We start from the raw sequence: 71861 nt of genomic DNA, 5'->3' as shown, positions 1-71861 counted from the left end.
TTATTTACAACAACTTTAACCTTTAAGGGAAGAAAAAATATTTGATTATGCAAATTATGTATCCTGGGAAATGTTGGCACCTTGAACCTTCATCTACTCACTACAATGCTTTCAAGACATTACTTCTGTGTTGGAAGTAAGAGTGCCCTAACATTAGATGTACTTGAGCTGTTAACATCACAAAGAGATTATCTTAAAGCTTGTGTGACAGTTTTTACCTGATCCCTGAAGGATTAGTTTCACTTTCACTGTTTTCTCTTCACAACAATCATCTAGTTGACAGTCTTGTGTATGCCTCTATGATGTCTGTATCGTAAAGCACTTCACTTTTCTGACATCTTATGAAAAAATGCAAACAACATAAAAAGCAACACCTCAGGTGTTACAGATAAAAACGCAGAGATAAAGTGGAGTATGTGATCTTGCAGAGTTATATCTCCTCTGCACCTCCAGCATCAGACTACCAAATTCTTCATGCTGCACAGCCACCACAGACGCAACACCACAGCCACCGCTTCAGTGTTAAAGCTGATAAGCTCAATGAACGCGGTGTAGGTGTACATCACTGCGGATGCACCTTCCGTTTCCTGCAGCTACTTCAACACTCATGTCTCTAAACATTCACATCCTCCCTATAGAAAATTGAGATGCTTTATTGACCCCATTCAAGTTTTGATGAGGCCTCTGAAATAAAAGCTGCACAAAAGAGACAGTCAAACAGCAGAGTCCAATTACTTTTATTGCCATCCATGAGTATATCCACAATCCTCCGGACCAAAACAAGCTGTTGCAGAGAGTGAACGGGGAGCTGTAACAGTCAACAGAGGATGCGGTTCATCATCTAACCCTGCAACTAATGCTCTTAGCACTTTCCCTTCTAGCTGCTGCTGAGCTCTCCTGGTTAAAGACAAGAGGGACGCTATTCTAAGCTTAGGCGAGGATAATGACAGATACAAATCAGCCATGTCAGGTCAGGGCAAAGAAAATGACCGTACAGGTAGCTTATTCCAGGAAAGGAGGGAACGATCTGCATAATCTGGGTTTCGGGGAAATGTTTGTGGTCTCTTTAATTTGCTTTGAGAGACTCCAGAGCTAAAAAAATATGAACGGAATGAATCACTGAATGGTTCAGGGACACAAACAAGTGTTGTATCAGTTAACCTCTTGTCTAAAGCATTATTATTAGCAATTCAACACTTAATAGTTACATTTAGATATAATACAGCACTGTATTTAAAGTAAAGACTGTTTTTGATCGCATGTGACATGTCTAATGCTGTCCCTTTTAGCTAATCCATTTATGAATCGATGAGGATTGGAAAGAAGGTGCCAATAACCCTGGGAAGTGGGTGCTTCAGTGAATGGATTTCACTTGAATAGAGGTGCAGTGACAATAAAACAGGAAATACTTTAAAACAGACAAACATACAGCAGATGCAGGATGATTTTACACAAACCTATTCAACATTTTAAGCAAAGCTGTTGTTGCAGTTTAAGTAATTAGCCTCTGTTTTGTATTTCCATTAGTTTTGTTAAAAGCTAATGCAAGGCCTCAGTCTTCCCCTGCCTTTATTTCACGCTCCCATGTTGCATAAATGGCCTCTTATAATCCTTTAATTAACTCAGAGTAAACAATAAGCTCTGGCAATGTGGCAGCCACCTCTAAAAAGCGTCCCCTGCTGTTGCCTACGGTCCACATCAATTGAAGTGAGAATGCTAGAGCAGCATGAGAGGTGTAGATTAACACCTGTTTACACACTCATTACCCCTCCGTCAGAACACAGCAGCGGCGAGAGGAGCATGTGTGAGAGGAGTGTGTGTGTGCCTTTAAATGAGACTGAAGCGGGGCACCGGTTAAATCCTAGTGGTTAAATAGCTCATTTATAGAGGCTATCGTCCTCGAAGTGAGCGGCTGGGATTCAATTCCAACATGCGGCCCTTGACCACATGCTATTCCCTGTTCAGTCTCCCTGTTTCCTGCTCTATCCACTGTCATATCATCTTGCCACAAAGGAATAAAAGCCCCAAAATTAACTGATAAATATATAAATAACTAAGAATGAAGTCTGGAACAAAAAGGGTTAACTGAGCTACTGCAAACCTCTCATAAACTACTGCAGAGTCGCTCTGTATGTTAGAAATGCTGCTGACTTAGAAGTCAACCTTTATTTCTGCCAAAGGTCTCGTCGATTGTGTTTTTGCACAAGCCAATATTACTTTAATACTGCTCATTTTCAAACAGAGCTCCAGGGAAACATGCAGTTCAACCAGAAAACAATAGCACAGTGGTGCTCAGTGTTTCTGACTGAATGTGCTCCAGGTTTTTTGGTTGTTTTTTTTAACAGCAGACATTATCCCTGCCATTTTCCATTTTCACATTTTCATGTCAAGGTAAGCCTCATCACTCTAGTGAGCCTGTCTGAGCAACAATTATTTTGTTTTTACATTGTTTTTAAAATCAAAACAAGTCAGCAAAGAAGTATCCATTTAACAAATGAATGTTTAACAGGTTCAGATAGGAATTCTGTGGGAAAAACGTAAATCAGAAAGTTTACATAAAGTAATATTTACCTTCACCTTTTTTATCTAATCAGGGAAAATGTGTCTTCAGTTGCCTTAAACCACACACATATCTCAATATTAAATACTCAAATACACAATGAAGTACTTAAACATGTGATATAAACACATGGAAATTAGCATAGTAGAATAAAAGACAGAGAGAGGAAGACGACTCTGATATTGCCACAAGAACACAACAATCACACAGTGGCTTAACACTCCCCCACAGAAGAACATAAGTAAGAACTACCAACAAACTTATACTTTGTTGAACATCACAACACATTCTAATAGCACAGAAATGACTTAGTCAAACACTCTGCATTCAGACACACACTCGCACACATCTGCTGATCAACCAGTTGACGCCATCCTGACTACCTTCCCTCACTTCATTCATAAACTCTGATCTGATGCAGTGATCAGGACTCATGCTGTGCAGTTTGAGTTCTCATTTCTCATTTTTATTTTCTAAATGGATTTTTCGGAGGACTCCAATAATTACTGGGGCCGTGTTGTTGTCTTGACGACAATCACTCTTGTTCTTCTTTTATCTGACGTCTGTTAACCACTGCCAAAAGCATTTCAGTAAACACAGCATCTTTGATTCAGAGGAGCACACAATGAAACATTCTGTGTTAAGTGGTTTGATTTGAGCTGGGGTCCTGATACACACAGACGTGTTACACATTAATGAGGCGGAACACATCCCATGTAAAGACTTCTGTTTCCATCCTCATTCCTGTGGAATCAATAAAGTTTATTGGGGTTTTTTTCTATCCAATCTTTTATTATTCAGAGCACTTTGGGCTACATGAAAAAAGAAAGTAAATGAAAGTTTTTTTTCTTCAACAACAAAGTAAAACTTCAAAAACTAATTGATGTGTGTGCACAGGCTTGACCGAATGGATCAGTGGTTCTCCCATATAGCGGACTGCCTGGGTTTGATTCCAGCCTGCGGCCCCTCTACAAATAAAGGTTTAAAAGACAAAAAAAATGTAACGTAAAAAGTAAATAAATAAATAAGTAAATAAGTAAATTAATAAATAAACAAATAAATAACTAGATAAATAAATACAATTTGATGCCCCATGTACAAAGGCTTCAGTCCTTGAAGCGGCGATCCCTGACTTGACTCCTAACCTTAGCCTATTGACGTGCATCATCCCTTACTCACTCTTCCCTATCTCGGACTGATTCCTTCAGCTTCCTCCATTAGCTGTGGATGTTTCCAGTCATTAAGAATAATATCTTTAAAGCAGCAGTGATACTGGTTAGGAGCAGAACAGATCAATTCAAGCATGTTTCATTTCAGACAAGGTGTTATTCTTCTCTTCAGTTTTTAATCTGCACCTCTGCTGGGTGCAGTTCATGTCGTTTTTGCATGTTGCTCCCTGTGGGTTTGTGTTTCCTCCCACAGTCCACAGACGCACAGGTGAGCTATGACTTCACTGTTGACAACTATACTCTATAACTGAACAAAAGCTAAAGCAAAACCCAAAGCTGCTTCATGCATGCAGTGCTCTCCTGAGGTGATGTGAGAGTGGACAAATTCCTGTGACACAACATTTTGAGCCCTCCCCACTCAGTCTCGGATGATGGTTTAAGTGTGTTTTTAAAGAGTTGTCGATAAGATGAGAGCTCAGACCTCTACTGAACATCCTTTCAAATAGTCACCCTAAGAAGAGGTCTATTTCTGTCTCTCAGAGATCACAGCCCACAATTAACTGCTAAGACTCTTACCTGCTGCTGGCAGACCTGCAGTGGCTCTGTTACATAACAGAGACTTTGACTAGTGGACAGGTCACATGGTGAGGCCAGTTTCTACCTCCTTGAACCATCTCCTGAGGTCAGGACTTAGCCAGCGAACACCAGGCGTCGACTGTTTTAACCTTCTGAGAGCGTCTGAGCGGAGAACAGGCCTGAGATAGAGACCAGTGTGCAGGTATAATCCTACAGAGAACAGGCTGTCAAACACTGACTGTACATACAAGATCAACCTGCTGGACCCTGTGACAGATTTAACACCTACGAACAACAACAACAAGTCCTGTTACATCCTATTTATGATCAGCTAAAGACAGTATCGTGAGACAACATCAACAGCTGCACCATACACAACACTTCCTTTGGACAGAATCTTCTTATCCAATCATAACACAAAACCTTACAAAAAACATGTCATTGTTCTAGTGATATATAAATGTTATCCATTCAAATATAAACCAAAAAGCAGGGCAAGGGATGGAAACATGCCAATTTACAAAAGCAATACTTAGTTTTAGTGACACAAGACCTTTGAGCTCTTTTTAAATTGGTAAATCCTGCAAGTCTGAAACACAATTATAATTAAAGATTATACATTTCAATTTTCTTGATAAAATAGTTTTTTAAAAAAGCCCCAGGTGGCCATCTTTAAATGTCAACCCAAAAACCAAAAGGATGCAACACTTACCAATCTGTAAAAATGCAGCCAGAGCCAATCACTATCTGGTGTTTTTGCTGAATATATTAAAGCACATTATGAAAATAAGAGAAGAAAGTTTCTCATCTTAATCAACAAGACAAATGTATAATAAAGCATTCAGCATGTAGAAACAGATGGGTTTTTTTTTACTGGCTTTTAATTTGGAGTAATTTCAAGGCTTTGGTCAACGTTTCTTAACACAGTTTTAACATTAGTTATATGTCTGTTTTATCTTGTCTTTTTCTACTTCTAGTAATTAAATTTTTTACTGTACTATTTTAATTATTTTATTTATTTTTTAAATCAATAACTGTGGAAGCCCTTCTTTTATGTTTTCATTGCTGCTGTTATATCCTGTCTGTTTATTACAATGTGAAGCACTTTGGGCTGCATGCTTTATATATAAATGTGCTTTATCTATAACACTAAGTTGAGTTCTTTAGCAAAACAGTTGCTGGTGTAGCCTCAGAATTTAAGTATTTTCTTAAACCACTGTTAGAGAAATTTCTGGACTGTTTGCTTCAGTCTAATTTTTTTTAAGGCTTATATTGGGCCACCTGCTTCCACAGCCTCTGTACATGGGGTGTGCAATTTAACTACTTGGCTAAACCTCTCATCATCATTTTTAAAAATGTTTGATATCCTAACCTTGGCATCTATTGACAAGTAATGTTTTACTTTTAACTATCAACTTGACAGCTCCAACACAACCGTGAAGCCTTCACTCAACAGTTCACATGGGATTCTGTATTAGCTGAACAGTTCACTCATGTTTGCTGCTCAGAGGCCATCCACGAGACTCTCATCCCAGAACATCTTGTTGTCTGTTTACGTAACAGGCAGAAGTCTGCATTTATATCCTGCAGGTAAATCTTGACCTAAGAGTCCGACAGATAATCCAGGAACAGAGGGAGCAGGAGATAAGGCCCACAGAGAGCCAGAGTGAACGAAAGACAGCCGCTCACAGGTTGTGACTTAATGGACGATACATTCATAATGAAACGTGATCTGGACTGTGACCAGCCTGCAGAGCACCGATGCTCACAGCCACACAGGAAAGCAAACGTTAGACCATCAGGAGCTGGAACTCGAATTCACACACAAATTATGCTTCACCTCAGCCATGATAATATAAAAACACCAATTTTAACCACACACACACACACACACACACACACACAAACACACAAACACACACCATCATCATTATCTTTGCTATTTACGCAAGTCACTTCAATTATCCTGCTCTGCATCATCTTAGTTGGCAAAAGCTCAAAGATGATGAAGTTTGTTAGAAACAGATTTACAGCAGGACCAAAACATCTGTTAAAAAAAACTGGTTAACAGCTTTTTTATGCAATTCTTGGATCTACAATAAGATTGCTCCTTTTGATTTCTCTACTTCATCATTTGAGGTCAGCAGTAAAGCTGAAAAACTGAACTTTTCAGTCATCTTCATGGAGCAGTAATGATGAACAGATTTGCCCTGCACTGGAATTTTCTGGAGCCATTATTCAGTGTCACTCACTTCCTGCAATCTATTAAGCCAATATATTGCTTTGTCCAACTGAAAGTTAAAAAAATGCAAATTATGTATTAACTTTTAAGATTATTGGTCATCTAGTTTGTTGTAAAATGTCCTGCCTTTTTTGCTCATGCACAAAAATGTAAGGTTTTTAACATTACTTGTGATTACTTTCAATATCTCTTGCTTGGTATGTCAGACTGTTAATTTTCCAGTGTTAAGGGTCATTTAAACTCAGCTCAAGAAGTGCTTGGTTTCAGACTTTTTACAGCACTAGTGAGATCCCACAGCATGTGGAGTCCAAAGTCGAGATCAACGTCCACTGCTGCATGACAGCAACTGAACTTATGGCGTGATAAAAGTGGCCACATCAGAGAGGGGTTAAATCTAAGAGCTGATGGTGTCTGACTTCCACTATTTTGGCTCTCTTCAACTCCTGGATATGCATCTATCTGGAACTGTCTCTAACCATCTGCTAGCTGCAGTCATGTTGGTGCTCACGTGTCTAGTCAGCAACACATTTCAAACCCTCATCAAACTCGCTGCTGCAGCACAGCATAGTTTTTGGAGCACTTTGGAGCTCAAATTTCGAGTATCGTGATGACCAAGCTCTGTTATGTGTAGGATGTTTTAGTGGCTCCTTGAATTTCCGACTGCAACTCTATCTCCTGTGTCATTTGGTGCGAGGTCTGAGCTGCTCTACCGCTGCAGAAGATTTGTTCTGATGCTGTCAGGGAAAGGAAATCGGACTTGTTAGCCGCTGGTTACAGCAATCAACAATTGCAACATTATCACCAAATAGAAAGAATATCCTTTGGTGTCTGACTGATGAACACACAAAGACAACCCTTTTGACTCTGAGGGACTGAGGTGACTATTGTCAATCAATTTCAATTGGTTAATTGATGTTAAATATAACCTCTAATCTCAACCCTAATCCAGCTTTAACGCTCCCTGCACACGACTACAAGCATGGTTCTGTATCTTAAATGCAGACTAGAAATACTCATTATTTATTTCAAACTAATGTCAGAGTTTATTATATTTCCACATTCACACAGCCTCTAAATACACCGTATTAAATTGGTGAAATTTGAATATAGTACAATGCTTCAACAAAACTTGCAAAGCGACTGTAATACATATAAATCAACAAAAAAAGCTATGAGTTAGAAAAAATGTACAACAGTTTCCTTTATGATGTCTTTAGAGTGCTTCTTTTGTTCTCTGAATGTTGTTTAACATCCCACTCCATCCTTTCAGCCAGAAACCTGAGGCAGCAACTTCATCATAATGCAGCACACATGAGCTCCCATTGTCAGCCAGAGAGCTCTGTGCGTCAAGACGCTGCAGAAAACCACAGTCATGACAGAGAAGCCATTATGAGGCAGCGAATGAGAACAAGATAAAAAAAAAAAGTGTCACTGACAACAACTGCAAGAAGGCAGGCATGGCTGCAACACAGACTCTGGATTGGACAAACACACATGCACATACACACACACACTCATAGGAATCAGGCCCTGATTGCAGTGGGGGGCTGCTGTTTACTTTGCACTGAATATCTAACTGTGCCTCTCTCTGAACAACGTGTTTTAAAGACAAAAGGCTACGGAGATGGAAATGTCAATCTGTCTGATGACTAAACACCTCCCACCCCTCTCTGCTTGAGATTTCTGCTGCACAGCATCTCCAAAAACACAGCTTTCTATCCGAAATACTTTCTTTGAAACAGGCCAGGATGTGTTTATTTCCGTTGCAATATTTATCACAGCATCTAAAGATCTCTTGCTCCATCTTTTATTCGGCGTAATCTTCCACTCATCATCACTTTCTCCCAATCACTCTCCCCGTCCTGCTTCTTCTGAAAAAGCTTTAATTCAATTTGAAAAAGCAATGACTGCTGTTACCCAGACAAGCATAACTACAGAGGATGCTGCCAGTGTGGTCAGTCTGGCCCAAAACAAACCCACAACACACCCACGCAGATGAAAATAGAACATCTGTTCAAACTTAGCGCATATTTGTAAGATCTCAGCATCTTGAAATGTTTGCAGGGATGCTTTTGACACCAAGGGGGCTATTATCTGGACTCCACCCTTCGGTCAGCACCTCCACTGATCTTTGAAATGTTCTTGTCATGGCTTCCCAAGACAAGGACCGGTATTTTACTTAACTTCTGATTTAAGTTTTGGAAAAACAAGTCAAACACTTGTTTCGCACATGGCAAAGACTTGATACCAGTGTGTGTTTATCAGCAGTGGTCCTCCGGGCACAAGTCAAAGAACATACATTTACTAAGTGAGGGATCATTATCACACAAACCACTTTAAAGGCAGTAAGCTTTACTACTATCTGTTTGTTGCTGGGTCCTTCTTTTAAGTTGAAAACATGAAAGAAAAACACTGATTTTCTTTTGCTCATAAAACTGTTGAAGTTTGGAACCAGAAGCTATTTTTAGAATTGTGTCTGTTTCTCTATTGTTACTTTTTCTTGTCTATACACTGTGAAAAAGTCATTTTATATACTTACTGAATCTCAGACTATGGTTCCAAAAACAGAAGCAGGCCTTACTTTGAGATTGCAGATGGTGAAAAAAATGCTTTTGCGCATTTTTTAAGAGCAAATGATAAATCTGACTTTATGCTTTCATTGAATTATTCTAAAATGTAACATTTCTAAACAAAGGTATCATGTAAATTGTGTAGGGGTTGTTGCTTTTTCAACACGAAATTGATTGTACAAATTAAGCAAATGATGAAAATACCTGCTAGTTGCAGCCATTAAAGACAGTTCTCACTTTAAAGAGCTATACTTGCTGTAAATAATTGACTCTTTAGCTCCATACTTAAGTTTTGCAATCAAAAGATTGCTTCTGTTGACTTTCTGATCTTCTTGAGCATTGATCTAACTCCCTGACTTCCTTTCGACTTTTGAGAGCATAACCTTCAGAGACTGAAACTCTTAACACTGTCAGATACTTTAAAGTAAAGCACATCTCACTGCTGATACACTGTTACTGTACTTTGATTGGGCAGATGATGAGAAGTGTCACAAACCATACCAACAACTTCAACCCACTTGCCTCTTCACAGTGCAATAATGCTTCCCTCTCTCTGCTGCTTTAATCCCTCGTTTGACTGATGTGTATTTGCTGAAATAAGATACCCCCAACTCACTCAGCCATGGCTGGAAGCTGGACTCCTTTTTCACTTCCTGTCCTTACTCCTGCAATAATTAAATAAGGAGTGTGCACAAAGACAAGACAAAAAGCCTTGTCTTCTGGGCTCTCCTGGGGGTCCATTTAGGACAGGAAAAACAGCCTCATCCGATTAGACATCTAGGTAAAGCTTTATCCGCTGCTCGCATCTTGTAACGTTGTTGTGGGAGAAATGTGCAATAGGTTATTCCTACTGTATCATACAGACGAATCATAGTGAAAGTAAGAGTTTCAAACTGTTAGATGAAAGCTTCAACCTGGAAAGTCATCTCACCTGAGCTGTAAGCAACAAACACAGAAAGTAACAGGAAGCGGACAAACTGTGAGGGAGGGACGGACACAACATGAGCGACAACTTACCTCGCGTTGAAGTTGCTTGCTGGGGATGTCTTGTTAAAAGTCTCTCTTAATAGTCCATTACCTGGAGTGAACGATACAATGTTTCAGAGACAACAACTAGTAGGCAACAGGTTGCAGGAGGCACACTGGAGCTGGAGTTTCCCGGCTGCTCTCAGTCCAAACTCTGTCAAGCTTTTTCCCTGAGTCGCAGTTCAGTCTCTCTGCTGAGCTCCCACAGCCTCTCATCGTGACGTCAAGACTGCTGGTCACATGGTGCTGCGGCGACCAATGGGAAGCCGCGTTGTCTTGGCAAACAGGAGCCAGCACCTGGACAGCAATTAGTGTGCAAAAAATGTACAGAAGCAAATAAATACACAAAAATCACAATATCATCGTGAACATAACTACTGACAGATCCACGGGTTGATAGTTGACGATGATACCCCGAATATATTAAAAGTAAGTTCATTATTCATATTTTTCTAATTTCTAATTAGTTTACTTAACATGCATAAACATTTCATTATAATACCCGTTTCATGTAGGCTATATCCTTTTTATTTCTTAATTCTGTGGATTCTCTTTATCTCTGCTTTACTTTGTTTCTAAAGCCCAGAAATCAGTTTATTGCCATCTTGTCCTATCAGTAAATCTTTATCTGTAACATCAGTATAATAATTTATGTGTTAAAAGTTAATGTAAATAGAAAACAGAAAAGCAGCATTTCAAACATTCAAGTACTTTAAAGAAGCTGCTGTTTGTGCAGCTACTCAGTGCATGTGTACTTTAGTAACAGCAATCTAAATGTTTGTCTTTATTCATAAAGTTTAATGCAAATTTGGTTTCATGTAAATATACTCTCTACCTATAGTTTTGCATGCATTATGTGTGTCTTAGTTGTTTTGCTGTTTTTTTTCCAAATGATGTGTACATGCAACCCAATCCATTGCAGGAATTCAAATAACAAAGATCACCACGAGTAGCTACATTACATTTCAAAGTATAATCCCTTACAGTCTGTAACATTTACTTCATTGGGTATGGTCTGTAGGAGCAGCAACATAATGAGCTTACATATTTCAAAGTATTGCACGATGATGACAATGATGAGAGGGATTATGTTGATGATAACCCACCATGCACTTGTTGTGGCCCAGTACAAGTGTTCTCATGCAGGCACATTGGGAGCCATGCTTTGCCTAAGATGATTAGTGAAAGTCAAAGCCACGGGGCTTATTCAGTTGGCGTTCCGAGGGAACATTTTCTTAATGGCCTTATAAAGTACATTGAGAACCACTCCTGTCTATTGAGTCAGCAAAATCCTGCACATATGGACATATACATTTACTGCATTTAAACGGAAACATGCAATTTTTCAAAAGTCTACAAACATGCATGACAAATGCATGCAACTGAATACTGAACTGAATGACTGAATATGTTTTGTTGCAGAAGAAAATGTGTATCCATGTCAAAATAACTTTAAGAGAATTTAATATAGGTGATATATCCTAGCAAGGCTGCAGAACCATAATGAATAATGTAACCGTAAAATTGCTATACCAAGACGTTAGCCAACTTAGGGGCATGAAAGAAGGCATACATCAATGGTGACAAACACAACCTCAACCTAAGGTCATTCTCCAATGATGTGGAAAATAACATCACCAGGCAGGTGTCCCAGTCTTAACATTAATAAAAAATGCACAAGGTCAAGTGGGACAAAAGAGGCAAGAAGCAACAAAGGTCACTGGCAGGACTTCAGCCAGGGATCTTGAAATTTAAATGGACACCATCCAAAAACACTATCCTGCATGAAACTTGTAAATCAAGATTTTAAAGATATTACTGCATGTACAAAGGGTGCTATGTATTCTGCAGGCACCATCAGAATGGTACAACATTTGGTAAAACCTTAGATTTACAAACACTGCATCTGTTCTTTCCTTGTATACAATCTTTAACTATTAATCAAGATTATTAATAAAACACTTGCAGGTTAATAACAATGCATATCCACAATTACAATGCAAAAGAAAATTACACATCTTTAAATCAATCTCTATTGTTAACATCAAATATGACGTCTGATCTGATGCAGCAACAGGCTGAGTCATTCCGTTTCATGGAGCACTTCTTTTCTTCAATAAGGCTGATTGTCAGTCTTTGGTTTAAAACAAGCAAACATTGTAATTCACCCTTTACAGAAGTGAGAGCTCATCAGTGAGTTTGACCCTGAGGGAGAGCGCTTGAGTACTGTTTAGCTAGCAGCTCTGCAACCTCTGACTAATAGGTTTGCATAACATTGATCTGACTGGCTGTCCACTGAAGAGCAACTCTGCACACAGATCCCCACCACCACCACCACCACCCACCCATCCCACACACACACACACACACACACACACACACACACACCCACAGAGAGAGAGAGAGAGAGAGAGAGAGAGAGAGAGAGAGAGAGAGAGAGAAAACCCCACATACATAACTATATGCACACTAGAGAGGCCAGCTCAAACACCAAGAGGCTTTGAACCACAAAGCCAACTTCTAAATCAACCAGCCCCATGGCTCTACACGGGCTCCGTCATTAGGTAACAGCAGCTTTAGAGACGAGGCAAGGCTAAGAAGCCAGTGCTGGATGGAGAAGTCACTGAGCTTCAAAGTAGAGGACCAACAGCCTCTTCTTACTGATTATCTGTTACCTAACCTGAGGAGCTAACCTTGTGCTGTTGTGAACCTGCCAGGGAATGTGGCCAAAGTGTTGAGGTTAATTCAGCTCTCTGGCATCATTTTCTTGGCTGAGCAATACGATCTTATTGAGGAAAAGCTGCAGAAAGTGACAAATTCAGAAGATGACAACATTTGAATTGACCTGTAAAAGTGTATTATATTTTCTTTAGTTAGTTGTTCTGTAACGTTTGTCATCTATTTGCAAATTGTTTGCAAGCTACTGTATAATTAAAAATGTGTAATATCAAAACCAAGTGCAAGAGTGTTTTATTTGCAATGTGTACTGTAGTTTTCCCATGTCTTACAAAACGAAAGCAGGGACATCTTGACACCAGAGGAAGGTGATCCTCCAACAGTCACAGAACAAGGCCTGCTCCTCAGAGTTGATCTGTGACTTTGTGGCTGTGCGTCATGAGCAGCACACTAATGCTCAGGCTCACTGGATTACCCAGCAGGTGAATGTATTCTCAACCAGGACATGCTGAGAGTTGCGTGTTCAGCTTCTTCAGAATAATTAGACAGACATAGGTGTGAACTGTGTCTCGTGTGTGTATAGATGTGTTTGTGGTCTCCGTTGTGTTCCTGCAAGATAACAAGCACCCGAAGGAGGGGAAATCCTCTGAACGTGTCCAAGAAAAGCCCAGGGATGAAACCCTTGGGGAGAGACGCCTGAGTCACTGAAGAATTGCACTGCAGATGTACACTGACAATTTTAGAAGGCTTTAAATGGTTCATGTTGAAGAGTTACACATTTAAGCACAGTGAAGGACATGCAGCCTCAATCCTTTTCTGACAACATAGCACCACCATTCACTCCTACAGAAAGGCAGAAGTTAAGAGAGTTAAATTCATGCAAACACAATACAGATTTATTAAGGATAAATTACATCATCAGCCCTTAAGTAGTAAGTTAGTTTACCCTTTATTGTGCATCAAGATCCTAAATTAAATGTGGCCAAAGAGTTTTAGAAAGACACAAAAGTAAGAAAAAAGGTTTTGGAAGAATGTCTTACCATCAATTATATAAACAGGTGCCATTTCACTAGCAAGGACCACACCAACAACAGAATGAGATTTGAAAGATAGTTTATTGATTACGGATTATTGCATTGATCGATTTTGAACTCATAGTCGCTTTGGGGAAGCTTCCTAGGGGATCCGCCGTAGCACCCGGGCACGATGAACCCCTTCAGGATCCTATGGATGAGGAGGAGAGGAGGAGAAGGAGAAAAGGGAAGGGAGGGAGGGATGTGGAAACGAGAGCGAGAAAGGAGGAAATGGTCAAGTTTGAAATTATGGGAAAACGGAAGAGACGGGGTTGAGATGTGGCCCTGCTCCTGAAATGTTGCTATTATCACCACTTCTCTCTCATGAAATGCTCGGGGTGGGATGCTAAAATACTGTGACAACATTGTACTGCTGTGATCCTAACTGTATGCCATATTAATGTGGAATATCTGATAAGTTATTGTTGTTTTGCAACTTCTGGATTAAACAATAACTGATAAAACAATGAAAAGGAAACCTTTGGGATCAATCTACCCATTAGTGACGATCAGCAACAGCTAACATTAGCATTGAAATCCCTACTGGATATTACTGTCAGCTAGAAAGTGGCTGAGCGCTGTAGTTACCCTTTGTACCAATACACAGCACACAACAGATGTAGATTCCTAGCTAATGTCAAATTATCCAGAAATTTACTCTTTGCCAAAGTAATATTTGCAAGGAAGAGGTGTGAATGCTAGCATTATGACTTGTCTTTTCATAGATAGTTGAGCAAACGTTTACTTTGATTTAACTTTCCCTTGTCTTTTACTTGCCCATAAATGAAGATTGTGTGAATAGAAATCATTGCAAGAGAACACATTTACAAATTTATAGGATTTGCATTGTTTGGAACAGCTGTATAACATTAAAACATAATTTTAGCTATCTACCTTAACCCTCCTGTGATGTTGCGGGTCAAATTGACCCATTCTAAAGTTCAAAAATGTAAAAAAAAAAAATGTTAAAAGTAATTTTCGCTATAAATCTTCTTCTGCTTGGTTTAATTGGTGTGAACAACATATAAAATGAAAATGGTTAATTTCACACATTTGCAACCCCTCCTGCATGTTTATATCACATACTGATCGTGGGTCAACTTGACCCAGCAGTCAGTGTGGAGGCGAAAAGTGGCCAGAAGTGTCAAATACTGTTTGTTTCTTTGCAACTGTGTTACATATTTTACCCCAATCACTTTCCAATGTACATTAAAAAAAGTTTTAACATGAATTTTCATGAAAAACGAGTGAGTTGTCCTCATTGAACTATGATGTGTGACAATTAAAGAACACCAATGCACAACATATTGATTTAAACGGTTAGTAATGGAGTTAATAATGACATTTTAAAAATGTTTATTAGGACTTTTTGGGGTTCTGAAACTTTTGAATCATTTAATAAGCCCCGGGTCAAGCTGACCCATGACATTATTGTTGTTCTATAAGAAACAAACATAACAGGAGGGTTAAGCATGACGTAAGAAGATAATTGCTGCTGTATGAACATAATTAACTTAACTAAAACATAACAATCGCATCATTACAGTGTAGAAAATGTTTTAATTGTAAAAACATGAATTCATCTCTTGATAAAGGAGGAGGATGAATTGTATACTTCCTCATTTTTAGTGTGCACATTAACTCAAGTAGCCTACTATCAGCAGGCTATAGCTCTTAAAATTAACTTCACTTCCACAAATTAGATGAAGCTAATTATGCTGATTGAAGCGCATTACAAAAGCTAAATCAAAATGACATTTTTAAGCGTAATTCAAACTTTTGCAGGTAGTAACTTATGCATATCTATGGTTCAGATAAATGACTTATTTAATTAGCATTTTTTGGTATACATTTTTTTACTAAGACTATTCTGCATCCTCACGGTTCTTTATACCTCACTTTATCTTTTAGCAGAGAAGTATTGTGTGTTGACATAATAAATAGAATTGTCCCTGTCTTGTTTCTTTGCAATTTTCTTCTGTCAGAAAATACATAAAAGCAGATATGACACTGCAGCACAGACACCATTCCTGAAAGGTACAGCCGAGTCATCTGCATTGTTTTGGAGTTTTATTTTTATCTGCTTGGAGGAGGTAGAGTGAGAAGCAGTTACACCTTGACTTCAAACAGCTCTGTGGCGCTGATAAGCTGAGTCAGGCTGTGGACTCACGTCAGCAATCTATTATAGAGAGGCTGAGTTTACTTGAGGACTTTATCACTTAGTGTCTCCTGCATGCTGTAATGTAACAAGCGTGACACCGCTGGTCAGGTACACTGTAAGTCCTTGATGTTTGAAAACGTGATAGCATGACATGCATAAAAATGTTGTCATGTTGTTGTACAGCATTAATAAAAAGGGTCGGTGTTGAACTCTGAGAAAATATCTGTTGTGATAAGAGATGCATTATGAGATGTTAAAATACAAATTGACTATATTTGCCAAAGGTCAATTTTCATCTGATGTCAAAGTCATGATGGGACCTCAAATGCTGCTCTGAAAACCTATTGTGAATCTGGCAAAGTTATCATTTAGTTGTGGTTCTTATCATGTCACCACTTCCTTATTCCAAGTTAAAAAATCCATCCATCCATTATCTTGACCGCTTATCCCGTTTGGGGTCACGGGGGGCTGGAGCCTATCCCAGCTGGCTTCGGGCGGAAGGCAGGGTACACCCTGGACAGGTCGCCAACCTATCACAGGGCTAACACAGAGAGACAGACAACCATTCATGCACACACTCACACCTACGGGCAATTTAGAGTGATCAATCGACCTGAGCATGTTTTTGGATTGTGGGAGGAAGCCGGAGAACCCAGAGAGAACCCACGCATGCACGGGGAGAACATGCAAACTCCACACAGAAAGGCACCCACCCGGCCAGGGATTCGAAAGTTAAAACATATTTGATACATATTTGAACATAAGCTACAATAAGACAACAGCTAACATGAGCACTTAACAATTTTCCTAGCTAACACTGCAGTTATTACTGTTGTTGTTGTTATGCAGGATTATAAAACACGAGAAGAAATGCAGAAGACCCTTGCTAATGGCAGGGTGGTAAGAAATACTCTTAATGACTCTAATCTAGTTTTTAGGTAGGCCAAAGTGTAAGTGTAGGACTATCCCAGCTAGTTAACACAGACTACTGCAGCTAAATGGTAATGTTAGCTTTATTGTATTTCACAAACACAAACTGTATAAAAACAGTCATATTAGCCAGAACATGGTTAATGTTAACAGCTATGTCAACTAACTGTAGCTCAAGAGTTGTCAAAGTTCATCCTATTATTTTTTTTACTTGAAAAATGTCACTGTAGCAGAACTTTTAAAAAGCATTTAACTTTTTCTCTCTGCCCATGGCATAGAGGAAAACAGCCACCATTAGGAGAGGGTGAGTGAAGCAGCAATATAATCATCCACCACATGAGTCAGCACTTTCTTAAAAAGCCTCCTGCTGTCGGATGTGGTGGCAGACATAACTGGAGCTTGGTTGGAGATATTCACCAGCTTAATGGACATGTGGGCGACACTTGGACAGTATTATGGGGAGTGAGAAAGTCTGAAGACTCAGATACAGTAAGAGAGGTAAAGAGGAGATATCAGGGGTCATAAAAGGTGGCAGCTGCAGAAAAAGTGAACATTTTGAGGAGTTGCCCAGTGATAAGAGGCATGGAGATATGGGGGAACAAGGAGGAATTATGTATATGGGGGTGAGGGAAGAGTGACAAGGCAGATGGAGGGATGAGGAGCCTGTAGGGGAGGAGATGAGGAGCAGATAAATTAAGGTGGTGAGATTACGCAATGGTGAGAAGCAGGTAAGCTCCTGATCTGCAGCTGCCTTGCACACATGGCCTTCACTGATGCTCTGGATTGTTGCAAGAACAGACACAGGCTCACATGTACCCACACCTATACCATTACATGCACACATAGAGAATAACATCACAGTTAATGCTTATTACCAACAGGCACCAAATCCAAGGTAAGCTGCGTATTGAAGATGTCATGAATGTCAGATCATTAAGTCAAAAACTCCTGTAATACAGTCCTAGAACATTTTGAAAGGCAGATTTTTAAGTGTTAATGCATGTATAAGAATTAAAACAGCATGCACGCTCAATGAGTGAGCCCTGTGGGAATTTTGAAGGCTGAAGATGATGTTTCCAAAGTAAGCTGTCATGTAAAAAGTATTATTTCAAAGTATTTTAAACACAGCAATATAAACTAAAATCCCAAATTGATAATGCATTGCAGATGGATGAAATAGTACTGAGTTATGAGGCAACATCAATCTTTTTGTTTGCAAAGATGTTTACATCACTAACCAATTTAAAGTTTTAAAAAATGTCTTTTTAAAAAATATTTTTGCCTCCTTTGATCTTATAAATTCCTTCAGAAATAACATTGTGTGAACTTATAATCCCTCTCATGCCTAAACTAAGGCAATAACCTGCACATATTTCATCTTTATTAGGTCTTAAAGAGAAGAAAGTATGCAAAAAAAGTTGGAGCTGCTGTTATACAAGTTTGTTATCCGCAGATTCTTTTGATGTGACTTGGAAGTGGAGGTCAACCATCTACCAAAAATGAAGCAGCTTAAATGAAGGTGCCATTGACACTGGAAGAGCAGCAGGCAATGTTGGTGATTCAGCACTGACATGTGCTTTCAAACACATGTGAAGTTAATGCAAGACCACATGTAATCCAGATACATGTGAATGTCTTACTGCCACCTAGTGGTTACAGCTTCAAAAGGCATTTGTGTCCTTGTGGGGTAGAAAACTTGTTGTTGAATGCTGTAGTTGACAGTAAAGCATTTTGTAGTTTAATGTAAAGATATGAAGGTAAGATCTTATCCATGAGTAGCCTGCATGTTTCCAGTTTGCACAGCAGTCCCTTTCACTGTTCTGACATCATACCTCTGCTCAGCAAAGCATGATCCCAACTAGACAATCTTTTTATGAGCTCCTATTTTTAAAATGTCAAACTGACACATTCAGAGCCTCCTGCAGATTCTCACAGATGCCATATGTGTACGCTTAAAAAACAGCAACGCATAAATTTCACTTCTCTGTTGCTGCACGTGAGCTTAAAGAGCTTGATGACTTGGCTGAAGGCATTGGTAAGCAGCAGCTGAGTCTGTGACGCATTAAACTTTATGTCTTCTCGTGGAACATAATGTGAATGTAAGCACATTTCACGTGTCTGTGTTTTGTAATTCTTTCTTATGCAAACAGTGTTTTCTGATGACTCAAAATTGTTTTGATTTTATGATACATAGATTTTGTTCAGTATGTGTTTTGTTGGTTAACTGTCAGTTTGTATGCATGCACTTTGAATTACATGTTCTTGCTATTACAATTATTATTTTCTGCTACAGTTCCTTAACTTCCCCTTTGAGGAAAATTAGTCTTTATGAATCAAATCAGAATGTGGAGGGACAACATTCAGGCACTAACAAAGAAATGACTGCAAGTGAACCAAAACTTCACCTACAATGTTTGCTGTTTTTCTAGCACTGTCTCTTTATGAGTGGTGGGAAGATATGTGACCATTGGTCGCTTTGCTCAGTCTTACACAATCACCACCCTGAAGTTATGCCTACCCCGGTCACTGCAGTTGAATGAATTACTTTCCTTTTCATGCCACTTGGCGCAGACAACCCTCTCTAAAGGTGAAACTTAATCTGAAGGGTCAGAAATGATCTAAGACAAGCTAAATGTCTCCCTATTAAGCCTCCAGTTTCATGCAGTTACAGCAGAGGGTAAGGAAACATCTCAAGTTTCAGCTGAAGGTGAGAACTTAAACAACTCCAAGTTAAACTGAATAAAATTTAAAATGTTTCATGAATCAATCAAATTAATTTATGCATTTCCTCTCTGAGTATCAATATTGTATTGTTGAGCTAACTTTTAATCACTTTTTGTGTAACAATGTTATTGTTACAGATTATATATTGACATTATCATTAACTTGCCTGTCAGAATGCAAAGTCTCCGTTATATGAAGAGACTCTGGGATCCAGCACAAGCACACCGACTTCTGCGATTTGCAAGCCTGCAGAAATCTACACAACAGATGCAACACCATAAGGTATTTGTGCAATTTAGAATGGACAGTCTGGAGTATAGCAGATGCAGTTGTCGAAGGGGCTGATAGTATGTTGGAGTGCAGGAGAATAATGGGAAGCAATTTTAAGAGGTGCAGAAGAAGTGTTGGTGCAGGTCAGATTTTAGGGATGAGATGTGGACAGGTGTGTTAATATCAGATAACACCCATGTTGCATTAATGAACAGACTTATTCTACTGAAGTCCAACTGATCAACTCAGTGCAGACTGACACATCTTAAAGGGACAGTACACTGACCATGACCATAAGAAGAGTTCTTTTTACTTTCAATTGAGCTTTTACAGCATGAAAAAAAAATGTACCTGCTAATGTCACATTGATGTCATCAAGATATGATTGGATCAAACCTTAGGATTTCTTAATAACAGTGACATTTGAAAATGTAGACATTGGCATGGGGGGATATTGTGTTTGAGTTGAATTATGGAGGAGTTTGACTCAATGAGAACTAAAATTATTTTACCTCTGAGGATTTTAAAAATATAATAAATGAAGGGACACGTACATTGAGAGATTCTTTGTCGAAGTAAGATCTACAAAATATTCCCTAAAAAATGAATGCAACACAGAAAGAATCAGAGATGCCTAAAATGAGAACAGGATCAGGGTTCTAAGTTCAAAACTTACCATGCCTTGTGTTTGGTTTGACCTTAATTTAGGTTAGCCATTAAACAGGATGGTGTTACTAACCCTCCTGACCCATATATTTTGCAGTCCTGTGATGGTGGGAGTATTAAAAGCTTCTCAGGTTGTACAGTGGCATCAAGTTCATTCACATTAGACTGGTTTTGCTTTTTTATTGTTAATATTGTTTGTATAAAATCAATACAATATGATATGTTATGTTAAAACAACAATAACTACAACCATAATGATTACTACAGTGATTATGATTACAGTTCTTGTTGCTGGTGTTGTCATTATAAATTATTATAAGTTAAAGTGGCAGCCTAATGTTGTTGTTGAAAAAAGCTTTTATTTTGAAATCCTCGCAATAGTTAATTTGTTCTTCCTGGTTGAAGAGCAGACGGAAACAAGACCGAAGTCGTGTCCAGTCCGGTTCTAACATTTGGCAGGATTCTTAATGTGGGTCATAAGTATGTTACTTTTAAACGTGTTTGAGGTCTTTATTGTTAACAGTTTGTTAAAATCTTTGTAAATAATGAGAAGCTATTTGAGAACCCATGCATCTATTTTGGAAACTTTATAGTCTAACTTCTACATAAAGAAATTAAATGGATTCATTTAACTTTGATTTAGTGAAATCATTCTCTATGCATATTGAAATTCCTTCAGTTCAAACAGATACTTAAGACTTGTTGTGCATCTTCATAGAAATAAGAATTTTCTAAGACAGTTATCCATGCTGCAGGGCTGCACGGTGGTGCAGTGGGTAGCCTTAATGTAAGGATGTGTCTGGTTCGACTCCCGGCCGGGCAGGTGCCCTTCTGTGAGCAGTTTGCACGTTCTCCCGTGCAGGCTTCCTCCCACAGTCCAAACACAGTCACCAAGTAAATAGGTCACTCTTAATTGCCAGTAGGTGTGAGTGTATTGTCTCTCCATGTTCGCCCTCTGATGAGTTGGTGATCTGTCCAGGTTGTACCCTGCCTTCTGCCCATTGCCAGCTGGGATAGGCTCCAGCCCCCCACGACCCCGAACAGGATGAGCAGTCAAGATAATGGATGGCTAAATCATCAATACTGTGTTAAATGGGAACTAGAAGGATCAGAGATGTCTCAAAGAGGAGTGTTAGACCATTTTCAGTACAAGGAAAAGGATGTGGATGTGCCAGTAGCTTTGAAGCTCCAGCTACAGGTGGAAAAACCTTGGATGCTGACTAAAATAGCTCCTCTATTATCATCTAGTTCTCACTTCTGCCACAAAGTGTGGTTGAGAGTAAATACATATGATAGATAGTATATGATATATTTAGAAGTGCAGTATTGATTGTTTATTATAATGAAAATAAATTACATGTGTAATATGTGTTTGATTAGATGGGATTTCAATACAGCTGTAAAATTATTTTTGAGAAGTGAAGTCAGAAGATGATATTCAATAGTTAAAAAAAAATCATCAAACATGACAATGTAAGACTATTTGAAGCCTGATCAAAAGAAAAGTGACTGGGGCCCTGACATGTTGGTAAAGAACAGCATAAGCAGTGACACAGGTGCGGCAGGCCACCATCTATGAAGTGGCATGGTATAGGTCACTTTTCAATCTCAGCACTACTGACTGTTTTTATGTTTCCAGCATGGTTCCCAGTCTTAATGCTAATCTTAGTGAAGAAGTTGCCAGCCTTAAATACATACACATTTCACACACGTGGAAGTGGTGGGGATCTTCTTAGCTCCTTACACATTGTGAAAATGTTGTTCCTTGGCCCATGTTTTATTAGATTACCACAGTTACAAAGCACATGGTTCTAACAAATAAGTAGCCTATCAAGTTAAGCAGAGTGCCAGAAATTTAAATGTTACAATAAACAAGATTACCATGTAGTGAGTGTGGAGCAATTTGTTTATGAAGGATCTTTGGGTCCAGGGCAGTTCCCAACTTTACACTCTTTAAGACCATAATACCAAGTAGTATTAAAAGCCAAATGACTCATGAGGCATCAGATGATCCAAAGATTGACTGTTCCACTTTAAACCTCTGTCATGCTTCCAGGTAATGGAGGACAACAAACCATGGGCTCTGTTCTCAGAGGTGGGCGAAAATGGTTACCTGGAAGAGGTCACTGACATAATGAAACAACACTTCAACATCGTCTGCCACAAAGACTTCCTTCAGGACTCCAAGTTGTACGGGCCGAAAATCAAGGCATTGTTTTTGTGGTTTGCGCTCCCGGCAACCGAGCCTTCACTTCTTCGCCAGCTCCCCTCACTAAAGGTGGTCGCCAACGGAGGAGTGGGCATTGACCACCTGGATGTCCCGTTCATCAACAGTCTGGGAGTGAAGGTTACCAACACGCCTGGTGTGGTGAGCAATGCCACCGCAGATATCGCAATGGCTCTGCTTCTGGCATCGGCACGTAAGATTGTTCGGGGTGAGTCAACTTGAGTTAGCTGTGATAATAAAAGCACAAAACCACATCTACAAATTTCTGGACAGGGTTCAAGAATATGTCTGTATGAGCCTTTGTCCCCAAGGTCAAAGGTCAGCTAAATGCTTACAACTAACAGAACAAGATAGATTTTTGTACTACTCAGCCTATCTGCATAGTGAAACCATCATTGCTTTAAATAGCTTTGTGTTTTAAGGTCACCAAATAGCCACTGATCCAAAGACCACCCATATACCACAAGACCTGATGGGAATTGAAGTCACTGGGTCGACTCTGGGGATCATTGGGATGGGACACATTGGCAGCAGAATCGCTCAGAGAGCAAGAGGCTTTGACATGAAGATCCTGTACCATAACAGGAACAGGAGGTACATGTTTGATGACTTGAAATTAGTTTTACTTAGGAAACAATGTGGTAAAAAAATAATTGTGAGTACTGCATTTAGCTGTTTTAAAAAAAGGACAATTGAGTTTCCATTTTTGGTTGATTTCACATGTACATTATTTTAATTTCTCGATGTTGTGTGATCTCAAGTACCCAAAATAATATAAAAATATGAAACATAATTATCTGTGTTGTTCAGGAGCGTTGAAGATGAGCAGGCGGTCGGGGCAAGTTACTGTGCGAACATGGATGACCTGCTTGGACAGTCAGATTTTGTCATGATAGCAGTTAATCTGACCCCTGAAACCACCAACCTGATCAGCCACAGAGAGCTGTCCCTCATGAAACCTACAGCGACACTAGTGAACATCAGTAGAGGTGGGAATCATTCAAGTTAAACAGTTGCAGGAGTTAACTTTTAATTTATCCTGAAACACTCAATCTGTAATCTTGTTCCTTTTCATGTCTCAGGTCTGGTTGTGGATCAGGATGCTTTAGTTGAAGCGCTGAAGTTCGGGAGGATTGGTGCTGCAGCGCTAGACGTGACTCACCCTGAACCTTTACCAAGGTCTCACCCACACTCTCATTGAATGAAGACTGTGTTACTTTTGAGAGAAGAAATTCACATTCTTCCTCTTTCAGTTCTCTTGAACAGCCTTATTTTAGATCTGATTGTCTCATTATGACACTGTTTTACTGAGCTTAAGGTCAAAATGATCTCTTGAACCGCAGAGAAACACACTTTATCACAGAATGTACTCAGTCCCTGCACAATTATGTTTGTGCAGATCAAACTGGGTACAGCTACTTCCATTTGGGGCCAAGACTCTGTTTTATGGATTTATAATGCTATTACAAATTATTTCTTTAAAAAAACAACTATTAAAACATATAATGTCCCCTTTTATGTCTAAAGGGCAGAAATCAGCGGTTTTCTAACATTTGTGTATGATCACTACAAATGGACTAACCTGATGGGTGCCATAGATATACCAACAGAAAGTAACCTCCTTCAACACTATGCTGTAAACAGTTTTCTAGCCTTTTAGCTCATTGTTTTTGTGGCCTGCAAATGCTGCTGTTTTAACAAAGTTACAGACTTGAAAAAATGGGCTAAAATAATAATAATAATAATAATAATAATAATAATAATAATAATAATAATAATAATACATTTTATTTATATAGCACTTTTTAAAAACATTACAAAGTGCTTTACAGCGTGCAAGACACAGCGAGTGAAAACACCAAAGCACATGACAAAGGTAAGGAGAGCTAAAATGAGTTAAGTAAAAGACAATAATCAAAACTATGCAGAAATTAAAAAGGCAGTGATGAGTTAAGAAGTAAAAGCACATTTTAAAACGTGTGTTTTTAAAAGAGATTTAAAAGAGGACAAGGATGTGGCTTGCCTGATCTCCTCCGGCAGGTCATTCCAGAGTGACGGGGCCCTGACTGCAAAGGCCCAGGTCGCCTCTGGTTTTTAACTTCGCCCTTGGAAGTTCCAAGAGGGACCTGCCGGAGGATCTCAGGCAGCAGTTGGGGACATACATTTTAAGGCATTCACTTAGGTACTTAGGGGCCAGTCCATTTATGGCTTTAAAAGTGAGTGTTAAAATCTTAAAATCAATTCTAAAACCCACAAGCAACCAGTGAAGGGAGGCTAAAATGGGTGTGATGTGTTCCCTTTTCTTGGTGTGTGTGTGAGGAGTCTGGCAGCAGCGTTTTGGACTAGCAGAAGTTTTGAGAGGTTGTGTTTGCTTAGGCAGGTGTAGAGTGAGTTACAATAATCTAATCGGGAAGTGATGAATGCATGCATGACAATTTCTAGGTTATGGTGTGAAAGGAAGGGCCTGATCTGAGAGATTTTGCATAGCTGGTAAAAAAAAAACCCAGACTGAACTGTGGTTTTGATATGTTGGTTGAAGTTAAGGTCTTTATCAAAGGTGATGCCAAGATTCTTGCAGTAGGGAGTGACAGGAGAACCAAGCTGAAATGAGGAGAAAATCTTTGATGAATGTGGACCTATAAAAGGCTGTAAACAAAACAAATCAAAACAAAACACACAACAACTACATGCTACCTAACCAGATAGACAGTTAGCATCACTTGGTGAACATACAGTGGGGTGTGTAGCAGCTATAAAGTCAGACATCCTGCTAATAAAGTGGTGGAGACCAAAAATGGAGCTAAAAACATAAGCTGATATTGAAGGTATATTAAACATGCTCAAACATCACTTTATATCACTGTCTGCATACATAGTTTGAGGTGTTTATATGCCAGTGTTGACCTTACTGTTTCATATACTGCCCCAGTATCCAAAAAAACAATCTACCAAATAAGAAAGGTTGACAAAGTACATTGTAACAAGTCCGTGCGTACAGACAAGCAAGTACTTATTCATTTTAGCTATTCTTCTAACAACCTCTCTTCCTCTTCCTCATATGCAGGGATCATCCTCTCCTTCGTCTCCCCAATGTGCTGATCACTCCTCATGTTGGAACAAACACCTACAATACAACAAGAAAGATGGTGCAGAAGATGGTAGATAATGCTGTAGCTGTGCTGGAAGGCCAACCTATTCCCAACGAAGTGATACGTAAATAACTTGACTCACTACACCTGATCTGTCCTGAGTGTACTGTGTTTTTCTACTGCAGAATGAAGCAATTTTAAAAGGTCATCACTTATTTAGTTTTACAGTGTTCTGTCCAATTATATGCCGCAATCACTGTGATTATTATTATAGTATCAATATAACTAATAATGCTGTTAGATAATGTTTGAAATCACTTTTCTGTAAAGAAATGTTGAGTATGAAATAATCTGCTGATTTCATGTATATGTGCAGCCTCATATCTTTATTGTGTTTAAAATTGCTGATACATTTAGATACAAAGTCATGAAGGTGCTGCATCTCCTTCAAGCCAAGGTAATAATGATACGAATAAGAATAAAACTACCTCCTATTTTGCACTCACATTTGGGAATGGTTCCTACAACTCAGTAAAAACTTTGAATTGTCTGCCCAACAAAATCACAAGCCCAAGTCATCACCCTCCATGGCATTGCTTTTATGTGTAGCTGGGGCTACGGGTGAAAGAGTTCAGACTGCAGGTTAAAATATGTCCTATAAATTATTTACTTTTGGTGAATGATCACCAATCATGGTAATACTTCCTTAGCATATTTGTTTGCCACAGGGTGATGTCCTCTCTTTTGTTTTCAGGTAAATTAATTACTTCTGTCCTTTCACATTATCCTAGGAAAAAAAAGACACTATACCACACTTAGACCATTTAAGTAATAAAGTAGCAATGGATTTATTGTCTGATCAGTCTTAGAAAGGCTTAAACTTATACACAGGCTTAAAAAAGTGCCTTCCTTGTAATATTATTGTAAATCGAAAATAAATGTTTCTGTCATTGGGAGCATTTTAGCGTCACAGGCATGCAAACATTTAAAGGTCCTGGTTCTATTTTCATTTATTACAACACAATGTATCCATATTCTTCACTCTAAATAAATGAATTATTTTTATAGCAGATTTTTTTATGGAATAAATGTATTTCGTATTCATATTTGAATAGCCCATGACTCATTAAAAATGATTATTTCCATATCTGTGTTGCATTATTTTTTACATGTTTTTTTCCTATTTATTTTGATTGATTTTACTATGAGTGACACATAGCTGTACACTTTTCTACTATCATATATTTTCTGTTACTGCTCAACATTTCCACTAGCTCAATAGGAGTTGTAGATCTCTTTAACATACAAATCTTTGTGGAGCTGCAGTCGGCCATTAAAATGCCTGATTATAAAGAAATTCCGAAACCACTATTTAAATATATTAAGGACATGGATAGATAAATATGAGTAGTTCCAAGTGAGCTGTGTTTCTACTGTTTGTAAATGTCTAACAGAAAATTTCCGGGATGATTTAACTCAGGCATTTAGAGGGGCTACTAAACCGATTCAGTCATCAGCAGTCGACGGTAAAGCACGAGCACTGAAAGGTCCACAACACCAGGCAGTGAAACAGAAGTGATAAAACTACCGGGGATATTATTTTAAGGAAAACAAACATTTTATTTATTATTCTTCACCAATTTGTATTTCAGCCAACTGAGCAGCGCCATGTTTATCTCTTCACAAAACTCACCGCCCTCATTCAAAGATTTCACCCTCGTCATGGTGAGTGGATCTGTTTCATGGTTTCACTTTGAGGCAAAAGGGCAAAACTCCCTCACATAAACGATACTCTTATTTTTTTAATCTGTGTTTCTACCAGATTATTATAGGTTCAAGGTCTTCCGGGATTAATATCCTGCTAATGTTTGTATCAGTAAACTAAGCTGAGTTTCCTGGATGGAAGTGATGCATGGTAGTCTTTTTTTTAACTTTATATTTTATTCATTTCACCCTCCTGTTATGTTGCGGGTCAAGTTGGCCCTTTTTAAAGTTCAAATATTTAAAAAAAAATGTATTAAGTTAAGTGTATTAAGTATTTTTTCGGTATAAAACTTCTTCTGCTTGGTTTGATAGGCGAAACCAACATATAACATGAAAATTATTGCTTGCACATATTTCACAGTCAAAATTCTGACTTTAAACTCAGAATTCTGATTTTAAATCACAGGGGGAAAAAAATGGTCCAATATATTTTTTTATTCTTATTATTTTGAGAAAAAAGTCAGAATTCTGACATTAATCTCAAAGTTCTGACTTTAATCTCAGAATTCTGACTTTAATCTCAGAATTCTGAGATTAAAGTCAGAATTCTGATTTTAATCTCAGAATTCTGATTTTAATCCACTGGGGGAAAAAATTAAGGTCCAATCCATTTTTTTATTGTTATTATTCTGAGAAAAAACTCAGAATTCTGAACATTCTGAATTTAATCTCAGAATTATGGCTTTTTTCTCAGAATTCTGACTTTAATCTCAGAATTCTGACTTTAATATCAGAATTCTTACTTTAATCTCAGAATGATAATAATAAAAGAAAATATATTGGACCTTAATTTTTAATTTTTTTTTCAGTGGCCCTAATCCTGCGAACATAACAGGAGGATTGAAAATGAAAAGGAAGGGTATGTGATGTCGATAGTAGGAGCTTGATGCATATGAGAACATGAATACTGGGATTCCTAAAAACTAAATCATAGCTGACTGGATGTGATTTAAGAGAAGGGAGACTTAAAGCTCCAGTGAGGAACTTTCAGCTTGTGTTATTTGTGTGGTTTGGCGCCCTGTGTTGACAATGCGATTATATCTCTGTTGATTATTATGTACATGTGTAAGTAGTGTTTTCTGATGACACATCTCATCCTGGATTCTTTAAATAGTTTATAATGTTTACACAGGCTGTTTCAGCTGCGTGGTAACAATTCACCTGACATCTACCCAGCAGCATTGGCTACAAATGTTAAAAACGGCCACATAGAAATGATAGATGTTGTGGCTGGTGTTCTTGTGTGCTTTCGTAACTCATACGGGGGCATCTGTATTGATTTCAATATTTTTTATAAGCATTTAAAAACTTTCTCTCTAACTTTAGCTTTTGTGTTGTTCTGATTGGACTAAATCAATTCAAATCTTTCCTTAAAGTAGCTAATCATTTCAAATGTTGTGTATTCCAAGACCATATTTTTCTCAACATTGTTCCCTTTAAAGTCATTGATGTTCTGTTTTTAACTTTGCAAAGCACTTTGACTCGCTCTAATTGTGCTTAATCATTTGTGTTGTGAAAAAAAATAGACTCCCCAAACAGTCATAGTGGAAAAGAGCATATCTTGTGTGTTCAGCTGTAAAATTCCAGCACATGAAACTTATCCCTCCTGTGCTGCTGACAGCGTGGGAGTCAGACACAGTGCGAGATGACAGATCAGACGGAAACTTAACATTGTCATGGTCTGGTGTTAAACCTATTTGATCAAGTTTACTGAGGAAACTATTGGAGAGACAGATTGAGGAAGGGTCACATCTTGTCTCCTTTTCCAGGGCTACATTATAAAAAAAAGTATATTTAATTTTTTATGTATTTTCATTACTTTAATGCTTTGCATGATTGTTGAGATATGTGCATCAGAGTGTAACTATGACAAAGTTTTGATAGACAAAGTTATTTTGTGGAATGGGATAAACCTGTTTGCTTTTTGGTTTTGCAACATTCCTCTACTGAACAATTAAGTTTTATATCTGTCTGATTCAGTGTACTCTTTTCCTCCCCCGCAGCCAGCAGTTGCTGTTGGTAATGTGGGCCAGCTGGCTGTAGACCTCATGGTGTCCACACTTAACATGAAAAGAGTGGGCCACATTCACACTGACTGTCTCATCCCCATGGCTGGGAACAACCCGTACGCCACCAGCAGTGAGGAAGTGGAGGAGCTGCACACACCTGCAGAAGGTGATGTCTGATCATTACTGACAGATTCCATGACCTCATATGGGCCTGTGTGGGGTACTTTGGAAAGATTTTAAATACGTTTTACAAGAAATAGCAACCCTTTAGTGTTGGGGTCATGGTTTGCTTACTTGAAATAAAAGAAAAGGATGTATTATATATTAGTTACCAGAGTACAGAACTAGGTGATCTACAGTGTTCTTGTTTTCTAATAGAGTCTAATACAGTGAATTTACTAAATTGAAGGTTGGCTCTTAATAGGGGACTTAAATATAGTTGGGGAAAATATATTTTAGCATAATCCTGACTAAAACGACCAGATTTCATGCAAGAAAATGCTTTTTTATTTGCAGGTGGAATGGGACTTTGTTGGGATTGCATTTTTGTTGATTTTTGAATGGGTTGGGTCGGGGGGATGAGTAATATTTAACTCAACATCCATGTTTTGGTCTTAAATGAAAAAATTGATTGTCCTTTTTTTTTGTAATTATGTTTTTATTGGCAACCAAAGAGCAATTACAAACAATTTGCTTTGTGCTTGTTTTGACAATTAAACATCTTCAGAATCTGGTGAAACAGAGAAGCAAGTGGAGTGGTTGTAATAATAGTGAAAATAATAAAAAATATATATTATGCTAATAAATAAATATAAGTACAAATACATAAATAAAATAATATAAAATAAATAATATTAAGAATGTTAATAATATCAAAAAAAGAAAGAATTGATTGTTCAATAAAATATTTAACACTTGATAAAGTTCTACTCACAAATAAATCTGTTTTAATTGTATTATTTTAGATGGATGTCTGCTTATAACAAAACAAATATTTATGCTTGGATATGATACCTTTCAATTAAATTCCCAGTTAATTCCCATAATTTCCAATTTGAAATATTTCCAAAATTCCCCAGCTTAACTTCCCATTGAAATGTACCAGAAATTTACCGATAATTTTCCACCCCTTTGCAACCCTAGTTTTTTTTTTTTTTTTAAATATATTTTTATTGATTTTACATGGACATACATTCATAAAAATCGAGGATAAGATGTTAAATATAGACACAAATATAATATAGTCAAAATTAGCCTAGAAAGGAACATCAAGGGTGCTGGTGGAACGTACCAGGCACCACTAAACCAACAACAGAAACCTTAAAATGTTAGAAAAAAATAACAAAAGCAAACAAAACAAAAACACATACACACACACACACACGGGGGGGGGGGGCTCCAGTTGCACACATAGGTTAAGTGTTGCCAGTCAAAGTATTTTAACAGTGTACCAAATCTGCTGGATGTTAATCAGTCAAACTGCAGCCCATCAAGATCCTTGACAAAGTTCATAAAACCATCCCAAGTGCTATGGAAGTTCTGGAGGGTGCCATTTACACTGTATCGGATCTTTTCCAACTGAAGACTAGACATTATATTACGGACAAGATGAGTGAGCAGCGTTCTTCCAGTTCAGCAATATCAACCGTCGTGCCAATAGGGAAGAGAACGCAAGAGCTTTTCTCTGTTTGGTAGTTGCAACCCTAGTTTTACCACTGTGATTAAAGTATGATACAGTTCATTCACAAGCTGCTTTGTAAAGTTGAAGGAAATCCAACACGCTCAGAAATCTCATTCTCATTTAATTTTCTCATCAACAGTGTACACAGCAGCAGATCTGAAGTTAGCAGTTCTTCAAATCAGGGCACCAATTATTCAGGTACTGTGTTCCATCATATTTAACTATATGATCAACTGAGTTAATAGACAGCAATCCATGGACCTGCATTTGAAAGCTTTTTATGTTGTTTTATTTCAGACTAAATCCAAAAAGTTCAGACAGCTGCTTGTAACTTGGATTAAAGCCAGCGGGTTCTCCAGGACTGTCGTTCTGTCGAGCAGCCACGCCTACCAGAGGGACGACCAACAGATGCAAGGGTACCTAACTTTATGCTTAACGTATATGAAGTCTCATTTCTTTCCCTGTGCTGTTTACATTCATGTTGTCTTACAAACCTGTCTGTGTTAGCACTGCATTGAGGTACCTGGTCACTCCGTCTCTGCTGAAGCTGAGTGCGGACACATTCAAAGAGCTCAGCTGGAGGGAAATGGAGCGAGTGCAAGCCTTTCCAGGAGTGACGGATGTCAACACAGAGCCGCGCCTGTACATCCCTGGAGGAGGAATAACCAAAGGACTCTACACAGACAGGTACAGAGAAGAGAGATGATGTATCAGCCTCCAGGCAAAGTCACTTAGTATCATGACTGACAGTTGGAAATGTGCCCCATAGTACACAATATTATGGGTTTTGTGTGCTAGCTAGAATATGTGCAGGAAATAATCTAATCTAGTAGAATAATAACAAAACAGCATAACTACCTCTGTATATTGTAAATTCATGACGTGGAGAATTATCTACAAGTTTTGTTCTGGGCTTGACCATGTGTGCTGCATGTTGTGCTCAGCTGTGCAGAGGATCTCCCACTGGCTGTGCTGCTGCTCTTCTGTTCGGAGGGCGACAACATCCCAGACGCCTTCACGCTCATCAATCACCTGAACGACTGGCTGCATCTGCTGGACAGTCCTGTGAGTGACACACTTTATCATACAGTCTTTTGCCTGATTTATGCTTCTGCGTCGCACCGACACTGTCACCTACGCTGTAGGTCCGCGTTGCCCTTTTCCTACACACAAGTCTACACATGTAGCCTGACTTGCTCCTCCTCCAAAATGTAACTACAGGTCGACATAACACAGAGTGCAAGCCCTGTGATTGGTCTGCCAGGCAGCATCATATTTCCTGTGTTTACATCATTTCTGGAATCGTCGTCTTCTCTCTTTTCATCCGTGTGGTAACTTCTGTATGATCAACAGCAACATTCATCAGTTCCAGCTTAGAATAGCACGCTCAGAGTTGCTGTAGTTGCTTGTGCTCAAACAAGCAGAAAACGTAGTAGGACTGGAAACAGGTGATCTGACTGGAAACACACTGCCTACAACTGTTAGGCCGAGTATTGAAGAGCTACGCAGATATCCTGACGCGTGATGTACACTGCAAAAACTGAAATCTAAGTAAGATTGAATATCTCAGATAAGGGGGGGATTTGCTTATTTTTTGCATGATAAGATAGTTTTTCTCACTAAGCAGTTTTTCTGTTAGTGTTTCACTTGTTTTGAGTGTTTTGGTCCTAAATTATCTCAGTAAGATATTACAGCTTGTTACTGAGATTTTAGGACTTATATTGAGTAATACATGCTTGAAACTAGAATATCAACTGTTATAAAGCTGTTTCATCAACACTCTCAAGTATAAAAATGCTTTTTTCCCCTTTTTTTTCCCCAATTATCTTTTTATTTTCATCATTTTATAACATACAAGACGAATACAACTGCTTTTTCAAAGTCATGATTTCTTATTTCAAGCATGAAATAATTGATTAGTGTCATGATTGACACAATTTTATCTCTTCACACAATTAAAACAGATGACAGCCAAATGCAAATCCAGTTTTATTTACAATGAAACAATAGAAAATATGTACTGCTATTTATTAGTACAGCTGGCACAGTACTGTAAACTGACACTTAATATTGAAATATTTAACATTTCAAACTGTTTCAAACAGAAATAATTACATTCAGATAAGTTCTTCCAAATAACAAGGCAGAAAATGATCCTACATAATGAGAAATATATTCTTAACTTTTGTCTGTCCATCAAGAAAAGTAAATTAGTTTTTAGTATAACTTTGCTGGTTTCAAGAAATGTAATGCCTCGTGCATGTCATTATGTCAAGACAATGGCACTAGCATTTACTTAATTTAAGAATATTTTCAACATATTAAGAGAAGAAGTCTCATATTGTTGTATTTCTATCAAGAGAAATGCACTTGTTATTAGTGAAAATACACTAATTTTAAGGTATTTCTGGGTTCATTGGGGTTAGATATTTTTACTTGTTTTGGAAAGTCTTGACAAGCCAAATATTCTTAGTATTCTTATATTCTTATATTGCTTAGTTTAAGTAATATACCCCCAATTTGTGTATATTTTTTCTTTTTTTTTGAAGGCTGGCTTTTTGCAGTGTAGTGCTCAGGATGGCGTCGGCCACGACAGTGTGGAGTCAATGCAGAAGTATAAACCAGGCTACAGGGACACTTTGTCTTTAACATTTTTCCATACCACAAGAAATTAAAAACTTGAAACAAAAAAATAATGTTGTGTGACTTCAGACTATTTCCTTCCATTTATGTATTTTACTGATTCCTGTTTCAGAGCCAACAGCCCAATAAGTGGAAGATCCCTACTTCCTGGAGTCTCCTATTTGGCAGCGGCATTCCTCCAGCACTCTTCTGATACACACATACTGGTATTTGTTTTTTGCTATATTTAGCACAGCTTCTGGGAAATGCAGTGAACTCTAAAAATGCTTGGATGTTTTCTTTGACATTTGTATTTTACAGAGCTTTGTGAAATATTCACTCGTGAAAATCTGATTGGGGAAAGGATGATTGTTTTTGGTACCCTAAGCTGATAATACCTGGGGCAAGGACTGGGGATAGGACACTGTGTCGTCTAAACAACGTCATGTGTTGAGTTTACCTGGCGTGACAGACTTCACAACATGGTTTTAAACTGATCCTACCTGTCTGCTTTTTGACTTGCATCCCAGTTTACCATGATCTTTTTATGTAAAAACATAACATCATACACAGGAACAGATCCAAACATGCACTTCAGTAGTACTATTGTATACTAAAGAATATTATTGTTATAGTTTTTTTTCAATAAAAGATTCTTACAAAATGCTGTGTGAATTTATCGTAAACTATTAGGATTTCTCTTTTGATACACTCACTGGACCCTGCCTCTGCCCGCTTGACTGAAAGTGGTTGGAATGGTGCCATCCTGTATTCCTGGCAGACCCACCCGCCTTGCTGTAATTTGATTCCTCTCTACATGTTACAGCTTACATATTGGTAACATGGAGACAGAACGCTAATTCATACTCTCACCCTGTGAAGCTTTTTCCGCCAAGTTGGTGGTTTATTCCCTTCTGTCTGCTTTGTTTGGAATGGTTTCTGTGTAAGCTAGTTGTGGGAGAGGAATGTCCTGACTGCAGTCTTTAGTAGGAGTAAAACTGCAGAGAAACCACAAAGTGAAGGCTTTACTCAGACATGAACAGCCAGCAAAATATTTTTCCTAGAATTAGTAGCAAGATTCTGCCAAAACATATTTTATCAAATAAAAATGAATGTTGAATTCAAGTTGATTTCCAACCGTTAATCCTGATTTCTGTTCAAAATATTCGAATAAAAGTAAAAGTTTGTCTCTTTAAATTCGTCCTGCGACATGCTAACCAACTTCACCCTATTTTATGTTAATAAGACCAAAACGATGATCAATGGGGTAACATTTCATGGATTGGTATGTATGTGCCAAACTATTTATTTGCTAGGGGAGCTAACCACTTGCCTTAGCAAGAACAAGTCATCCTTCTGCCATTTTTTTTTTTTTTTCCGTCAACACTCGTATTGTACGTTTTTTAGTACCAATAGAGTAAGAAGTGATTATTTGTGTTTTTTAAACAAGCGGCAACCTCCAGTCTAAAAATATGAGTCCAATGTGGGAGTGCTAAAAACTGCAGTTCATCAAGGATCCACTTGAGGCTGGCTCTGGAAGTACTGGAAACCACATACACACCAATTCAAAATAGCTGATCTTTACAGCAGAAATAAACATGTTTACAGCCTGGTACAAAGACGAGTGTAGTCCTGATAGCTCATTTCTCGGGAATTTTTTTCTAACGCGGTAATTTGGAAGATATTGAGATTACGAGTCTTCCAATGAGAGGCACAGCTGACTTGATTGACAGGCGGGAACACTGCAGCTGTTGGCTAGGAGGCTCAAAGCCCGCCTCTTTACGTCACAATCGCTCGAAAGCAGCAATATGGCTGCCGCCTCCGATTGGCCTCGCTTCAGAAAAGATTGGGTGACATCACGGATACTACGACCATATTTCATACAGTCTATGTTTTAAAGTGGCTGGTTGACAGATGTTAAAGCTAGGGTTGGTAAGCCTGGAAAACAGGCATGAATTTAAATGTTGCATTTCCTCAGAACTCCATCTAACCCCTCCCCTCGGAGCTCCTCCGAAACGATGCCAGCGCTCGTTGCTTAGTGAGCGTATGATTGTGACTGATCCAGAACCAACATATATTCTATCCTCAGCATATTGTTTGTGTTTTGCACTATGCCACCTCATGTCTCACTCAGCGGTAAGAAAACACCAAAATATTATCAGAGTCAAAGTCAAAAAACACAAAGAATGATGGCTATTGTTCATACTCACAACTGTCATACTAGCATTATCCAGTTTTACCAGTGACACGATATCAGGAGTGAAGTCAAACAAAAACAAGAGCCTTCTCTTCCTCCGTTTTTCTTTTTTCGCCCTTTTTAGAAGAAGGTGCGGTAATACCAGTAATCGGGGTATTTATAGTTTCTCGGCCATTCTCCAGTTAGCTTGAAATTTGATAGGCTCCTTTCATGAGGCCCTCAGGGCAGTGATTGGTTGTCATTTTACTAAGTTTATTCCGGCTGTAGATAGCAGATTTCTTTTGTTCTTTTTAAAAAAAAACACATAATGTAGATTATCATCAGAACACAAAGATAGTTTTAACCAGTATAACAAAAAGTGTATCTAAATCAGATTACCAATCCCAACTTTAAGTTGAGTCAAGCTTCTATGGTAAGCTAAGCTAACTAGTGGCTGGTTGTAGCTTTGTATTAATGGACAATCAGTATGTTGTAGTATTATCAATATAACCATCAGGGCTATTTCACAATCTCCACTGTCCTATGACAAACATGAACAAACCATTTTGTGGTACTGTTAAAAAAGAGAGAGAGAGACAGAACAGGTTTTTATGCAAACTAGACAGTACCAGTTTTATTTGTAGATTACACACTAAGAGAAGAGAAACTTAAGACCAATTCATTTCAAAAGGAGAACAAGTCACCAAATCAGCTTTTCTACTGTTATCAAATATGTAACATTGTCATCCATCTGTCTTCTTTTCATACAAGCAAAAATATGTCTTTTTACACATCTTTTAAAAAGAACATTATGTACATCATGAAAAACATTACATGCCACTGGATTTCTCATGTGGGAGGAGGCAGTGCTTTTAATGAACCACTCTCCCCCATCTTTGTGAAAATGTTCAAGTAATCTCTTATAAAAAATAAATTTTTATTTCCGCCTCTGAAAAAAGGTTACCTAAAAATACATATATGAACAGCATTATAAATTGGCAATGCATAGCCCCTATTATCACTTTTGATTTCATAAATGCAAAGAAGCATAGCAGAATGTCAAAGCTGCAAGTAATAAAATTAAAGCTAACAATAAGATTTTGTGACTCCAGAAACAGCACAGGTTGTGGCTGAGGGATAAAGCGCTGGTGTGTTTATCTGGTAAAATGTGCTCTCTTCAAAGAATGTCGAAGTGTCGGCTGTAAACAGTTAAGAGAGGATGAGGAGATTTAGGAAAGCTGTGAGGAGGACTAAGGCGGATTTAGGAGTAACTTGCTCCTATTAAGAGGAAAACAAGGGAGGTGTGGAGTGGCTGAAAAATGCTACTTAGCTGGGATTTAAAAAGAAGCATTTAAGAGAGGATAGCTGGCTGTCGAGGTGGAGAAGAGGAAGAAGGGCACAGAGGTTGGGAGAGAGCTAGAGTTCCCTGCCGAAGTTTGCTTTGCTGCCAGAGCTGGCGCTGCATGGCTGGCCACAGGAGGAGGTGGTTAGTAGTCGCTGGTTTTCGCCCTGTCATGAAGACACAAAGTTGAAAAGTTTAAACCTAATAACATTCTCTCTCTTCTTGTGTCAGTTAAACTTGAAAGCTACTTAGAACTCCTATCTCAACTTCAAGTTAGTGTTTTCTGTTTTATAAGGCAAAACAAATGATCTATATAAAACTGTTAAACAATACACAACCTTTAATCATTTTCATAGCAGTGTTAGGTTCATAATTAACAAAGCAAAAGCAACAATCAGAGTTTACAGCCAAGTCACACAGAGGTTTTAAGATGTAGTTGTACATTTTTTGAAGATTTTAACTCATTTATTTCATCACATTTGATAATCTGTGAGCAAAGAAGCACATGACAATTAATATGTAGGGGTTATCAAGATGACAAAGGAGCTTTAGCAGCCAGAATGGAGAGGGGGTCTGCTGTTGTGTCAACAAAATTACTCAAAAAAGGGCATACCCCATGTATTATTTTTGGTATGTCATTAGATCTAACTATACAGCTCTCAATTCGTTCTAAAGAAACGCAGTTTTAAAAGGCTAAAGCACGACTGATTCAGTTTGAAACCCACACAACTAGAAAGCACATTTCTATGCTAATATCCTCGAGGACCGTTGAGACCTCATGAAACAACTCTGAGAGTTAAAAACGTCAGCAAAACAGAAGAACATGCGACAAACCTTAAAGGCACAGTGTGTAGAAAGTGAAGTATTTAGCAATATCTACTGCTCAGATTATAGATTAACCCCCCCTCCTGTTGGTGAAGTGATGACAACCTTTGAGGACAAGAAGCATCTGCAATGCATGTTAAGTATGATCCTCCATAGGTCAAGTTTTCACTAGAGATAGACCCATATGTTTTTTTCAGTGCTGATACGGATACCAATTATTAGTAGTCAAGGAGGCCGAAACCAATGTTTGGAGCTGATATTCATTAGCAGTAAAAGGGGAAATATTGGCGTCAAAATTTTGAATAATACAAACTCCAACACTTAACTTCCTTTAAATGCCTTTAAGCGTATGTTTATTCAACAGCTTTTCAGATTTGCAACATGTTAAAGGTTTTTTATTTTATTTTAGACAATAGACATCTTTGTTTTAATATTCTAACACAAAGTGCAGGGAGCTCCCCGGCTCAGCAGCATGTCTTATAAAGTTAAATGAAAACTTAAACAAATAAATAGCTCCCTAAAGTTTTCTAAAGTAAATAAAGTTTTCCAAAATGTCATTATATAACTGAAATGTTAATCTTTCACTTATCTTTGTTTTATGGGGGTATTTCAGTTTTTTTGAAGTGGGGTTGTATGAGTTTTAAATCACTAGTAATTGCAGGGGCCACAACGGATGCTGCTCAGCTCGTCCCCTGAAACTGCAGACGGTGTCATTTCTGCCACATTATTTAGAGAATTTGAGCCAAAATAACCCAGTTTTAAATTGATCTCTTATTGGCTGTCTGATTTTAAAAAAAGGCTGATGCCAATATGCGGCAAAATGTTGAATATCAGCCCGGCCAATAAACGGTCTATCCCTAGTTTTTACCATCAGAAACGTCCACCAATGCTAATTCTTTTGCACACAACTGCTCTCTTCTTCCAACTAGTGCATTTTGGGCAGCCACTCACTGAATACAAACATGGCCATTATTAGTTTATCTGTTCTGTGCTGTTGTAGAAACATGGGGGTGCAAGATGGCGGCTTCCGTGGAAGGGGGGCTGCTCCTAGCAAGTCTGTTCTTCTAAATGTTGCTAAATACTACACACTGTACCTTTAAAGAGACTTGTCTAACTTAGGCTGATGGACAAGAATCCTCAACTAGGATTAGAATTGATAGAACCCTTCAGTACTCATCTACTTCCTCTGTATGACTATTAGGGGACCATCAATAATAATACATTCTCAGACCCAGTCAGTTAACAATGTAGCATTTGATGTTTAAAGCAGGTTTCTAGAAAAGGAAAATTTTGTATCGCTCTGATCATTTTATCCTCAATATCTACTCTGTAACAATTTGCAGTCAAATTTGACAAATTTAAGAAATTGATAAATAAAGGTGCCACAAATTTTGACATCAGTTGCATTGCATAGATATGAGCCCTGCAATATTCCAAACCAACATGACATTTCAGAGCTTCAATAACCATAAACCACAAATGTACACACATACACACACCTCACAAACACCATGCTAGAGTGCAGCCAAATTTAACCAGACTAGAAAAACCACACGAGCAAAGCAAATCACAAAAACAAGAACAAAACGTCAACCGAAACTAAAACACAGCAGACACCAGGCACACACACACACCTCTGAGTACAAGAGTGGGCGTTTTTTCTTTTTTAAACTTCGTCCTCTAAATGCTCTCTCCGTGGTTGTTGTTGCTGCCACAGAGGGGGGTAAAGACACACTGCCCCCCACTGGACAGGCCAGCTCTTGTCATGTGCAGCAAATGCAGCCTAGGCTGTCCAAGAAGAACCACAACAGCAGAGTAAGACCTCGTCAGAAACGGTAATGGTGCCGTAACGCTGGGGCCCACATTACTGGAACAACACTGACATGTCACACAACAAAGGACGGCTTCTCAGAAATGACTGAGTGAGCCGTTTTCAGGAGGTGCACAGTCATCAGGAATAAGTGCTTCATCAGGTCTGTGTTGCCTTTATGAGAGCATGAAGGAGATGTCAGTTAGTTGCACACTGAATGAAGGAGAATATTTGAAGAAAAACTTTAAAATAAGCAGAAATTAAAGCCTCAGTTGTGCACTAAGTATAACTTCTGCTATTAGGAGGTTGAGTCACCTACAAGGAAGGCCTCCACTGTCTGACTGAAAGAACTGAAGCTGAAAACTGACTCATATCTTTTCCTCTTTGACATCTCTGTTACATTATCAGACTGATATAGTAAAATGTGGGCTTTCTTTTCTGACTAAATGAAACTAGAAAACATGATAAGTAACAGCAGCTCTAGTACCGCTCTCAGATTAAGACATGATTACAGTATTTTTCAATGGAATGACTTGGAAAAGTGGCATTGTGATATTGCATGGGAAAATAAACATAAAAAAAAAAAGATCACCTTTTTCTCTTCTTCTCTGAGTCGTTTGTCCTGGGCTTACTCTGGGGTGTTTTGGCTGAGGCTGATTTGGAGATGCTGTCTTCTCTGCGTCGTTTGCTGCACAAAAGAAGAAAAGGACAAAACAATGTTTTCTGTGACTGGCTTCAAAGTCCAAAGTCTTCTTTATTGTCAAAAACTGCAGTATGCACCAGACATACAGAGGATTTTATATTACGTTTCTCTCTCAGACCCTAGCAACGACAACAACATAAACATAGGAAATACACACAAGACGAAGAGAATGGATTAGACCTTGCTAGAAAAAGATAGGCTAAAATTAAAAAGAGTAAGCTAATAAAAATAATAAAATCCAGTTTAAAACAGTGTAAAAACTTAGCTATAGTGCAATTTTAAATCAAAGTGAGTGTGTGCGTGTTCAGTCCTGAGGATGACAGACCTCAGTGTTGATTGGGGGGGGGTCAGTGACCGGGTTAAGTCTGTGAAGGGGGCACTATGGGAAGAGGGAGCAAAACAGGGAGAGAGTTCAGCATCCTAACTGCCCGGTGGATAAAACTGTCCCTCAGTCTGCTGGTTCTGGCCTGGAGACTGTGTAGTCTACTTCCTGATGGCAACAGGCTGAAGAGGCTGTGAGACGACATTCTTGGAATGGCGTGTACGAGAACTTTTCCAGAGATGACACCGTCTTGACATTACCACATCTAAAAAAAGACCTAACTCATCAACATGACTGTTTTAATGTCTTATTTTATCTATTTGTGTGTTAGTCTTATCTTTCTGTCTTATTCCCATGAAGTACTCCAGAATTTTGTATGACAACACTTCCTTTCCATTGTATTTTCAATTTCATCCAAACAAAATAAATTCTGTTCCGCTTTTGTCAGTCAAGTCACTTCTATTGCAATTCTGTTCTATGAATTCATCTCTCTGTTTACTCTTCCACTTTTCTTCTTGTTTCAAATAAATACTTTTCTCATGTATCTGTCAACATTAAGCTATAGTGCGTGTATTCTTATAATCCTTTGTTGGACAAACAAGTCATTGGACGATGATTGTTGTAAAGATCGGGATTTAGGAGGATTAGCCGGGACGGCCAGGAGGATTGGGTGGGTGGGGGTTGTGTGGAAGGACAGATGTGAAATCTTTGGAAGTTTTTATCAGTTTAAAAATGTATCTGTCCTCTGCACGGTAGATTTTCATTCCAAATATATGCTGCAAACTATGTATGATGACTACTATTGAAAATCAATAAAGACTTTTAAAAAAAGAGCAGGTTTAAGGATTCTAAAAATCAGCCTTATATATTCAAACATGTAAGAGTCACTCACTGTGCTGTGCTGCCGTCCAGCTCCTGTTCCGTGCAGGGAGACTGTGCAGGTACTTTTCCGTCCTGTCTGTAGTCCTCCCCTTCCTCAGACTGACTCCCCCGCTGGCTCCCGTTGCATCGCTCTGTCGGACACCTACTCTGAGGCTGAGTTGATGGGGGCGATTGCAATGTGGGCTCCTGATCTTCCCTGGACAACTCCCGCCACAGGTTCTACACAGGAACAGCAAACACGGAGAGAAGAGGAAGCTAGTTCAGTTTCAAGTTATGAACGCAATACATAAGTCATTTGAGGAGGCACATAAAAGACTTTTAGATATGTTGGGCACCAGCCTTTTCTTTGCAAAGTTAAATGATAGAGAAATGGTATTATTTACTAGTCAATACGGCAAGTAATGCTCCTCCTACGAGTGCAACCACAGTAGGTAGCAGAGGTTGAGAAAACTACTATGTTATACAATTTCACTTTCAGCCTCAAAGTTTCTGCCACACTTGTGGAAAGTTTTCCAGGGTGAGCGTTGTAAAGTCATCTTTAAAGTGAACCTCTGCTCATGTAGTCGAATAAAGAAGATATAGATGATATCCATGCATATATTTTTTTAAGAGAGCGAGTAGGCCATAGTGAGTGCTACAAATGTCCACAGTAAGGTGGTGCAGCTACCTGTACAGATGAGTCTCCTGTGATGCACTTGGCTCCCTCAAGGACAGCCATGTAGGAGAAGCGCAGCTGGTCCGGGGTCTGGATCAGGCCCATGCGGTACTTCCTCATGTCCAACAGGATGCTTTTGATGTCTACTAAAGAGCGGTCTTTCCTCTTGTCCATCTGTATGGGATGGTAATGCAAATTAGCTCAAAATGTACAGGATGGACCCTCCTGTTCTCTTGAAGCCCAATGACTCATGCTTTTATGGGAAGTGGCTGCACGTACCAGAACCACGCATGTGTCAACTAATGAAAAGGTTCCTGAGCGACCAATTCCAGCGCTGCAGTGCACCACAGCTGGACCATGATCCTCCCCCAATGCTCCCGACTCCCGCACTTTGAAAAGGAAGTTTAGGAAGGACGCCGGGGACTCTGGGACACCAAAGTCAGGCCATGTGGTGTAATGAAAGTGATAGATCTCTCTCTTCTCTCCTGTCTGTAGAAGCAGAAAAACACAAGCCAGGTCAGTGGGTATAACACTTATATTTATCCACAGTGGGCCTGTTGGCATGAACTTTATTATACTTGCAGTTATTGCAGAAGTCTTAGGGTGGCTGAATTTAGTTCCACTTTCATTTCACACAATAATGCAGGTTCTTGAAACCTGATACTTTAAACAGCAAACCATCAAACTTCTCTTGGCACTTAACTGTTAATAGTGTGTATTTTTAATTTCGCAATGAAAAGCATGAGTGTTAATTGCAGAGTTAAAAAAGCGGTAAAAGACAAATTACAGAAATTTCTGCAAGTTTGATGGATCGTAAAAATGTTACATGCAGTACAAACATTTTTAATCAAAACGTGCATCCTGATTTTTCTGTTTCTCAATCAAATATTTTTGTTTTAAACAAGGATGTTTTCAGAAGCCTCAAAACAGCAGAGACACGTGATGCTCTGGCTTACACTCAAATTCTGCAGCTCCAGAACTCTGGTGGTGTAGTATGATTTTGGGTCTTCTGATAACAGTGTGACCAGGAACCGCGTGTCTCTGAAGGCCATCTCCCTCTCTTCAGCCCTCGGCCAGTACTGGGCACACTTTTCCTAGCACAGAAGAAGAAAAAAGCAGTTCTTGTTAAGAGTAACCAAAATAAGTGGAACACCTTACAAAGAAACACATGTGATGAAAAGCACAAGTTAGCCCGGCTGCCTGATTGGCCTTGGGGGAAAAGCAGCTGACACTTAGCGGGATGTTTTATTTTATATGGCTGTCAATTGAAATGTGATCATCATGTAAACAAACTGGTACAGTCATTTTTATGAAGTGTGAACTACCTCAAATATAAGACCAACTTTATCAGCAATTAAAACACATTGTTTATGCACGCATAAATCAGCTCTGACTTCAACTCGAGGAAATGACTCAATTCTTACCATGACTTATCACAGATCTTACAACACACCCATTTTAACCTCAATCTACTAGCTGCCAAATGATTGCAGGAATGATTTAAAGATAATTTGAACTAATTCTAAGGAATCAAAAAGCTCCGCCCCTGTTCCTATCTCCTACCTTTTAACCCCTTCCATCATGGGACAGCCTCTCAGATCATCCCACAACAATGTCTTGTTGATACCACAAACAGATGTTCCTTTGCTGTGTGAGCTCCCAGATGGTGTCGACTTCTTCAAAATACTCTTAAAGGCCCACTTCTAAAAGTTGGCTTCAAATAATCGTATCTCTTTCATGTCTGTGTGTGTCAATTGAGTGCACTTCCTCCTGTTTGTACTATAATTGTTCTGTGCCTAGCTTATTGTAATTGTAAATCACTTTGTAACCTGAGTTTACAAAGTGCTTAAAATCAAAAGGGTGGCTGAATGGTAAATGAAAGCAGAGAACAATCTTTCTTATGTCTTCACACATACCTTCACATATCTACTTGGTCACACTCACCCACACAGAAAGTTGTTTTTTAACCGAGACAGCAGTAACAGAAGGTCCCTTCAACACTTGTTGACACATGCACGGAAACGCATACAAATCTGTTAAGTCAGAGTGTTTCTCCCATAAACATAAGCTGCAGCACGTCTTCTAATCCAACCTCCGATTAGCCTTGTAGTCTGTGAGTTTAAGGCCACCTGCTCTGGTGTTTCAGAATGCACTGATAAAAAATATCTTTAAAAAAATAACTACAATTAAAAGTGCAAAATCATTTATACATCCTGCAGATTTGATGCACAGCACCCCAGAGTATACTATTTAATTTGCTTGGATGGTCTTTTTTTTTCTTCCTTTCTTTAACCTATTTACATTTATGTATGTATGTGCTTGTATGTATGTTTGTGTGTATGTGTACATGTGTGTGTGTGTGTGTATGTGTGTGTGTGAGTGTGTGTGTGTGTGTGTGTGTGTGTGTGTGTGTGTGTGTATGTGTGTGTGTGTGTGTGTGTGTCTGTATGTCTGTATGTATGTATGTATGTATCCATGTGCACATATGTGTTTGTGTGTATGTATGTATGTGATTGTATGTATGTGTGTATGTATGTGTGTATGTATGTATGTATGTATGTATGTATGTATGAATGTATGCATGTATGCATGTATGTATGTATGTATGTATGTATGTGTACATGTGTATGTATGATTGTATGTATGTATGTATGTATGTATGTATGTATGTATGTATGTATGTATGTATGTGTGTGTACGTATGTTTATATATTTGTGTTTATGTGCATGTATGTATGAATGTGTATGTGTGCATGTATGTAATATACATTTTTTTCTTTTCACTTATTTTTCATTTAAAGTCATTTTTCAACAAACTTTTCCTTTCTTTATTTAACCTTTTTTAATCTTTTATTTTTTTCATTCCATTTCTTATTATTATGATTTTATTTTCATTTAACATGTCTGAGCCCTTGTTTGATTTGATTTGTTTTGTCTTGTTAATTAATCTTGAAAAGTTACAAACAAAATATAAAAAAAGAGAAAAAATATTAAATCTTTAAAGCACAAGTATTTTGCCCATCATTCACATATTAAGATTTTTTTTACAATGTGTTTTTATTTTGTGGCAACAGTCATTACATTACATCATAACTTCACCCCAATACTACTTCAAAAAAGCTCCCCAAAACCTGAAAATTTGTACTTAATTATGAACAAAATAACTAGGTGAAATGTAAAATAAGCATAACTTCATTCACTTCATTGTTTCTCTTCCAACTCATTTAAGAAATATTCTTACCACAGTTTTATTTCTTACTATTAAGGGACTTTAAAAACAAACTTCATAATAATGATTTATTATATAACTATTTCAAATCTGCAGGCTTACAAAAATCCAGGCCCAATTCCAAACCTCTTGTCATGCACATCAAGTCATAATGTTATATCATATTATATAATACATTGGTATTTTAGGAGACAGCAGCAAGCCATCTGTACGTTCTGCAGCTTAACTCTGCTCATCACTACTACGGCTGAGTCATGACTTTCAAATATTGGAGTAGTCGCTATTTTATAAAAAATCTATTTTTATTATTTTTATCAGGCTGCTGTAGCCCAGGGGTGTCCAAACTTTTTTCAAAGAGGGCCACATTTGATGTTGTCAGAATACCTCAGGGCCAGTGGCTCCTACTGAGACTTAGGAATCATACAAGTTATATATGAAATCTCTATTTAATAATGGTTTTTTTTCTCAATAAATCAGTAACTAGGAAGTCCTCAGTTCTCCACAAGCCACGTAAACATTAGCAAACTTTATCTTCTTCTGGAGGAAAATGTTTTTCATTAGGGTTAGGCAATGTGCGAAAATTATTGTATCATTATTTTCCTATGGCAAGATCACGATCTGGATTTCACAGTTCTTTTTGATGTTGTTTTTAAGACTTTTCTGATCATCAGACGACATTTTAACAAAAAAAATATTTTCCTGCATTCCGGACATTTTTTATGCGTCTAATTTTGCCTTTTCTGTACTATTTCATAATTTTGATCTTGTCTTGTGTCCTCTTTTGTGTCCCCTGAACTTTTAGTGTTCATCAAGGACATTTTCACATCATGGTAAAAACATCAAATTGAAAACCTGTCAGCTTTAAGAGTTCTTGTGTTTCTTCTTCATTGCTGTCTTGCAGAATTCCCAGTGCTTTGGCTTTAGACGGGCAGTCCATATGAAGCTTTTTGAGATGTTTCTGAATTGACTTTAGTTTTGTTTGTGCACTTGAAAGAAACTGCAAATGTACAGATGATTCAGAATGTGATTAATATCTATGCTATAAATAACACAATTTAAGGTGGAAGCTTGGGGGCATAAATAAATGGACCTTGGGCAGCGATTGGCCCCCGGGCCTTACTTTGAACATGCCTGCTGTAGCCCATCTGAAAACTGTTTGCTCACTGCCAATTAATAACTAAAGAAGATGAAAGTATTTATGCCAGGTACCAGTAAAACAGGGGAAGTTCCGTCATAAGTCCTGAGAGGAATTTCTCAGAAAAAAGACACAAAATTGAGGTTGAGTGCAAACTTTGCCGGGTCAAATTAGCATACCATAAGACAACAACAACTGCTGTACACAGATAGAGAGTTACCCAGCATAAGGAGGGTGACTATTCTATTAAACGTTGAATAGTTCCCAGTCACTATCGAGTTGTTTTTGCTGTAAATGTCCTTCCCTAACGACCACTGTGTTGTTCACAGTAAACAGACAATGGTCAGAACTCTTATGAATAAGTCTCTTTTGTAACAATCCCTCTGTAAGGATTGGAGGGCCAACCTATGTTAAAAATCCTCATAAAGGTTAATAAAAACCAGAACACAAAGTGCCTTTTAACTTCTGATTTCAAAGGAAAACACACAGAGAGTGAATCTCCTGGCCGAGTGAGATCCTCTCCAGCTGCTTTATTGGGACAGAGGGAGAGCGAGAGGGATCACAGATGCTCTGCACAAGAGACAGAGCATCAGTTAGTGTGTGTGTGTGTGTGTGTGTGTGTGTGTGTGTGTGTGTGTGTGTGTGTGTGTGTGTATGTGTGTGTGTGTGTGTGTGTGTGTGTGTGTGTGTGTTTAATTGGCACATTGTAGGATCACAGGAAATACAAGGCGTTGGGCTGCATCCCGGTTCCCTTCCATAAATCTGTGAGCACATTATCAAAACACTGAATTCCCGTTATCCTGCTTAGAGGAGCGGGAAGCTTCACAGTAGACCATTTAACAGAAATCAGGATTAATCAAACAAGCTGCTTAAGTTATTTCACACACTCTGCAGGCTCAGGATGCAAACTTTAACCCTGTGAGTGCGTGTGTGTGTGTGTGTCTTTTTTACTTACCGAGCCTTTTTCGATGACTCTGTTCAGCATGATGATCGCCTTGGTTTTCTGCTCCCAGATCATGAGCCAAAAGTGGCCGCACGTGTTCCTGAGGGGGCCCTGATGACAACAAACACACACACACACACACACACACACACACACACACACACACACACACACACACAGTTTGGAAGGGCTCTAATAGGATAGCATAAGGTCATTTACAAAGGGAATGTGTGTAATCTCTTCTGCACACACAATATCATTGGAGCCAATTAGAACATTAGCTGAGCGATCGGCTGAGGGTTGTTGTTAACGGTATGATAATTAGAGGGTGATAGCGAGACTTGATGTAAAGGTCAGGACTCATAAAAGGTTAGCTTGTGGTTAAGTTGAAAAAAAACTGCACTCTGTGAGGTTAGGATAAATTCAAATGTCATACACGTTGAGAGGCTGTCAGTAGTGCAACAGTCAGACGCTGTTTGTTACCATGTAAATGAGCATGCTGTTAACTGGGAATGATAAAAATGACAGAAAACATCTGCTGCAACTTTTCATTAAATCTGATATTTGAAGCTACCAGTATTCTTTGGACGGACGCACAAATTTCTCCTAACTTTTGGCTTCCTATTTCCCCCACCTTAAAAAAAAAGTTTATTATTTCAGATTCTTTATTATTAAAACAAAGCTGGTTAAGACAGTAACATCAGACTTTGTCTCATCTTTTTTTTTTGTGTAAATTCTAGTTCCTCAACAAACCATAAAATGAATGTCACAGTCGAAGCTTTCCCTTCAAACACCCCTGAAATGTTTAACAACAGAATAAATCGATGTGCTTTCACAACATGAGAGCCCACAAGTGTCTGACTGTGGTCTAATTCTTGTTTCCTACATACTTGAAATAGCTATGATGCACAATTTCTTCTGACAAACCTGTTGTTTCATTCTGCACTTACCAACTTTCTGTGGTTGTGAACTCGTGGAGCAGAATAATGAATTATGATGAGCAGCAGCAAAATCATTTGGTGACAAAATGTGTGGTTTCAATGTAGTCTCCTTTTCTGTCATCAGAGTTTTATCTATTAATCTGAAGACATGCAGTCATTTAAAAGCCCAAGTTCGGCTCCTGTTTTAGATGACTTATTCTTCACGGATAAATAATTAACAACACTGAATAATGATGAAATATTTACCCTAACAATATTAGCACTTAAGCTAATATTTAAAACACTGAAAAGCTACAAAGCAACACTTGTCTTCTCTCCATGCTCCAGAGATAAATGAAAGCTTCCTTTCATTTTGCCTGGTTTGTAAGCAGTCGTGTTATTACATGAGCTGTACAGCATGTCTGATTTTAATAGTAAAACTCACTGAGGGAAATACAATTAACAATGATTGGAGCCAAACAGCCAATGTGACTGACGTTGTTATGCCACAAAAAAAGTCATTTCTCAAGAAAGCAGCTTTGTTTACTATAACGGTGGATTCAAGAAAAAAAGAAGTTTGATCCCAGTAGACATCAGAACGGAGCAGCTGACTCGGATCAGCCAACGACTTTGGTTTTTCTTTGGGGCATGAGGTAACCAATAAACAGTAACAAGGATCTAACAAGGTTCGTATGAAGACAGATTCTGCCTTGTTATTTCCTCTGATAGAAGACGTCAGTTTAGTGACCTGTGACACATTTCTCATTAGCCTTATTGATCTCTGCTGTGAAAATCACAATGATATAAACTGAATGTTGTGGTGTTTTAAACACACTGGCCCTCATTTATCAAATGTGCGTACGACTGAAAACAGGGTGTACGACCATTTCCACGCAAAGGTTGGCATTTATCAATTTGAACGTGGGCCATCCCACGCCAGGTCTCAGTCCGTGTACGCAGGTTTTCAGTGAAGTAAATCTGTGTGTGGCCGGGAATTAGAGCGTAACAGTGCAGTGCATTTTCAGACAGACATACAGAGGATCACAGATTAATATTTAGATCGTCAAATTAGATATGACACCTAAAATATATTTTAAGTTTTGCTCTAGCTCGAGCCCGTAAAAGGCTTTTGAAGTGACGTTGAGCAGCGCAAGCCGTCAGCTGATTTCTTCCTATAAAAAATGTGTATTTTCTGTATCGATTTACTTTAAAAATCTACAAAGCTTTCAGTACTTATCAACACTCCCATGTGCACAGTTAACTCTATAGAAAATAACGTTGCTGATTTAAACAGAAAAACAAAAATATGTAAATTCACTGGAGGAAGCTGAATTAAACTTTTAGCATTTGAAATCGGTTGGGTTTCTTTTTAGAAAGATGTGATTGATGACAGAACTTACCATGAAGACGATTGATTTACTACAGACTATTATATTGAATGGATGGCCCTTCTGGTCTGACTCCTTCAGGGAGTAGGAGCCAGACCAAGCACGCTTATCAGCCAGTGGTTTAATACAGTTAAAACAAATAATCACTCTCCTTGTTAATGGTCTTGTTTGCTTCTTTAGGTCCTAAACATCAGTGAAGAACATCAGTGTTATTCACAGTCTTTTTCAGAACTCATCACAGGACCTTTAGTGTTGTTTAATCTAAGTTTTCAGATGAAAAACTATCAATCATCTATGATCCAGTTGATAGTGAAAGCTTGATAATCATAAAATAGAAATAAGTCAGGTAAATACTCTACAACCTCTTATATTTACATATTTTTAATTCGTTCTGAGATTAAATACAGTCAAAAACAGTCAATAATCTTTCCTAGTGTAGAGAAGAATATAGTAAAAGATCTTGAATCACTGTTTTGGCTTCTCCTGTCCACCAATAACGCTGTAGCTCAAAGACATAGCAAATATTCACCAGCTCTGTTCTACTTTTTGTTACATGGCTCACAACACATTCACACACTGATTCAACATGCAGTCAGTAAAGTTAAACTGGCTCATCCTGCTAATCCCTAAAGTAACATTTATTAGTTTTTTTTGTCATATCAGTCTGTCAGTCCTAATATTTCTGATAACTAATTGACTTCTATTAGGAACAAATAGGAACTGAACTGTTGCTTACAGTACAATGAGGTTGATGACAGGATTTCCTGGTGTTTGGCTGATAGATTACAAAAACAGAACTCAAGTAGTAACTACATAAATGTAGTTCTAGTAAATTTAGTGGACAGCCTGTTTAGACCCAATGTGATCAACAAGTGACTTACACCGTCACGTGACAGGAAATGTATCTTGAAAAATGTAAAATATGAGCCGCAGAGTATTCTGCTTTGATTTGTTGTGATACTTAGTGTGCTGTCTTTACAATTTGGACTTTTGTGTGCACAGACAAAGCAACCTGGAGACGTCTCTTTGGGGCATCAAATAAATACTTCTAGAACAATAAAAATCTGTTCCTCAATCCAAAAGAGATGAGTTCTGTAAGCATGCTTTTATTTACTGGAATAAAACGTGTTGGACCTACCTGTGTCAAAATGTAACTTCTCCCGGCTTCCTCCATCACTACCAGGCTCGCATTGATGTAGTCATTTTCTGTGTTCTCCAGCTTCACTCTGCTGTGATCAACTGCAGACAGTGAGAAGAAAAAACATGTTGAAGGAACAGTTCAAAATTGGAGAACTGTGAGTGAAATTTTGGAGCATTTCCAAAGGTTACCTACATGGACTGACATCTCTGTATCTGTTTCGGTTGCGATTCTCAGGATACTTTGCCACTTTGTATGAGCATTCGTGGGACTGATTCCTAATTTCCTGGAAACATAAAAGACTGTTTAGAGCAGAAAAATAATCAGATGCACAACAAGTATGACAGACACTTAAACACCACACAGAGGGAATCATCCCATCTCTGTTTGATCTTTTAACCCTCCTGTTATGTTGCGGGTCAAATTGGCCCTTTTAACAGTCTATTTTGGGCAATATATGCCTTCCAAACCAGCTAAATGTAGCATTAAAATCTGGGCAGCATGTGACAGAAGAGGTGTCATGTTAATTTATCAACATCACTTCATACAAAAAAACAAAAATCAAAATGTTAAATAAAATAAACAAAAAGCTGTCATGTTAAACTATTGTATTTATATTTAAGGCTTTCCAATGTACATTAAAAAAAAGTTTTAACATTAATTTTAATGAAAAACGAGAGAATTATCCTCATTGAACCATGATCTTTGAGAATTAAAGAACACCAATGGACCAAATCTTGATTTAAATGGTTAGTAATGGAGTTAAAATTTTGATTTTTGGGTGTTCTGACACTTATGTATTATTGAATATGCCCCAGGTCAAATTGACCCAGGAACATTATTGCTGTTCAAGAGAAACAAACATAACAGGAGGGTTAATATAAGCAGAATAAACAAGAAATCAATTATCATGAAAACAGTGTCAACTAACCACAGTGTTCAAACACGTACTTTCAGCCCTGATAATAATATAAACTCGTAACAGGATCCTAATATGGGCAATAAAGTCATATACTAGTCAAACAAGTTAAAAAAGGGTCATAAATGAGCTTTAACTCCTCTGGTGGTTCTTCATTTACAGAGAACAAAAAGAAGTGTGCAGTATAAAAAAAATAAACAAAACAAAACCGAAACAAGAAACAGCAAATGAAACCAGATGTAAAGGAGCTTGTAGATAACTAGCAACACATTTAATGGTTAATCTGTTCCTTTGTTGATTTTACTACATGTTAAATGTACCAACTATTTATATTAGCTCTATGCTAACTATGCTAACAGACTTACAAGGTAGAGTTTCTGCCACCGGCCTTCCGAGTCTATGTCTTCAAACTCCTGGTCCATGTTCTCTGTGGCAGTGTCAGTCATGTTGTTAAAGTTATTAGTTGTCCGACTCTCTACCTCATTACTCTCTTCAGGCTCGAGGAGCTTCTGGTGACGGATTGTGACTTCCCTAAGCTCGCGAGCTCTCGCTAAATGTTTGCCCGTTATCTCTGTACTGCAGTTGACATCTGATTATGGCACCAGTGCGCATGTGCAATGATAGGGTCCTTCGGTTAGCTGTCAAACCAAAGAGCTAAGATATTCCGTGAGCGAAGAGATGTCGCACAACATCGGTCAGGCCAAAGGAGCCATTTTGAAATCAATTTTTTTTTTTTAATTTCAACTAAAACAGTACACTGGAAAAAATGCCCCTTCAAAAAGAAGAAAAAAAAGCTTATTTCAAGGTACTTTTACCTTGAAATAAGCAAAGAAATCTGCCAATAGAACAAGTGAAAATTTGCTTGGTAAGATTTCTTAAAATAAGATCATATTTAGAAAACTGTGATCTTAAAATTAGCAGGGGAAACTTATTTTAAGCAATATTTTACCAGTATTTTAAAGCTTAGTGTCTCAGAATAAGCCAGGAGTGCTAACAATTAGTAATTTTTTCACTCAAAAAAATATTTTTGCCCTAATAAATTTCATGTCAACTTCTTCACTTGAGATATAGTCACCTTAATTTAAGTTGTATTATAGCGGCACCTCTCTAGGTTTAAGACCATCTTGTACTTGAAATAAGATTACAAAGTTTAATTTAAGCATTTTGAGATATAATGTCTTCTCATAGTAAGCTGGATATACTAATATTCAGTCATGTTGTTTTTTTAAGGATAAGCCATGCTCAAAAGTAGGTGTTTCATTCTTGTGTGCATGTAGTTTAAGGATGTATATTTTTATCTGATTCAGAAGAAACAGTGCCTGAAAACTGTAACCCACCGATAAAAAACAACATTTCTTTCTTTCTGGAGCTGTTTTCTGATAGATTATCCAATAAAATGCATTAACTTAAATCAAGTAAAGGGTTTGTCTTAAATCAAGATTATCCGTCTTCTACAAATAAGATCTCAGCTTGAAAAATGTATGAAATGTAAAATAAACCTTGTTTCTTCTAAATTACAACTCAAAACAAGATCATTTCAAGATTGTTCGACTTAACAAGATATTTAAGATGCATTGTCTTAAAAAAAGTCCCATGTCTTGCTCAAATGTTACTTTACTTAAGTAAATGTATCTTAAATCAAGTGGGATGAGACATTTTAACTAAAAATGAGACAATTTCACTTGGTAAGATTTTGATTTTTTGCAGTGTGTAGATACTTTTCTATTCCACGTAAAATTTAATTTAATTTTTGACAGTTGTAGTCTCGAAGAAGTACTCCTGTTTTTTTTTGTTTTTGTTTTTTACGTAATCCGTTTTTATCTTAAAATGCCAAAACTTTCAGGCTAAAACAGTTGATTATTATATTTTTTTTATAAATCAATAGATAGTTAAAGCCATTTAATAAAGTGACCAAAATTTCAACTTCAACACATACATTATGAAAACACCTAAAAGATAGGCTTCTATGACAAGTTGAGGGATTTATTCATTGAACAAAATAGTTTTAGAAACTTTTAACTTAGTTCTCAAAGAGGTAAAAATGGTAGAGATTGTACGATTATTCAACCCTCCCATATATATTCAGTTTCCAAATAAGATAGAAAAAAAACACTGTATCTCAACTTTTAAAAAATATATATATTTATTAATTAAATAAGATGATTAATTTTAAAGACTTGATACAATTATTACAGACATGTAGGAGTACTCCTTTCACCTGAATTCTATAGTAGTCTCTCTAGTTTTGTAATGGAGACAGTCACCAATATCACGTTCTTTGTCCTTACACAGTACCACACTCTCTGTTAAACAACAATCAGATGGAGAAATGTGACGCTCAATGTGCCGGACAAAGAACACGTCAGTAATATGATTCTTATGTGACTGATTACAGGTTAACAAAGGGGGAGACAAAGCATCACTATTGTTACAAAGCTTTTGCACCCTTCAAACTGGTCTGCCTTCATGCCAGAGTTTAGCTGACTGCTCTTTTATCTTTCCTTCCTTTTACAAGACAGTTTCAATATGAAGCAGAGATGAAGAGAGTCCTCATGAGATTTTCTGTTTGGTTTAATTGTGGACATGTTTGAAAGACTTTAAATTATTCAAAGTCTTTATTTTATAATTAGCAATGTGACACATTGTGTTCTGTATTTTCTGAGATTATTACAGATTTCGCACAAATTGTTGAGTATTTGTAATGTGTAAACCCAGCTTCATCTAAATGCCGAAATTCAGACTCATCATCAAACAGGCCTATAGTATTCTGTGGGAACTGATATTCAACAGTTGTTTAAAAAAAAAAGAAATGTAATGTTTGAAATAATGTTTTGTGATGAAACATAACATAAATGGAGGTCTGACAAAACTCCTCTCCGGTGGCCACAGGGTGGGAGTATTTCCTCTGCTACATAAAATCTGCCTAGAACTTCTGTCAAGTTTACGACTCCTGTAAGGAAAACATTTTCCGACTGACCAATGCTTACAAATAAAAGAGCATGGCAGACAAATCGCATTAACTTGGGTCAATTTTTAAATCAATTAAAGAATTGAATGTTTATTTCATTACATTGTTGGTTAATGCCATACAGTAGGAAATGTTCTGAAGTAATTCGGTGCATTTCCGCTTTTCTTGGTTTATTTTATTATAAAATTGTTGAGATTCTGTCACAAAACATATATGATTGTTCTACATTACGAGGCTGCAACAACGGAAATTCGCTCATTGCTGGTATATCTGTTAATTGTATTCTGTGCTGTAATAAAAAAAATGATGAGCCCTCTTTTCATGAGTGGTTCACTGAGCTGGCAATGGTAGCATCATATGAACGGATTTCGTTCAGCTGTCAGGATATGGTGGAGAAATATGTGGCAAAGTGGGGAGACTATTTGAAATACATTGGTAATGGGGATTGAGCTTGAACTAAGGCACACATACTGCATAGTAGTGTACTGCCTCTATTAAATTGCCAAGAGTACCCTACTGCAGGCAAGATGGCGCCGCCACAACATCCACACCGGAAGTCCATACCGGAAGTCCATACCGGAAGTTACAAAGCTAAAAACGTTGCAATAACATCCACACCGGAAGTCCATACCGAAAGTTACAAAAATAAAAGCCTTCAAAAAAATAAAAGCCTTGAAAAACAGGAACGTGAACGCAAAATAAAAGCCTTCAAAAACACGTAGGTTTACGCGTAATTCTATGAACTTTTTTGCACTTACATTTTAATCGTATCAGTATTATTGACTAGTTGATGGACTCCAAAAGTGTATAGGCTGTTGAGAATTCAAGTTACTTAGAAGCCTGCACGAATCACTAAGTTATAGTGTTAACGTCTCAGCCATGCACAGCCTTTTGTTCCGAGTGTGTGTTGAAATACTTAAAGCTGATTATGATGCTGCCGTGATGACATCTGCATATGCCTCTCTTGTTTTGTCTGGGTCATATGTTATTTTATGTTGTGTTAGCCTGACTGTACCTCAGTACAGTTTGCTGTAGTGTTTGTTCCAAATTACCTTGCATGCTGTCTGCCTATGTGATCACATGTATAGATTAATGAATGAATGAAATACAGATCCAGAGTAGATCCACAGTCACGAGAGAAGAGCAGAATGTTATCTATGGTGCAGGGGCGAGTGGAGGAGGAAAATGTAGAGGTGTGTGGTGACTGTTTCTTTTTTAACATAATTTGTAACACGTTACAATGACACAGTGACAGGGGTGTTCATTAACCACAAGAACAAACGGAGGGAATGGTTTCTCCTTCTATTTTGAGACATTAGATGGGCGTAAACACTCTGAGCTTGTCAAACAGTTTTATTCAGATTGAATGCTTGATGCATGTACACCAATGTCTTAACAAGATCACTTTATTTGGCGTCCATGAAAACATTGAAGTTGGAACCTTCAATTAGAATGACCAGAAAAACTGCAAATGTATACATAGCTACTGTTTCTTTCCATCCAACCCCTACTTGAAATGTAGAATTATACTTTATTTTATGTTCTTTTAATGTTATATGTATGATGTCTTAACCCTTTTGTATTGATAATGTTGTACTTGAAAAAGAACAATGCACTTTTGCTATTACAAACTCCAAATCAACATAAAATATTAGGACTAAAATATTTCAACTTGAGGCACCACTGTCAGCCACTGATGATAGATGTACAGTACACATTTCTGGGGAGCCTCTGTTGTTTTTGTGGTGAATATAGATCTCTGTGTACAGCTTGAGTGTATTTTCCCTCTTACTTACAGTCTTTTCCTTCTCATCCCCTCCCCCCACACACACTAACACTCTACATTATTCCGTTCTTCATACACAGCGGGATCTCTCTCACTCACTCTCTCTATCACAATTAGCTTTCTGCTAATTGATTTAGCAGCGACAGACTAATGCAATCAATACGCTACACGAAGAAGAAACTTCCAGTTCGAAGCATCCGGCATTGGGTAGAGAGGGGGTTAAAGAATCACTTCCGGTATGGACTTCCGGTATGGACTTCCGGTGTGGATGTTGTGGCGGCGCCATCTTGCCTGCAGTAGGGTGCCTCTCTTAAATTGCAGTAGATCCTGGTGCATGTTTTTTGTTGTTGTTGTTTTTTGTTTTTTTTTCGTATTGCGGTTGTTTTTTAATTTATTTTTAACGGTGGGTTTTGGTTTCAATTATTATTAGTTAAATGTGTTTATTTTAATCTATCTGTTCATTTATATTATTATTATTTTATTTATATATTGTTTCATGTAAGAAAAAGAGATATTTGATTTTCACCTAAAATGTGATAAGTCTTATCAAATCAATAAAATACAAATTACAAAGAAAAAAAAAAAAAAGTTTAATCAGAAATTTCTCCAATGTTTTGAACAACATCCAAGAGCCAAAAGTGATGCCTTAAATAAACTTCTCCTTTAAACATGTGAGGGGGGAGCATAGATTAAACCCATCATTAGAGTAAAACAGGCACATTTTTGGCAGTTTAGTTGATAATTAATGAGATGATCGATGAATAATAAAGATTCAATTTTTTTGAAACTCTCCGGGGTTTTGTTTGACTTCACAATGAAACGGGGCAGAAAGCTTTTAATTTTCTTGATACTTTTTCTTCTAATTCATCATATCTATCAAAATTTCACCAATGATGTACTACTAGTACAGCGTCATTACGTACTACGCTGATATGATTCTGTGAGGAAAACTGAGACCAGATGAATGTATTTTATTTTGAAAGGGTTTTATGGGCGGAAGCAGTGTGTACAGTAGCTTCACGACATTGTCCAGGCTCAGTCGGGGAATGCAGCTCGGCTGTCCTGCGAAGTTTTCATCAACAAATTATTCAACTACGTCCGACTGAGACATGGAGACAGCAGAACACATTTCCGCTGTGAAGTGACATGAGATCAAGGGGGATCGAAGGTGAGTTTCTATATAACATTTCCCGTCTGAATCATCTACATCAAGGTTTGTTTTATATCACTCAGATCAGAACTTCCTCATCTTTCAGGCTGACGAGAAGCTAGCAGAGCTTTGCTAGCTTGTAAGTTCACCTCGTAAAACTGTACAAAGCTATTGCATGAACCAGGTACAATTGTATGGCCCTAAAGTTTACTAATGCAAACTATATCGATTGCATAGACGTTTTACAATGAAGCACGCACAACGCTCAGCCAGTCAACAACTCTCTGGGCGATTAAAGTTAGGTTAGCGTCCTGCTAGCTGAATCTGGTTAGCTAGCATGCTAACAGTGGTTAGCCTGGTGGAAAGTGTAAACACAACGAGGATCCCTTTTGTTCCAGCGTCAAACCACATTTATGATGCCCTGTTTATTATCCTTCGAGGTGTCTATGCTGCCTTGATTTGTAAAACGATCCTATTTAGAGGAAAACAAGGAAACTGAAATAATACGGAAAATGTAATCCCCATCTCGGTTTATTGTTTACCTTCGCTCTTCAAAGACGCTATAACTCATTTATTTATTGCTTAAATAGGATGAGTTTTTCATCTAAACTACTCCTTTGACCCGTGTATGTGTTTTGTTTCGTTTTCTGTGCCAGTGCAGTTAGTTTCACTACGTTGGCAGTATATGCATATTTTGTAAAATAAAGAAATGCATTTAACACCCGGGGAATATTTAATTATCTAAAAGTGTCAGTACCAGAAATGATCCCAATAAACATTATTTTAATCTCATAATAACTACATTGCTAACCAATTAAATCAATATTTAGTGCAATGGTGTTCTTTAATTCTCACAGATCAGGGTTCAATGAGGATAACTCACTCAACTTTATTTATATAGCCCCTTTCATACATAAAAACATGTAGCCCAAAGTGCTTCACAGAGTAACGGACAGTAAGAAAACAACAGCAATGGTAAAATTATAAAAGACATGATTAAAAAAAAGAAATACTTAAAAAAATAAAAGAAAATCAATACAGTGGAATTAATAAAATAAGTAAGAGTGGAAAGAAAAGTTAAAAATAAGGTAGAGTTAACAAGATCAGATGAACACAAGAAATAGATAAGATAAATAAATAAATGTTAAAGCAATGGTTTAACTGATTAAAATAATACAAATAATAATACTAATAATACTAATACTACTTATAATAATAATGCAGTCCAGGGCTAAAATAAACTATTCCAAACTAAAAGCTAAATTAAAAAGGTCTTAAGTTTACTTTTAAAAACACCCAGAGAGCTTGTTGTTCTGATGTCCAGATGCAGAGAGTTCCACAGCCTAGGGGCATAAAAACTATTTTTTTATGAAAATTCATGTTAAAATCTTTTTTTAGTGCACATTGGAAAGACCTAAATATAAATACAGAACTTTTACATTACTTAGGTTTTTGTTCATATTATTTTACATTTTGATTTTTTTTTTTTTCATTTTATTAACAATTTCTTTTTAGATTTTTTAACTTTAAAATGGGTCAATTTGACCCGCAACATAACAGGAGGGTTAATAAACATTAAGATGGGAAAAGGAGGGTAACTCACACGATATGATGCCCGATAAATAGCCAAGATAACGGTACTATCACGATACAGATTTCTCTTCAAAGGTGTAAATTCAGTTGAAGTCAGTGTGTCACTGTGACTCTCCCTGTTATCAAACACAGTGATTCAGTGATTAGAAAAGCCTCCTTGAATGTTTTTCTTTTGTCACTTTAGCTCACTCAACAATTGTTTCTTAAATAGATAGCACCTCATTTGCTGAGCGCAGTCCTGCCATATGAACAGTGTTACATTTTACTGCATGCATGCTAAATTCACCCATGCCATCCACAGTGGAGCTCTTTGAGTCATAAATTTTTTTTAGCTTTCTTGTAATAGTCCGTGAAAGAAGTCTTAAATCCTAACCTGCTGAGTGTAAGCGTAAGGAAAGTGTTACCCTGCCTATAAATGATCTGGACATCAGGCTCTGTTGAAGTGAACCTACTACAAACCACAGCCTTGCTCTGACTCAGGGACCTGACACGGGCATTTCTTATTGCTTCTTAAAGTAATGGGTTTGAATTTTAGCGACAGACATTGACAGCTACACTTCAAACAGCGTGTTGTCTGAAACCTAAATATTGGTACCTTGTATTCGTGTGAGCAAAGCTGTAATAAAGACGGCAGGTCCTGTTTTTCATGTCACTTATTTACATACTGCAGTAGTACCACACCTTTAATTTGACAGAAGAAGTAGTAGGGCAATGATGATAAGCCAGCCTGAACTAGTTTAAGTTACAGTGACCTACATTTATGGGCCTGTTGTGTATTTTGAAACAGATGTGGAAAAATCAGTTATCAGATGCTTAAATTAATGTTTTATTTTGAATGTGGCAATGAAAGAGTCCTCTTTTTATGAGTGAAGATTCTGCTTGTTTGGATTTTTCTAAGGTCTTTTCATATACAGTCAAACAGATTCAATTTTAAGCTGTATTTGTATATTATTCAGTCAGCTGTAAGTCAAAGCAAGCGTTAGCATTTTGCAACAATACCTCTTATCTTAAAGCATGAACACTTATCTATACTTTTGTTCTGGCTTGATGAATGAGCTAGCAAACATTTGTGCACATGTGGCAAATAGTAATGACGTCATGTGGGAACAATTTATAATAGGTGTTGTCACAACTCGGGCTTATGTTGAAATGTTGTTTGATCTTAGTAAATGCCTAAATTAACGTAGTTTCCCACCTTTGTGGGCCATCAAGATAAAACAGGATGTGTACCAGTTAGTTATGCAAAGAAACAGTGATGAATGGAAAAAGTAAATAAGAACAGAATGGCTTCAACAGCATGAGGCTGACTCACTGCAAACAAAATCTACCTACGGGTACCAATAAAGTAACCCTGAACTTTGAACCTTGAACCGTGAATCTCTGCTTACTGGGGACGCACTGATACAGATGTTAAAGGTGACATATTACGCTATTTTTCATCAAAATATATTGGTCTAAGAGGTCCCCAAAAACATGTCTTTAAAGTTTATTGCTCAAAAAAACCACTTTGAAATCAGATTTTGGTCTGCCTGTAAACCCCTCTTTTTCAGCCCTGCTCAGAACAGGCTGTTTTCTGTGTCTGTGCCTTTAAATGAGAATGAGCTCTCTGACCACGCCCCCTCAGGAAGTGGATGTGGCCTCGGCTCTCCAGCACGTTGATCTAATGTTTACATGTTGGCTGAATATACGCTCTGCTCACAGACCCGCGTTACTTCAATCCTCTGAATTTGTTCCAGAATCTGATCCTGACGCAGAGGCGCCTGCAGCAAGACCTTTCTGAACGATTGGTCATAGATTTCGTGTTTCTCGTTGTTTTATTTGTCAGTATGTCGACGTGCGTCGAACATGTAGCTATGTGGCTATGCTAACTAGCGCCAGCACTTTTCCATGAAAAATAGAAATCATCCACTAGATCTTTAAATCTGCAGACGTGGGGAGAAAAACCGACCTTTGTGTTTATTAAGACAGCCTACAACTAGCATGCCTCCCTCCTAAGCTCCTTGTTAGCACACATGTGTGCAGGTAATGAAAAACGGAGGAGGAGTTGAGTTGTATTTTATGTGTGGTTTTTCAAATAAGCTGAGATTTTAGGTATTGAAATTGTTTCTATTACTCTCTCCTCCTGAAATCTCAACAAAACGTGACCAACAAACTGCATGTCACTCGTCTTTCTCAGAGACCAGTGACATTAATTCCACACTGCTGACCTTTTCTTTGGCGTTTGACCATGAAAACAAATCACATGTGCGCACAGCACCTGTTGCCCTCTTATGTCATGCCATAGTTTGATTAACTGGTGACTTCTTCAGCCCATTAAAGAGCCTCTCCTCTGAGCCAGCAGATACTAGCCTGCCAGCATTAATGAAGATACATAACAGCTAAACATGGATGTAGCGACTACGAAGAGCCAAAAGCCGCTGAGAGACTGAGGTCGGATACGCTAAAAGCAAAAATCACTAATGCACAAAAAAGTAAGTTTAACCTTTTATTAAGAAAAAGGATAGTCAACTCATGATTAAGTGCATAAAAGAAAATAGTGAAAATAATCAATAATAAGCGAAAAATAAGCGGTCAACAAAATACGGAGACCCAGCTCACCCACTCTCTCTACCTCCAAACAAAAGAAAGCAGGTGGCCCAAATTGAACTCAATATCCCCGCCCCTAACACATGACCCACAAATATCCTAATTAACTGACCCCACAATAAACCATACTTTAAACAAATAACAAAAATAACACCACAAAAAATATACAAACAATAAACTACCCTTAACCTCAAAAATATAAACACTTGAATCCTTCATGGCTCCTACAATGGACTACTGACATTTTTTCACAACACATTATTTGCAGACGGCCAATGGTCGTCAATATTGCGGATATATACCAATACCGGTGTCAAACCGATACATCCCTATTGCTTGATTGTATAAAACAAGTAGGACAAAATATCAATATGGTAGGACATTTTTGTCCTGATCTATGTGATGCAATTATTAATGTGTTGGGGCTACATATCAATATTTTAAGTGAAAAATATGGAACTCTAAACAGAATTCCCTTCCACTGTGACTCCCCAAGTCACTACTTTATGACGCCTGGCAGATGATGGGAATGTGAACAGAAGCTAATTGGCCGAAGTAGAAGTTGACAGCCTGATAACACATGTAGAAGAAAGTGTGATGTCAGACAGCGATGTCAGATCCCCAGCAAGCAGCATTTACATCCCTCTATATAGTATCTCCTATTCTACAGGGAGGCTCAATATGGCACTGACTGGGGAAACACTTAAGTAATACATCATCACATATAAACCATTCTTCGTTAGAGTTGGAGTTCAAATAGAGTGGAAAAGTATCCTGTGTTATGAGCTGAATATCAGACTGTTAAGTAAACAGTGTCTAAAAAGCCTTGGTGACATTCACTCCTGCACATACTGAACTTTTTTTAACACTTGGAGTAGCAGATGAGTAGGCTAAATGGAGATCCATAAAGCTGAAGGATTACTTGAGTGTCCAGCTGACAGAAAGTTGGCCTCCACTTGATAAGTGATAGACAGTCTAACAACAGATTTTTGCTCTTGAAGTATCCTGATTCAAACAGAGGGGGCAGTTCCATATAAGCTGAATTATTTCCTGTTACTGTGGAGGGTAAACAGGTTTTGTAAAAAAAGAAAGCAGCTTTTCTGTAGAGTTTGTAATCCAGTCTCTGGGCTGTTCCTCCGCCTCAAAGCCGTAGTAGCTGAGTGCATTGTCATGATCAGGAAGTCCGTCCTCTGGTTGGAATGTCTCCGGAAATTAGCGTACGTGACGAACGCTTTGCAGAAGAACACCGTGAAACACTCATTTCCAGTGTTGGAAACAGGTCATTATAAGTAGTGTTTCTTTGAAGGAAGGCAAAGGCTACCATCACTCTCAAAGCTCCAGGAAGTGTACATCCTCTCAACTTTGGACTACAGCGTTAAAAAACAGAGCAGTAAAGCCTTGTTAATGCACTTCTGTTTACACAGGACCCAAGACAGATTGAAATAGCTGTAGAGTGGTAAAGAGCACCGGAATAATGTCTTTCTCAAAAGCCTTTAATCACAAGAGTGAAGTGATCCTTATTAATATATTTCTGTATCTATTATAGCCAATGTGTTATCAGAATTCAGTGACTAATTGTTGCTTCTCCTTTTTATGAGCAACAGTGAAATAAGGTTATACAAGTAACATAAAGTTTCAGCCTGATAAAATACAGCATCAACAAGGTAACAGCGTGGCTTTAAAATCTGTTACAGTTCACATCAAATATTACATCCAGCACTTAGTTGAAAAAATATTTTAAAAAATAACTTATATTAAAACTTGAACAATCGAAGCTCAATCAGTAGAGCAGGCATCTCATATACAGAAGCTACAGTCCTCGATGCATTGCTCGCAGGTTCCACACCAAGCGGCAACTTCCGGTCTCAAACAATGAAGCCCATGCGGAAGTGTTATAAACTGCAATACATCGAGAATCCGCTCGAGGCTGGCTGCAGAAACACCGGAAACCACATAGACATGAATGGGAAAAAGACGATCTTTGCAGCATTAATAAACATGTTTACAGCCTGGTTCAAAAAACGGCTTGGCTATTGTAGCTAATCTCTCTATCGGCACACACTGTACGGGGTGAATTTTTTTCGAACGTGACAGTTCAGAAGATATTAAGATTATGAGTTTTTGCCCAAATAAGGACATGACTGACTTGACTCCCGGTTGGGAACACATAGCTGTTGGCTATGAGGCTCAAACTCTGCTCCTTTATGTCACACTCTGCCTGGTTGAGTTCTGCATTTCCAATATGGCTGCCGCCGTCGATTGGCTTCAAAACAGCGCTCAGGAACAGTTGGGTGACATCACGGATACTACGTCCATATTTTATACAGTCTATGTTGCTGAGTCACCAAACCTCAACCTCAAGCCCTAGTCAAGTCTCTAGTTTTCAGTGTTCAAGTCCCCATGATCTGAGTCTGAGCCTGAGTTGAGTCTTTTTCATTAGTATAATATATTTTTTACAAGGAGGACAACTGTTTCATCCCAAACTATTCACAGTATGAACCTCAACTGACTTTGAGTGTGTAGAAAACACATTTAATTTATCAACATATATCTAACATATATCGGACATATCCATATATAAAGTCGAAACGCAGTCCATGATTCAGTCGAAGTCAATCACAAGTCCTTAAAGTCAGGACTGAAGTTGGTCTGTTTGAGTTTGAGTCTCCAGTACAACAACCCCGGTGAGGACACGTCACTGTTGTACTCCTGTGTTTTGAAGCCACTTTACGGTTTCGGGATATGATGCACTTTCAACTCTGCAAACAGTAATGTATTTGTTATTAAAGAGTTCCAGAAAAAGAATTGCGTCTGCAGCAGGGATGTGTTTTAGTGCTTCCTGCTTTTATTTGTGCTGCTGATGTTTGTTTTCTTTGGAAACAGAAGAAGCACTGTGGAGCAATAATAATATAAAAATCCAGGAAGGATGTTCTTTGGGAGATTGCCATGTTCTGTTTACAGTTTATTAATAGTCCTAAAGAAAAGAAACGCATTAATGAAGCAGGGTTTTACGTGCCATGGTGCACTCACAGACCTGTAATATAAATGTTCTGTTGCTGTTTGGTTACACACCTAATTGTCTCTTTGCAAAATTACAGGCAGTGGAAAACCTGGATTTATTTTCTTAATTGCCATTCAAGAGCCGACATGTTATTGCTTTGTGGTCTGAGAGGTCTTACTTATCATCATTACCACTGTAGCCCAGAGTGACACATTCTGTTACTATATTTTTGCCTGCATCTCAGCACATAAATTATAGCGCGACTCTCAGAAAACTCACTAACCTTTCACTGACCTGTTCCTCCAGTTAAAAGAATCTAGATTTGAATCACATTACAGTTCTAATCACAACATAACATCGACTGAAGCAGACTCTGTGATTGCTTTTAAGAGCTGACGGATGGTTGAAGCCATCTATTCAGCCGCAGAGAGCTTCCTGCCCCGAGGGTTGTCTTGGGAACTAGGACACCATCCCAGTGTGTGTGAACTGGAGTTGCATATGATTGCCCTCAAGCCACAGAACTTGAATACATAGATGCATGTGCCGTCACATGGAAAGTCCCACTCACTCTCAGTGCAGTGTTGTAGCAGGCTTTTCCAGTTTAATGACACCCCGGGAGTGTAATTTCACATTCACTTGTGGGTAGCCTGAAATTGCTCCTCTCTCTTGTTAAAGTTTCCTCTTGCTCATGTGACTTAGCGAGCTGACCTCATACATCATCAAGCTTTGTTGTGATGTGGAATTATAGTGTAAGGACATCACTTTTACCAGCTGTAGCAGAAAAGCCTCACAATGGAAGTTATACTCACGGTCACTGGCTTAATTTAGGACTGAGGATACTTGGGGATGACTGTGGAAACATCCTGTGCAAAGTTTCCAATGGTCGCTATTAAAAGAGAAGCCCATTTGGTTAAACCAGCTAGTACAAAGATATCTTTTCATACCTATGTTTTTACAGGTTTTCCTCTGTACCTGGTTACAGGCCACTGAGTTGTGCTTTTTTAAAAAAAAAGTTTTCACAGTTCCTCTCTTAGACTTCCACGGGACTTCCACCAGATCCGCTGCGGTCCGGCTCCATGCTCTCTCGTCTGTCGGCACCCACTGGTTGTGTTTTCAGAATGCAGCACGGAGCAGGACCGCCGGACTGCTGGAGTCATGTGACCGAGGTTTTCTCACGGCAATCACTCCTCTCCTCATCCATGTTCCCTTTAACCTGAGTGCAGGGATCTGATTCGTCTTTGATTCCTGCCCTGACACACCTAAAGGGAGTAACGCCAACAAACCGATGCATCGCCTCACATCACCTCACAGGATCTCACGTCCTGTTGTGTTACGCACCCGTGGTTTGTGCTCTGCCTGCTTGCATGTGCAGATTTGGGTTTTTAATTGTGACTCTTAAACTTTCAGAGCGTGCAATTAAAACACATGATTCTTTACAACTTTGCTACAGGGCCAATGAGGTCTGATGAGATGCAATTATGGTTTTGACTATTTTAAATCTCATTTAATTTTAGTCTACAATCTGCCGCAAATTCTTTACATTAAAGTCACTTATAGACTGTGGCTGGCTAAATATGGCTGCGAACTTCAGTTTTTCAGCTGAGGATAAAGAGTGAATCTTTAAAGCTGGGGTTGGTAATCAGATTTAGATACACTTTTTGTTATACTGGTTAAAATGATCTTTATGTCCTGATGGTAATCAATGCATAATGTGTTCTTAAAAAAGAGTGAAAAAAAGCTGCTATCTACAGTCGGGTCTCCGAGTCCTTGTCCCCTGCCTCTGCTTCCCCTGCCTCTATTTACTGCCCCTCTCGCTCGACCTCGGGCCTGTCCCCTCCGACCCGATGAGGTGCTTTGCTCAGGACTGTAGTCTGGATCAGAGTCTAAAAAGCTCTAACCACGGGGGCTCTGACAAGCAAAAGAATTAATGACATTTACTAAGTACTACAGAAATGTAGATGTACTGTAGCGTCCGTCCGGACGCTGTAGTGATGAGGAGCCGATTCGTGAACACGTTGAGCTTTAATAACCGGTCACTGTCGGCCGTGATCACGCCAACCAACAAAGCAACAATCAATGTTTGAATGAATGAAGAACTTCTCCTCTTGTCTTTCCTCTCTCCCGCTCGCACACTCTACACCTCTCCTGATGCCTTCACTAACTGTCAACACTGTAGGAATTAAGAACATCTACACTGAACCAACCAACCAACTTTAACAAACAGTAGAGCTGTCACAGTATTATATGTATTATAACTTTTCTCCTGATATTGTGTCACCAGTACAACTGGATAATGCTAGCATGACAGTTGTGAGTACTAACAGCAGCCATGTTTGTTTGTGTTTTTAACTTTCACTATGATAATGTTTTGGGGAGGACCGGTTTTGAATCAGTCACGATCATATGGTCATGAATCAGCGGCGCTCGTGCATGTGAGTGGGGTCGTCGTTTTGGAGGAGCTCCGAGGGGAAGGGGGGGAGGGGGTAGACGGAGTCCTGAAGACATGCTACATTCAAATTCATACAAATTTTCCGAGACTACCAACACCAGCTTTAACTTGAAGTGTTATATATAAATATAAAACATTTTGATAAAAAATTGATATAAATAAACATGTAATTACATCCCCAGCCACCTAAAATGGTGGCGGGCGCTAATGAGCCTTAAACGCTAGTTGCCACCCAACATTTGACAGAAGAAGAACACGGCATTGAACAGCCAATCATGTCGCGGGATGTGAGGTAGGCGGGGCTTAAAGACGTTCAGAGCTGAATGTAAACACAGCTGAGACGAGCAACAGCGACACGGAAGAAAACTCAAAATCTACCAGCTCAAAGCGGAGTCGTTAGTCTGACACTGTGTCGACTCTGTGTTAACTATTAGCTTAATACATTTCCTTAAATATATTTTCAGGATGTGGGTAAAGGAAGAACACGGAGACAACTTCTGCTGTTAATGTCTAACACGTTTAATGTTCACTGCAACCGCACTAAAACGGAACACCGAATGACCGTGATGCATTCACTGCACTGTGGGAAACAACATTACTCTACCTGTAACCCTTAGTAATCTAGAAGGGGAGAGCACAACTCAAAACAATACTCTACTTAACTGATACAGAGTACACAATTTGATATATCTTTGTTGTAAATGTAAATCAAATTATGGAATTAACCTCAATCTGGAAAAATAAGAATGTACAATCTAAAACTTCATAAAAATCTAATTTTACACAAAAGACCTGCTTCCTGTTAGCACCATCAGAAATGACCCATATGATATATTTTATCGTGATAACATAATTTTCAATATCGCCCAGCACTACAACAAATGTGTAGAGTCAAACTTAAGGGAACATGAAGAGGAAAGAACTGGAAAACAATTGAGTTGGCCTTTAGCATTTTTTGTATTTTGGCACCTCAGCCTGGAAAATTCCCTGAGCTGTTTGACCCCGAATAAAATTTTCGTTAGATTTGTATCAGCTCTACATGGCACAGGTCGAAGGGAGATCTTACTCCACATTTTCACTGTGGCTTGGTTGCTATATTTTTGGTGCATTCAACCTTTTATTTAGAGTTGTTGACTTGTAAACAAATCACACTCAATGTTTTTCATGTGACGGTTGTTAGTTTAGATGAATAGAGCTTGGCTGATGGGGAGGAAAAGGAGGAGGAGGGGGAGACAACATCTGACCACACATGTTGCTGGTGGCACCAAACAGTATCTGTCTTTAGCCTGTGCTGCTAAAAAGCCTTTAAAGAAACCTCTCCTTGATTACTTCAGTAGCCGTACTAAAAGTGTTGGTGTTGTCTGTACGTCATGGTTAAGTGAGGGAAAACCGCAGCCAGTCAGAGCGAGGTTTCTAGGTTACGAGAGTGAACGTTTGCACTTTTGCAGGATTGCTGTCCCAGTTGAGTTTTACAGTGGGCTTGTTAATTAGTCACCTTTTGGCTCCCAATGGAATTTTCCTGAAATGAGTCCCTAATGACAAACACACACAAAGTAAAGGGGGGGTCAGTATTAGCTTCATTTTTCTAGTATGGTTTCATGCTTTCTGGTTTTGTAAGGTGAATTTCTAATCATACTTATAAGACATGTCTGGTTTCTGCAACGTCTCATAAAGTCTAAGGCAGTACATTTCTCATAATTGTAGAGTTGTTTTAAAGGACCTGATAATCCTGAGGGGGACTGCCCAAGTTCACATTCCTGTGGTTTAAACCTGGCACAGTTTACCTTATAGTGACACGGTCTTTTAACCTGGAGAACAACGTGTGTTTGTTAAAATAATACTGTTATTGTGTTTAGGTGTTCGAATTATCCAACAAGGTGTAACTACGGTGGCCCTGAAGGCCAAAAGAAATTTACAAAAGATGAAACACTTTTACAAAGTTGGAGAAAAATTTACATTTTGGAAAACAAATTTACATTTAAGAAAACAAAATTACAAAATCAAAACACTTTCACAAGCGTTGAGACAATTTTAAAAACGGCGGGACACTTTTACCATTTCTGAAACAAATTAACATTTATTTTTAACGGAAAGGGAATGTACCAAACACCGGAAGTGATCCGGGAATCGACTGAGGAGTCATTTAGTTTGTTTGGATGGAGAGAAACCAAACAGAACAATGTTTGGTACTGGTACTCCATTTGGTACAGATACTCTGTTTGGTACCGGATCACTTCCGGTGTTTGGTACATTGCCTTTCCGTTAAAAATGAATGTACATTTGTTTGAGGAATGGCAAAAGTGTTCCGTCGTTTGTAAAATTGTCTCACCGCTTGTAAATGTGTTTTTTTTGATTTTGTAAATTTGTCTTCTTAAATATAAATTTGTTTTGGCCTAGGTAAAAGTGTTTTGCTGATGTAACTTTGTTTTATAAAATGTAAATTTGTCCTCAACTTTCTAAAAGTGTTTCATCTTTTGTAAATTAGTTTTGTCCTTTTGGGCCACCTTATAAAACAGAGGGTGTGTGCATCATTGTGACTCTAAATAGATCTACTTGAAAACACTGAAGGCTAGCCTGGAGTCTGATTTAAAAAATCTAACTGGTTAGGGTGCTGGTGGCCTAGTGGTCTAAGCGCCCCACATATAGAGGCTTTATTGCAGAGGTCGCTGGTTCGCGACTATTTGCTGCATGTCTGTCCCCACTCTCTACTCCCCACTTTTCCTGTCTCTCTTCAGCTATCCTATCAACAAAGGTAAAAAAAAAGGTAAAAAATATAACTTTAAAAAATCTGACTGGTGGATAAATTTGAGGACAGGAGCACATCACATGATCATAAAGCTGTATTAAAATCTACTACAGCTCTTGTTTTGGATTTTAAAGATCTGTGGTGGATTTTGGATTTGTCCACATAGACAAAAAGAAAAACCAGGTCAAGCCAGCCTCAAAATGTGCAACGAGTTTATGTCCAAAATTTTCCAACTGGATCTCTGGCCAGTTAAAACTCATTTATGCATCAGTTTTGTTGTGTGTTTGAACTGGAGTCTGGTGCTGTTCATTGTTCATACAGGAGGGTTGCAATTCAAGTAGTTTGAAATTAGCACACATTTCTTCTGCTTTTTCATTAGTTTTCTCAAGAGACGCCATCTGATGTAGAAAAGTTTGTCCATTGGCCTGGTAGGGATCTATCAGCACCATGATCGCACCACACCCACAGACTCTGATGGTTTATCTCAGTGTGGAATTTCCTTCTAAGTTCTCAACAGTGCTTCGTGTTGATTCACCTCAGCAGGACAGAATCAGGAGAACCAACAGCTGTCCTTCACATTAAAGAACAGTGACCTTAAACTTTACTAGTTTTCTCCACTGATTCATACTGTGTAAAATCAGACCATGTGGAAGCATTCAAGGGAAGGTGTGGCTGCTCCAGAGACACACTGACACAGCTGTGGCAACATCTGAGATCTAGGTTAGGAAGAACACTGGATTTTGTCTTGTTTTGCGTTCAGATGATTAATGCACACTCTTGGGGAAAGCCTGCAGGCATTTCATAGAAGCAGCTTCACAGACACAAAGACATACGTAGGAGAAACGCCTCAAAAAGTGCCTGAAGTCAGCCAAAAAACTCAAAAGGGTAGATCTCCCTAAACCAGAAACACTTCATTGATGGCTTTTGTTTCTTAGATTTAAACAGATTTTTTGTGTTCTATATCCAGCTGGTTGTTTTTTTTTGGTTCTGAAAAACATACCCCTTCATATGCTTCTGTTTTTGCTGCAGATCATTAAAGCTTAATGCATTAATCCTTGGCTCGACTCCTGATCTTAATTTTTTTTCTCTCTCACTCTCTCTCTCTCTCTTTCAGGTTTGTGTCCCACTTCTGAACACCTACATCTCATCACTGTGATTTG

The 71861-nt window shown here is 38.3% G+C and overlaps 5 protein-coding genes across 8 annotated transcripts in view; 3 read left to right on the top strand and 2 right to left on the bottom strand.

Annotated features, from left to right (window-relative positions):
* ncaldb (neurocalcin delta b) overlaps positions 1 to 10379 on the bottom strand; it is a 16433-nt gene extending 6054 nt beyond the window's left edge. For both annotated transcript variants that reach the window (XM_034705231.1, XM_034705232.1), the window contains exon 1: positions 10135 to 10379. The gene's annotated coding sequence lies outside the window, so the exon portion shown is untranslated. The remainder of the gene's footprint in view (positions 1 to 10134) is intronic.
* Positions 10380 to 19579: 9200 nt separating this feature from the next.
* zgc:136493 (uncharacterized protein LOC692276 homolog) lies at positions 19580 to 27024 on the top strand. Of its 3 annotated transcripts, XM_034704163.1 has the most exons (7): positions 19580 to 19690; positions 19881 to 19989; positions 22700 to 23078; positions 23293 to 23464; positions 23681 to 23859; positions 23953 to 24049; positions 25935 to 27024. In XM_034704163.1, exons 2-7 carry the CDS (start codon positions 19882 to 19884, stop codon positions 26089 to 26091), a joined length of 1092 nt encoding a protein of 363 aa, XP_034560054.1. In that variant the 5' UTR covers positions 19580 to 19690; position 19881; the 3' UTR covers positions 26092 to 27024. The 3 variants fall into 3 exon arrangements, with proteins under 3 accessions (XP_034560054.1, XP_034560056.1, XP_034560055.1); XM_034704165.1 differs by lacking the exons at positions 19580 to 19690; positions 19881 to 19989 and adding an exon at positions 21035 to 21123; XM_034704164.1 differs by lacking the exons at positions 19580 to 19690; positions 19881 to 19989 and adding an exon at positions 21048 to 21112.
* A 437-nt stretch (positions 27025 to 27461) lies between these two features.
* psmg2 (proteasome (prosome, macropain) assembly chaperone 2) lies at positions 27462 to 34699 on the top strand. The gene is made up of 7 exons (XM_034705599.1): positions 27462 to 27684; positions 29727 to 29898; positions 31553 to 31611; positions 31711 to 31829; positions 31921 to 32100; positions 32358 to 32478; positions 34169 to 34699. The coding sequence occupies exons 1-7, from the start codon at positions 27628 to 27630 to the stop codon at positions 34247 to 34249; spliced, it is 789 nt and encodes a 262-aa protein (XP_034561490.1). The 5' UTR covers positions 27462 to 27627; the 3' UTR covers positions 34250 to 34699.
* Positions 34700 to 36813: 2114 nt separating this feature from the next.
* Positions 36814 to 53042, bottom strand: ptpn2b (protein tyrosine phosphatase non-receptor type 2b). The gene is made up of 10 exons (XM_034705158.1): positions 52788 to 53042; positions 51699 to 51789; positions 51504 to 51604; positions 48070 to 48168; positions 43707 to 43844; positions 43030 to 43239; positions 42763 to 42924; positions 42106 to 42314; positions 40781 to 40876; positions 36814 to 37720 (listed from the first exon to the last, which is right to left on the bottom strand). Exons 1-10 carry the CDS (start codon positions 52866 to 52868, stop codon positions 37699 to 37701), a joined length of 1209 nt encoding a protein of 402 aa, XP_034561049.1. The 5' UTR covers positions 52869 to 53042; the 3' UTR covers positions 36814 to 37698.
* A 5125-nt stretch (positions 53043 to 58167) lies between these two features.
* Positions 58168 to 71861, top strand: part of rnf19a (ring finger protein 19A, RBR E3 ubiquitin protein ligase) — a 28848-nt gene continuing 15154 nt past the window's right edge. Inside the window, exons 1-2 of the mRNA XM_034704380.1 lie at positions 58168 to 58344; positions 71816 to 71861. The exon at positions 71816 to 71861 is cut by the window's right edge and continues 817 nt beyond it. The gene's annotated coding sequence lies outside the window, so the exon portion shown is untranslated. The remainder of the gene's footprint in view (positions 58345 to 71815) is intronic.

Source organism: Notolabrus celidotus, chromosome 16 (genome assembly GCF_009762535.1).
Source record: "Notolabrus celidotus isolate fNotCel1 chromosome 16, fNotCel1.pri, whole genome shotgun sequence".
Lineage (NCBI taxonomy): Eukaryota > Metazoa > Chordata > Actinopteri > Labriformes > Labridae > Notolabrus > Notolabrus celidotus.
The sequence above is the reverse complement of the archived record's forward strand: the minus strand, read 5'-3'. Positions and strand labels throughout refer to the sequence as shown.

What these genes read in the sequence shown, in the direction of transcription:
- zgc:136493 (XM_034704163.1), top strand. Translation starts at nt 19,882, where the DNA reads ATGCAAAGTCTCCGTTATATGAAGAGACTCTGGGATCCAGCACAAGCA. An exon ending in AACAGATGCAACACCATAAG is followed by an intron (nt 19,990 to 22,699) that starts GTATTTGTGCAA and finishes TCATGCTTCCAG; the next exon opens with GTAATGGAGGACAACAAACC. An exon ending in CACCCTGAACCTTTACCAAG is followed by an intron (nt 24,050 to 25,934) that starts GTCTCACCCACA and finishes CCTCATATGCAG; the next exon opens with GGATCATCCTCTCCTTCGTC.
- psmg2 (XM_034705599.1), top strand. Translation starts at nt 27,628, where the DNA reads ATGTTTATCTCTTCACAAAACTCACCGCCCTCATTCAAAGATTTCACC. An exon ending in AAGATTTCACCCTCGTCATG is followed by an intron (nt 27,685 to 29,726) that starts GTGAGTGGATCT and finishes CCTCCCCCGCAG; the next exon opens with CCAGCAGTTGCTGTTGGTAA. An exon ending in AAAGGACTCTACACAGACAG is followed by an intron (nt 32,101 to 32,357) that starts GTACAGAGAAGA and finishes TGTTGTGCTCAG; the next exon opens with CTGTGCAGAGGATCTCCCAC.
- ptpn2b (XM_034705158.1), bottom strand. Translation starts at nt 52,868, where the DNA reads ATGACTGACACTGCCACAGAGAACATGGACCAGGAGTTTGAAGACATA. An exon ending in CAGGAGACTCATCTGTACAG is followed by an intron (nt 42,315 to 42,762) that starts GTAGCTGCACCA and finishes GTTCCTGTGTAG; the next exon opens with AACCTGTGGCGGGAGTTGTC. An exon ending in TCAGAGAAGAAGAGAAAAAG is followed by an intron (nt 37,721 to 40,780) that starts GTGATCTTTTTT and finishes TCTTCATGACAG; the next exon opens with GGCGAAAACCAGCGACTACT.